The following is a 72,089-nucleotide window of genomic DNA, read 5'->3' on the forward strand; positions in this document are numbered from 1 at the left end:
TTATAATTCTGATGTATATAGGGAACAATTAGCTTTATATATTGCTACAACTGATCAATCTATTAATATGGCTGAAGATAAATATTTTGAAAGATTTATTAAAAATTCATTTTTTTCCAACATTTAAAAGTTATTCTAAAACTACAACTAGAAATTATTTAATAAAATTGTTTGGGAAAATGAAATTAGAATTAAAAAATAAAATACATAGTTGTCATGTTAGTGTGGCTCTAACCGCTGATATTTGGAGTGGTAAAGCTAAACAAGATTATATTTTTGTGACTAGTCATTATTTTGATAACGAATGTAAATTAAATAAATCTTTATTGGGATTTAGATTAATGGATGTGGATCATAGTGGTCAACAAATTTATAATAAAATTATTGAAGTTTTAGAAGATTATGATGTTGTTCATAAAGTGATAAGTTTAACTTTAGATAATGCAAGTTCTAATAGTAGAGCTATAGATTTTTTAAAAATAAATTTTCTTTTTTATGACAGTTTGAAGTTTTCTCACTAACTCTGTGCATGTCACATTATTAATTTAATTGTGTAAAGTAGTATGAAAAAAATTAGAAATAATATTGATAGAATTAGAGATTCTTTAGCTTAGATTACTAGTAGTAATAGAAGAAATGCTGAATTTTAAGATGCTTGTATAAAATCAAATATGTATTCTAGAACTTTTGCATTAGACATGCTTGTTAGATGGAATAATATTTATTTAATGCTTGATTCATGTTTATCTTATGCAAATTTAATTAGTTATTTTGTAGCAAATAATAGAGGTCCTCATTATTTGGTAGACAGTGATTGACATATAGCTCAAAAATTTCATTTTTTTCTTAAAATTTTTTATCAATCCACTTTAAAACTTTATGGTGTGTATTATCCTACTAGTCCATTGGTAATACATACAATTATAAAAATTTCAGATTAATTTAAAAAAAAAATAGAAACAATGAAATTTTAGTGGGACCAATAGAGGTAATGGAATTAAATCTTAAAAAATATTAGAAACTCATTCCTTTTCTTTATTGTTTAGTTTCCATATTTGATCCTAGAATTAAATTACGCGTTTAGAAAATGGTTTAGACACGTTAAGTGAAAATTTACGAGACAAAGCATAGGCCAATCAACTAGGAGAGATAAGAGATTGTCTTGTAGAGGTATATTTGCAATATGAAAACAAGTATGGGAACCAGCGAAGAGGCGAAATACTCGAGGAAGTAGCATCAGAAGAAACAAATGAAGACTTTGACTCCTGGAGTGCACTGAATAAGCCAAAGAGGACCCAAACTTGAAGCATAGCCTCCTCTTCAGAAGCCTCAACAACGAATGTACTGTCCTCCATGCAGCTACAGTGTAATGAGCTTCACCAATATTTGGGGACCCCCGACGTGCTACCAACAGATCCACAACAAAGAGCCAACTTTGATGTCTTAGAATATTGGAAAACTAGAAAATATATTTTTCCAGTATTATCAAGACTTGCCCTGGATGTTTTCTCTGTTCCTGTCTCAACCGTCTCATCCAAACAAACATTTAGTGTAAGTGGAAGAATTTTAAATGAAAGGAGGACTACACTTTCACCAAAAATGATTGAAGTCCTCACGTGTCTTCGAGATTGTGAACGGTCGCGCTATTAGGATCAATACGAGGTTATCGACGATACTTTAATAGAATCATTTCAATTTTGCAATATAGATGATACAGATGAAGGAGGTCCTAGTCAACCCCCAAATTAGTTGTTTTTTAAATTATAACTTTGTAAATTAATTGTCAATTATTGCACTCTTTTTTCCTTACCAAGTTTTTGTCCCAATTGGGTTTTTCTTGGTAAGGTTTTTAACGAGGCAATAATTGTTGTATTTTCTTATTTCTTATTTTATTTTTTGATAAATGAATAAATCTATTTTTTCTTATATTACAATTTAATTGTATTAAAATTAAATTAATATTTGAAATTTTAACAAAAAAATAATAATTTAATTGAATTATTGATATTTGAAAAGTTAGCTAAAAACAATTACACAAAAGAAAAAAAAATTCTAGGCCAGCCCGACCCAACCCGCAACAAAACTCGACGGGTTAGGCCCGACCCGCCTTTTTGCCTAACCCGCCACGGGTTGGGCCAGGCGGGCTATTTTAGCCCGTGGCGGTTATTTTTCCACCTTTATTTGCTATTCCAATTGGAATAGATGGCTATTCCAAGTCGGAATAGAATTTTAGTATGCACTATTTAAGTGAACTAAAAATTAAAATCATTTAAGTGATTTTGAGTTGCAAAATTAAAAACCCTAGCCTCCTCTCTCTCTCTCACAAATCCATGAGCCTTCTTGTGAGAGAAAGAATTTTTCTCCAGAGAAAAATTCTACAGAAAAAACTTGTTCTTATAGTTTTGAGATTTTACTAGTTTATAAAAATCTCATAACAGCGATAGTCCTGTCTTCGTGTGGATACTAATTGTGCACTTCTACATTGAAGTGATTTGCGAAACCATCATCAAATCGAAGAAGCCTCCAATGCTAGTATGATACAATTTACCTTTGATTTATTTTTATGCAAAAATAATGTAATCAGCGTAAGGATCATGGGTTAAAGGTTAGCGGATCTTTAATAAAAAAATTTTAAATTCCGCTGCGTAATGGATCCATTAATTTACAATGGTATCAAAGCCTCTTATGCCTAATTTCATTATTTTATTATCGATTGATTGTTTAATGTCGATGATGGTTGGTTAAGATTTTGATTTGCCAATTAAAATCTAGAAATTTTCTAACATATTTAGTTGAGATATTGTGTTGGATTTTGCATTTGTTTTTCTTTTGTTTCAGGTTAAAATAAATCAAATAAAACTTGATTTCAATGTCGAACAAAATTTCCCTTAACAGGCTATGGGCTGCCTTTAAAAAGGGCAGCAGTTGTGCACAAATGCACACTGCTTGGGGCAACGCCACGCGTGCGCAATGTGCTTGATGTTTGGGCGCCTTGTAGTGGATAGCAGCACTTCATGATATGTGCTGCTTGGTGCGAAGGATGTGGTCGCATGCCCTAGCATGCGACCTTGGTTGGTGCTACTGCTAGCAGCACGACGGTAGCCTTGCAAGGCTGCTATGCGCTACTGTTGTCCAGCTTGTTTTGCCTTGCTAGTGCTGGCCAAGTGCCAACCAGCACTTGGCATTGATAGGCACTTGGTTTTTCAGCCAAGTCCTTGATCTGATGTGCATGCGAATGCATGTCAAATCTGGAAAAAGGGGACAACCCACATAAAAGATGCAATGGGCTAAAATTTGGGTTTTTTCGCATGTTGCGTGATAAAGAAAAATCCATAAATTTTTTGATATATGTTGGGAATGCTCTAGAGGCCCAATTGAGTGAGGCCTGAATCCAATGGGTTAGATTGCAATTTTTTAAAGTTATTGGACCTAAAAAATATTTCTAAACTTTAAGGGGTAACGCATAATTTACCAAAAAAATTTCGAATTTAATTTTGATTGATTGATGCATTATTCTTGCATGTGAATATGCATGTTGTATGGTGCATAAGCCTTTGGACCTAGTTTAATTTTTGGATTATGTAATTTTAAAATAGGGCATGCTTGCCCTACCTTTCTCTATTACCTCTGATGTGTTTCTCTCTCATCTCACTCCCCTCAAATGTAACTCAAGGTTTCTTTTCAAATATGTAAAATTAGAAATGTAATTTTAATTTGAAATTTGTGTAATGTTTGAGAAGAAGAAGCAAAGAAAAGAGAAGGCGAATTACTTAAAGAATCTGAAGTTATAATTAAACCTAAGTTGACCTACCGATTCCTCTAGGCTTGGGGAATCGGTTTTAGTTAAGGCTATGCACCAACAGTTTATTTTATGCTTAGTATGCACGCTAAGGGTGTATGTTATAACTATAACATGCTAAACAAAATAAAACTAGTGAGACACACAAAATAAAAACCCTCAATAAAGTATATTAAGTCAAATCAATAAAAGTCTTCCATCACCATGGGTTTAATCAAACTACTATTCGTCGGAACCTTGTTCGCTAAAGGAAAGGGTACACTTCTACTAGTGGGAGGTTAAATTTCATTGGAGTTTTCCTTAATAGTGATCGGTTGACTTAAATGGTGTGTTTTGCTTGTTCGTCAAAGCGAAGGTTAATAAGTACATCATATGCATAGTGGAGAAGTACCCTTGTTGTTTATACATAGTGACATGTAGTGTCCACTCTATTGATACTGAGAATCACACTTGAGGACAATGGCTTTGGCCAATGAATTGTGTGATTAGTTTGTTGGCTTATTTCGCATTTGAGGTTAGTAGTTGGAGCTATCAATTGGTGTAAATTAAGTTTGTTGGCCTACTTAATTAACCCATTTTGGCTTGTTCACTAAAGCGGAGATTTGAAATGGGCTAGATGGGATTTCAGTCCACTAGGAAAGGCAACGGGCTTTCCTAGGTTAGTAGTGAGGCTATTAGCTTGAGGGAAATAGTGGAAGTAATTATTTAATAAAAGATCTTATTAAATAACAATAAACACGATAATAACTTTTATTTTTCTGCTATTGTAGATTCATTAAAAATGAGCAATAACAACTTATGATCTATAATCGAGAAAGAAAACAGGCTAGATGGATCTAATTTCTCGGACTGGTATCAAAATCTCCAAATTGTACTGAAGTCCGAAAAGAAATTGTATATCCTTGATAAGCCTTATCTGGCTGAGCTTGAGCCTGAACCTAATGCCACTCAGGAAACAAAGGATACGTACCAAAGGTTCCTTGATGATACTGATAGTGTACAATGCATTATACTAGCATCAATGACACTTGAGCTACAAAAGCAGCATGAGGATATGGATGCAAGTGCTATAATTTTGCAACTCAAAAAGATTTTTCAAGGAAATGCTCGTCATAAAAGGTATGAGGTGTCGATGACATTGTTTAGGAGCCGAGTGATCGAGGGAGCCCAAGTTGGTCCTCATCTGCTCAAGATGATTGGGTACATAGAGAAGCTTGAGACTTTGGGGTTTGGTGTGGATGTAGACTTACAAGTGGATTTAATTCTACAGTCACTACCTGACTCTTATTCACTGTTCATAGTGAACTTCAATATGAACATGATGGTGAAACCCCTGTCAGAGCTTTTAAACATGCGTAGGACTATAGAGCAGGACCTCAAAAAGTCCAAGCCTGATTTACTAGTTGCTGCTAATAAAGAAAAGGGTAAGGGCAAGGGCAAGGGCAAGGGAAAGGCTAAGGCCTATCCCAAGCCCAAAGGACAAGATGCTCTTAAGTCTATGGGTGGCATTGGAAAAGGTGGAAAGATAGTCTGTTTCTATTGTGGCAAGCCTGACTACTAGAGGATGCACTACAAGGCTTTCCTTGCAAGCAAGAAGAAGTCAAACGCTTCGACTTTAGGTATGTACATGATTGAGATTAACTTCTCCCTTTCAACATCTTGGGTCATTGACACAAGATGTGCTACTCACATTTGTGCTGATGTGCAGGGACTAAGGTAGAGTAGATTGCTCTCCAAGGGAGATGTGGACCTACGAGTTGGAAATGGAGCACATGTGGCTGCATTGGCTGTAGGATCTTATTGTTTGTCATTTCCTACGAGCTTACTGTTAGAACTTAATAATTGTTATTTTGTACCTTCCATTTCAAAAAAAAAAAAAAAAAAAAAAAAAGAACCTTATATCTGTTTTTGCTTTGGATGATATGGGATATCATTTTGAAATTTCTAATGGATTGTTCTCCTTTAGTTTGAAAGGTATTCTATATGGAAATGCAAGGTTATATAATAGATTATATGTTCTAGATTTAAACAATAAAGATATTCTCAGTGTGGAAACAAAGAAAGCTAAACATAGTGATTAAAGTTCAAACCTAAACATACCTCTAGCATTGTAGATTGGGTCATGTTAATCAGACCCGCTTTGCAAAACTTCGAAGGAATGGAGTTTTGGACCCTTTTGATTTTCAGTCATTTGAGGTGTGCAAGTCATGCCTTTTAGGCAAGATGACCAAGTCGCCTTTCACAAGACAAAGTGAAAGGGCTACTAAATTGTTATGCATCATCCATAGTGATGTATGTGGTCCACTAACAATTAAAGCCAAAGGTGGATATTCGTATTTCATCACATTTACTGATGACCTCAGTAGATATGGTTATGTCTACCTTATGAGACATAAATCTGAAGTCTTTGATAAATTCAAAGAATTCAGAAGTGAAGTACAAAATATGTTGGGCAAGAGTTTTAAAACTCTTTAGTCAGATCGAGGAGGTGAATACTTGAGCTCCAGGTTTTCTAAATATTTGAAAGAGTGTGGGATAGTTTCACAACTCGCCCCTTCGTCTACACCCCAACACAATGATGTGTCTGAAATGAGGAAACATCATTCCGGGGTTAGCCCTAGAGACTACGACTTAGTACTTAGCTATGTGCCATCAAAGTTTATGGACAAGACTCTGTATGAATTGTTGAGTGGGCAAAGCCCAACTTGTCTTATCTAAAGATGTGGAGTTGCGAAGCTTATGTCAGGAAAATGAATTTGAACAAACTGGGCCCGAAATCTAATAAATGTATTTTTGTTGGGTATCCTAAGGAGACGAAAGGATATTATTTCTACCAGCCAGAAGAGTGAAAAGTTTTTGTCGCTCGTATTGGTGTCTTCTTAGAGAAAGAATTTCTCCTAAGAGGCACTAGTGGGAGAAAAGTAGAACTTGATTAAGTTTTAGGACCACAAGATACATTAGATTAATGACGGAAAGATGTGCCACAAGAAGTGGTTGAACATCGTGAAGAGGTTACTTACAATCTGTGGATCAAAGTGAATCACCTCAAGTAGCACACGAGCTACATAGGTTTGGGAGAGTACGTCATGAGCTCGAGAGATATGATTTTCTCATGACTTAGCATGACAGCGTAGTAGTCTACCAAGACAATGAACCCAGAACCTACGAAGATGCTACGGACACCAGGGTTTTTGCACCGAAAATGTGTACTGGCCTACGTGTCCCTTTAACTCACACTAGCAATCCAGACGCGTGATTAAACAATAAATATTTTTCTAGTGAATGGCCGTCCATCAAATATGGATGGCCGTTCACTTACATGGACTCCCGTCCATATTATATGGATGGGGGTCCATTTACTACGAACGGGCGTCCCCATTTAAAGGACGCACATCCATAAGTAAAATGGAATTATTTTTTTTATAAAAATTAGGGAAGGTCGTTCATCCGTTATGGACGGCCGTCCCTTCATTTTGGACCGACGCCCACAAATAAGGGACGCCCGTCCTTAACCAAAATATGAAAATAAAAAAACTTTGGGGACAGCCTTCCATAAATTTTGGACAGCCGTCCCTTACGTTTGGACGAGCGTCCGTAAGGAATGGACGCCCATCCATTATTTTGGTTTTAAAACAAAAGAAAAACTTTGGACGACTGTCCATATATTGTGGACGGCCGTCCTTTAACTATGGACGGGCGTCCTAAATGAATGGACGCCCATCCATTCCTTCAACTTTTTGGCTCCTTTTGGTCTATTTTTTCGGACGACCGCACCTTCTGAAGGATCTTCTCCATATGCTGAACCTCCCTCTCTCCCTCTATTTATTGCTGATGAATTTCTTTCAAGCTTATCAGCTAGAGGCGTTGGAAAGTTTCTGTCAAAGCGAATGAGATCCAATTGGCTGGACTTATACAGGTAGTTAGCCTTCTTGTCATTTGGATTATTTACTATCTGTTTGTTTTCTCACGGATGGTGCTCTTCACTTCAATTTTGTCTTCCTTATATATACATCGATTCTTTTCATATTGAAGGAAACTGAGAGACCTTCTTGATTCACTCGTTTTAAATAGTATTTTCTTAACTTTTTTCATGTTTAGCTCTGAATAATACAAAAACTTGACTCTTATTGTTTAATATTTTCTTACATATGTACCACGCAAATTTAGCTGAAGGTCCATAATAATTGTATCCTCCCTTGGTAAAGAATTTAGCTCCAGCTTCAGTGAATCCTTAAACTTTGAGCCATGGAGACCTCCATCTCAAAGCCACATGCAGTTCTAATATCAAATCCCGGTTTGGGGCACCTCATCCCTGTTCTGGAACTTGGAAAACGCCTTGTCACCCTTCACAACTTTGAAGTAACAATCTTTGTTGTTGCATCACAAACATCAGCCGCAGAATCAGAGATGATCCAAGCTGCCATGAGTTCAAAACTTTGTCAAGTTATCAAAATTTCGCCGCCAAATATCTCGCACCTCGTAGGCCCTGATACCACGCTCGTCACCATACTTGCAATCATGATGCGTGAAAGCAAATCAGCTTTACGTGTAGCAATATCTACTTTGAAATCTCGCCCAACTGCGATGATTTTTGACCTCTTCAGAATTGAATCTTTTGAGATCGCTGATGAGCTTGAGATACCAAATTACTACTTTGTAGCTTCGCATGCATGGTTTCTCGCACTCACTGTATATACACCAATCCTGGATAAGTTCATGCAAGGACAGTATGTTGATCAAATAGAACTGGAAACGGTAAAATAGCTTCTTTGGTTCTAAATTGGATACAAATGAGAAGCAAATGCTTCTAAAGGAGGTTAAATTATCAAAAACAAAGAAGAAGCAAGCTGAACTGGAAATGGTAAAATAGCTTCTTTGGTTCATAGTTTTTCTTTTGTTTTTACAAGTTGAAGGAATGGACAGGCGTCCATTCATTTAGGACGCCCGTCCACAGTTAAAGGACAGCCGTCCACAATATATGGACGGCTGTCCAAAGTTTTTCTTTTGTTTTAAAACCAAAATAATAGACGGGCGTCCATTCCTTACGGATGCCCGTCCAAACGTAAGGGACGGTCATCCCTAAAGTATTTTTTTATTTTTTATTTTCATATTTTGGTTAAGGACATGCGTCCCTTATTTGTGGGCGCCCGTCCAAAATGAAAAGACGGCCGTCCATAATGGATGAACATCCATTCCTAATTTTTATAAAAAAAAAATTATTCTATTTTACTTATGGACGGGCGTCCTTTAAATGGAGACGCCCGTCCGTAGTAAATGGACCCCCGTCCATATAATATGGATTGGAGTCCATGTAAGTGAACGGCCATCCATATTTAATGGATGGCCGTTCACTAGAAAAATATTTATTGTTTAATCACGCATCTGGATTGTTAGTGTGAGTCAGGGGGACACGTAGGCCGATACACATTTTCGGTGCAAAAACCCTGGTGTTCGTAGCTTTATTGTTATTATTATTATCATCATTATTGCATTTACATTATTTCTAATGCCTTAATAGGTTTCCCGGAGATTTGATGAACAAATAGATCAAGCAGGGATTATTGGCAATCTAGAGGCTAAGTGTATATGATGTTTTATGTGTCCTTTTGATTGAGTTTATCATATGGTTAAAAGAGTTTTGTTTTTCTTAATCTAATATCAAAAACTCTTCTTAAAATTTCAAAAACTGAAAATTCAAAGCTTCACACATAAACTCTAATGGTAATTATTAGATTTTTATCAAGCTCCCCCAAAAGTTTTAAACTCAATCACTTACTAACCCTAATTGTGACTCATCAGAAATTTATGAACAATGTCTTGTATACCCTTATAACTTTTTTTCTTACCACCCTTTTCTCTCTCCTTCCCCTACCATTCTACTCTTCATCTGAAAAAAAGAAAAAAAAAACCATCACCACACATACCCCACCCTCACTGTAAACCATGTTTAAAGAAAAAAAAAGGTTTTATTTTAAGTGTGTAAAATCATTTAGGTCTGTTGCGGTTATTAATGGGTTTGTGTTATATGATTCACTGATTTGTGCCAACCTAAGACAAGCTTTGTGTTAATTTTGAGGAGATTTTTGGTGGTTGTGCAGAAGGTTGTACATTTTATTTTCATCCCACATAATACACATTTCTGATAAAATTTAAGGTGGGTCTAACTTCTCATCCAATAAGGTCTTGTTGAATGAGAGGATTATCCCCTCTTATAAACCAATAGGCTTCAACACACCTAGTCGGTGTGACACTCCAACACTCCACCCTCACGGTCGGTCAAGCCTGTTGATGGGGGTAGATGTTGGCTCTAACTCCTCACATGTTGGTCTTGACTTCACGGTCAAGCTCATATGTTGGATCATGCCTGTTGATAGAGGTAGATGTTGACTCTAACTCCTCACCTGCTAGTCAAGCACTTAGCTCAACTAGGCCTAGCTCTGATACCATGATAGAATTTGAGGTAGGCCTGACTCCTCGCCCAATAAGGTCTTATTGAATGAGAGGATTACCCCCTCTTATAAACCAATAGGCTTGAGCGTGCCTAGTTGATGTGGGACTCCAACACTTTCAAATTTATTTTGTACATTTTATTTATTATCCATTATTTTTAGCCAATATCATTAAAAGCATTTTTAATAATTTTGTTTTGGTAACCAGGCTGTTCGAGCCAGCTTGTGGGCACCTCAACTAATCATTGGAGTCGCCCAAAGGACCAGGTAAGTCATAATGTTATTATGGTAGGTGACTTCAAGGTTTGAACCCATGAACTCATGGAATTGAATAAACCTCCTTGACCACCTAACCAATCCTTGGAAGGTAGCAAACCTCTTTTGCAACAATGAAAATTTGTTTTGTATGATTTCATCTTATGTTTGGTTTTATTTTACAGAAAAACAATAACTAAGTTCTTTACACACTTTAAAAATATAGAAATAATTATCACTATTTTATAATTGTAAACATGAGCTTATATTAAAAATATAATCAAGTATAAATATTAAAAACAAAAATGAATATGAAGAAGACAAACATTATTATCAAATCAAATAACTACTATGCATATTTTATGTCTTGTTTAGTGATTTTCATAAAGGATAAAATTATAATTAAGAAAAAAATAGTTATTGTGATTTAATAAGATAAAAAGTGGGGCTAATAACATCACTTAATAAAACTTATGAAATTGTTCAAAAAGTATTTAAAACTTAAAATTGTTCTTTCTATTTTTATTTTGATTGAATAAGAAATTTATTTATAGATATATTCAATTTAATACTTGAATTTTACATAAGAAGAAAGATGCTAATAAAATTTGATTAATAATATTTCAATACTAGGAGAGTCCCAAAATGTAGAATAATAAATAATTTGAAATTGATTTAAATATAAATTTCAAAATCCATAAATAAATATTCTCAATAGTGACTTTAAATATAAAATTATCATTTAATTAAGGAATTAGGATCAATAATACGAGTGTATTGATTATGTATTTTCTTCCGGACCTCTTGGTTACAAAAAAATAAAAATAAAATAATAATAATAATAATAATATGACCCGCCCCCTATCTTATAAAAAGAAATAAAATTAAATGTTTTAATGAGCACGGGCCCTAGTATGTTTAAAATTTTGGGCTGCTAGGCCTAATTCTATAAAGCCTTTTAAGTTTGGGTGGTGATTTTTTGCCCCCATCACTTAGATTAGTAGCCCCTATTTTTTATTTTATTTTAATTTAAAAAGTTTAACCTTAAATATATTTACTATAAAAACACTATGCATTTTAACTATACTCTTACTTTATTTTATATTTTTCTTTTACTTATTTTCTTTATAACATTAAAAACTTTATAGTTCATTTTTATTTAAGAAAATAAAAAAATAATCACTTTTCACTTTTTCATCGTATTAAAATTTTTCGGTTAAATTGGAATATGATTTTCCATAACCTTGTCTTTATTTTTCCTTACAATGATCTATTCCAATTACATTTGATTTTCTTCAACTTGAAGTTACAAACTAATCCAATTTCTTTTAAGGGAAAAAAAAAAAAAAAAAGGCAAAACTTCTGATTTAACATGTCATCTCACTTACGGTGGAGTTTCTTGGATTGATTGTAGTTTTTTTGGGAATACATAATGTTGAAGTGAAGACTGAAATTAGGCTACTGTGGAGTTTAATGAAACACAGCGTTTGGCATTTGGCTTAAATGAATCCTGATCGTTGATCTCTTCCTAATTTGATGGCTGAGAATCTCCACTGAGTCAACATATAAAAGAAAAGGGATGCTCAGTCAATAGTGGAATATCGAACTGCTGTTTTTTCTTCTACTTAAACTTTACTCTTTCGCAATATTCTCTCTGTATTTGAGCTGTTCAGTTTGGTTGTAGAAACTCTTGTAACGTGGGTTGATTGGGTGATCTGGTAATCAATCAGAAGGGCTGATTTGCTCTTGTTCTTGGGGATTCCTAGTGAGTGTCTCTAGGAGTAGTTACTGTGAGGGTTTCTTGTAACAGAGAGAGGTTGATAGGCGATTGTAATTGTTCTTGGTTAGATCTTTTCTAATAAGTAGTGCAGCGAGCTCTCCCATTTCCAGAGCTCAACGTGGACGTAGCTTATCCAATTTGGATAAGTGAACCACAGTAAAAATCTGTGTTGTGTGTTGGCTCTTGAGTGTCTTGTGATCTGTGTGATTTGTGTTCTGTGTGGGTTTTATCTTTTAGTTCTTATAGTGGTATCAAAGCCAATAGGCATTAGGATTGATCGATTGAATCTTGGAACAATCTAGGGTTCTTGGAAATTTCCAGGGTTTGTCGAAATTTGAGGGTTTTTCAAATTAAGTCATTCCTTAGTAATCTAGAGTCCTAGGAGTATAGATTCAAGTTTTAGATCATCAATTTGAAAGGTTCTTGGAAGAATTAGAGTTCTTCGCTTGTCAATTTTTGGGGAATTCGATAACTGCCTCTATTTAGGGTTTCAATTTGGGGCTTCTTAAATCTAAACACAAACACCTACAATATGTCAACGACATGAATTGAAATCACTCAATACAGCGGGAAGATTGACTTCGACAGTTGGAAGAAAAAGATGATGGCTCTACTTTCCCATAACAAAGTGGGGATTGCTTTGGAGAAGGACGCATCCAAGTGGCCAGAGGAGAAATTGAGGAAGCAGGAAGAGATCAACGAGGAAGCATAAAACCTCATAGTGATGAACCTGTCAGACAATGTCCTGTGGAAGTTAGATGGGCTAGAAATTCCTTTAGCCATATGGGGTAAACTCGAAACCTTATACTCTTTACAATCTACACCCAATCTTGCGTTTTTAAAGGGTGCCCTATTTTCTTACAAAATGGATAGTGCTAAATCGATAAAGGACAATCTAGATGAATTTTTAAAGAAGACTCTAATCCTTAAAGGAACTGACCAAAATTTAGGGGACACTAGTCTAGCAATGATCCTACTGAATTCTTTGACTGAGGAATACCAAGTAGTTAAGAATGACTTACAATATTCAGGAACTGTGCCTAGTCTAGTCCTAATAGTTGCAGGACTCAAAGCTAGGGAACTAGAGCTAAAAGTCCAGAAAAGGTCAGGTAGCAATCTGTTTGTAAAAGGTAGGCCAAAATCTAGCCAAGCAGGAAAGAATAACCATTATCAGCATGGGTCTAAGAACAAGAAAAAGGGGAAGGGTAATAATAAAACAAGATCAGAAACAAGAAAGTGCTTCTTCTGCAATAAACCTGGACATATAAAAAAGAACTGTTTTGATTGGTTAAAGAAACAAAAACAGGGAAACACTGAGAGCAACTTGGCATCTAATAAGAACCAATTGGATGAGCCTGAGGTCTTGACAGTGTCAACATCTGACACTGCTAAGGAATGGGTCCTAGACTCAGGCTGCTCCTTCCATATGAGCCTAAACAAGAACTGGTTTCAGGACCTAGAATTACATGAAAATGAGATCGTCTATATGGGAAACAATCAGCCTTGTAGTGTTAAGGGTATAGGCAGTGTAACCCTTAGACTAACTGATAGAAAATCTATAAAACTAACCAAGGTGAGGTACATCCCTGATTTAAAAAGAAATCTCATCTCTTTAGGGACCCTAGATGAGGCTGAATGTTCTTATAAGGCTAATAATGGATGCTTGTATGTGTATAAAAATCAGAACCTAGTTCTTAAAGGGGAAACGAGGAATGGTCTTTATATATTGTGTGGTGCTTTTGACTCTGAATGCTTTAATGCTACTTTGCTTCCTAGTAAACTGTGTGCCACTAAAAAATGGCATCTTAGGTTGGGCCATATGAGTCAAAAGGGTATGAATATCCTTAGTAGTCAGGGGATGTTTGGTAGGGACACTATCTCTAACCTGGAATTCTGTAGAAACTGTGTGTTAGGAAAGCAACACAAATTGAGTTTCTCAAAGGGGAGTCACTTAGCCACAAACTGCCTAGAATACCTACACTCTGACCTTTGGGGACCTGAAGAATTAAATCTCATGGTGGAAACAGTTACTTCTTATCGATAGTTGATGATTACAGTAGAAAAGTTTGGACCTTTCCCTTGAAAATGAAAGACCAAGCTTTGACCAGGTTTAGGGACTGGAAATTACTAGTAGAAAACCAAATTGGTAAGAGTGTAAAGGCCTTAAGAACTAATAATGGGCTAGATTTTTGCAACACTAAGTTTGACAGTTTTTGTAAAGAGCATGGCATTTTAAGGCATAGAATTGTTGCTAGGACCCCTCAACAGAATGAGGTGGCAGAAAGGATAAATAAAACCTTATTATAAAAGTTTAGGTGCCTCTTATTTACCTCAGGGCTACCAAACTCATTTTGGGGGGAAGCACTAGCTACTACTGTCTACCTTGTAAACAGAAGCCCATCCACTGCTATCAATGGGAAATGCCCTAAAGAGATATGGAATGGGAGGAAACCAGATTTAAGCCATCTAAGAATATTTGGGTGTGCTGCTTATGCACAACTGTGGGGATTTGGGGGGGGGGGTGGTTTGGGGGGGATGGGGAGGGAATTTGACCCTAGGTCCACCAAATGCATATTCTTAGGTTGCCAAGAAGGCACAATACAAATTATGGGATAGGGAAACTCCTGGGGTAAAAATCATAGTAAGCCCAGATGTAGTGTTCAATGAGAGTAAATTCCCTTGTAAAGTTTCTATCATTGATCAAGAAACTGTTAGGAATACTGAATCTTACCCCAGCCCTGCAGGAAGTACACCAATTGAGGTGGAGCCTCTAACACAACAGTCTAACCTTATCCGACTAGAGACAGACCCTCAAACTGAAGTTGAAACAGAACAGTTAGAACATGGACAACTAGAAGAAGAAACTGCTGAAGAAATTCTTGAACATCGACCAATTGATCTACAATAGTACCAACTTGCAAGGGACAAAACCAGAAGAGAGGTAAGGCCACCTACCAGAATTCCTATGCTGACCTAATCTTTACTGCCTTGCTTGTAGGTATAGAAGTCCAAAGAACAGAACCTGAAACATACGAAGAGGCCATGATGTCTAAAAATAAAGACAAATGTAAAGCAACATTGAGAGAGGAGATGCACTCATTAGAGTTAAACGAAACCTGGTCTTTGGTGCCTAAACCCAAAGACCAGAAACTTATTCAATGTAAATGTTGTACAAATTAAAAGATGGTATATTAGTTTCTGATCCCTCTAGGTATAAAGCCAGTCTTCTTGCCAAAGGCTATACACAAATAGAGGGAATAAACTTCAGTGAAGTCTTTTCCCCAGTAGTGAAATACAAAACCAGCTGACTTATGCTCTCCATTGATGCTCATCAAAACTTAGAATTGGAACAGCTTGATGTCACCACTACTTTCTTACATGGCAGCTTAGATGAGCATATCTATATGTGTCAGCCTGCAGGTTTTGTTGATTATAGGATGCCAAATCATGTATGCCTATTACACAAGTCTCTACATGGCCTCAAACAGGCCCCTCGGAAATGGTACAAAAGATTTGATACTTTCATAGTGGGCTTAGGTTTCAAAAGAAGTAGATATGATAGTTGCTTCTATTTTGATTTAGATGAGGATTTGCCTTTATATCTACTGTTGTATGTTGATGATATGTTGCTAATAAGTAGATCTAAGTCAAAATACAAGACTTGAAGAAGAAACTAAGTTCAGAATTTGATATGAAAGACTTGGGTAATGCCAAGAAAATGTTAGGTATGGTTATATCTAGAGATAGGAGGAATAACTGCTTAAAACTTGAACAGAAATCATACCTGGAAAATTTGATAAATAGGTTTGGAATGACTGACTCTAAACTTGTCTTTATGCCCTTAGCAAACCATATTATACTAAGTAAAAATCAGTGTCCTAAAATTGAAGCTAAGATGATAAAGATGGATGATGTCCCATACGCAAGTGTAATAGGCTCTATAATGTATTCAATGATAAGCACTAAACCTGATCTGTCTTTTGCTATATCAATGCTTAGCAGATTTATGTTCAACCCTGGCAGTGAACATTAAACTACCCTGAAATGGGTTCGTAGATACCTTAACAGTTCATTAAGTGTTGGTTTAAAGTATTGCAAAAGAACTGCTATGCTTGATCTTGTTGGGTTAGTAGATTCTGATTTTGCAAGTGATAAGGACACCAAAAAATCCACTACAGCCTACTATTTTACACTTGGTAGAAACTGCATAAGTTGGAAATCTCAGTTGTAGCCCATTGTAGCACTGTCATCAACTGAGGTAAAGTACATAGCCATAGCAGAGGTGTTTAAAAAGGCTGTGTGGTTGCAGGGAATGTTGTCAGAAGCAAATCTATCTGATGGGAAGGTCACAATCTACTCTGACAGCCAGAGTGCAATTCATCTCAGTAAAAACCCTTTCTATCACTAAAGAACCAAACATGTAGATGTTTGATTTCATTTTATGAGAGACCTGGTTGCCCAAGGAGTAGTTGAATTGAAGAAAGTGGCCATTGAAGAAAATCCAACAAATATGGGGACAAAAGTCATTACACCAGAAAAGTTCAAGCACTGCTTGAAGCTGCTGTCAGTGGAGTAATCACAAGTGACTTGGAGCTATAAGGGATATGGTTTAGAGTGAGCTGCACTACCTGGGTTTCAAGTCTTCAAGGTGGAGATTGTTGAAGTGAAGATTGAAATTAGGCTACTATGGAGTTTAATGAAACGCAGCGTTTGGCATTTGGCTTAAATGAATCCTGATCGTTGATCTCTTCCTGATCTGATGGCTACGAATCTCCATTGAGTCAGCATATAAAAGAAAAGGGATGCTCAGTCAATAGTGGATATCGAGTTATTGTTTTTTCTTCTGCTTCAACTTTACTTTTTCATAATATTCTCTCTATATTTGAGCTATTCAGTTTAGTTGTAGAAACTCTTGTAACGTGGGTTGATTGGGTGATCTGGTAATCAATCAGGAAGGCTAATTTGCTCTTGTTCTTAGGGATTTCTGGTGAGTGTCTCTAGCAGTAGTTACTGTGAGGGTTTCTTGTAATAGAGAGAGGTTGATAGGCGATTGTAATTGTTCTTGGTTGGATCTTTTCTAATAAGTAGTGCAGTGGGCTCTCCCATTTCCGAAGCTCAACGTGGATGTAGCTTATCCAATTTGGATAAGTGAACCACAGTAAAAATCTGTGTTGTGTGTTGGTTCTTGAGTGTCTTTGTGATCTGTGTGATTTGTGTTCTGTGTGGGTTTTATCCTTTAGTTCTTACACATAACTTTGTATTTAATAGTTGTTGATTGATGGAAGAAGTATAGAAATATGAAAAATCTATATGTTAGTAATTAAGAAGACAAAATGTTGAGTTTAGGAGACTTAAAAGGAAATAAATTTTAAAATATAGATATCTAACATCTTATATTATAACTTTCATATTTCAATGAATTGATCATTGTATAAATTTAAAATAGGAGATTTCAAAGGAAATCAATCTCCTTAATTCATGTGATTAGGTCTCCATTACAGGATTATTTTTCCTTTTTTACACTTACACTTTTTGTATCATTTGATCATTCTACAAGCTTACAATATAATAAAAATACATAGAATTATTCTCTGCGTTTCTTTTTCTTTCTCTCAGGCATTCTTTGGTACACCATCTCTCTATTATGCTTTTCTTGCCTTCTCTTTCAATCTTTGACAACGACTTAGTTCAGAAAGTATTAAATATCTGCTATTAGGTTTTTTTTTTTTTTTTTTGATATATTTGTAAATGGGTGTTTAATATTTATAAGTTTATTTTTTATTTCTTATAATTACAAATTTTTTTATATTTTCTAGAGGAAATAGATGAGTTTCATCCTAGAAAAATAAAATAAACCCTTAAACAAAATTGGGTTGCTAGTATTTTGTAAATAAATTATGCGGAAATTAAGTAGAAAAAGTTTCTTCACTTTCGATGATGCTTCTCAATCATTTCCTGATTGCTTCTTATTAATAATTAATGATCCAGGATGAAAGACTTGAAATTGACTTGGGAGCCCGGGTGAACCAAACACAATATTGTAAAATGACCAAAAACAATATAATATTATAAATAATTTGGTAAAAAATTAATACAATCTAAAACGACGTAATAAATACATTGTACATCCAATATATTATTGCTTCGATTCCTAGAAGGCAATTCCCAAAACTTCTTCTGTATGAAGAAGCCAAGAAAACAACAATCAATCTTGTCGTCTCTTTTGTAAGTGGACATTTTATTACTAGCCTCGTATTTGTTTTATTTTGCTGAGAATAAATCAGTAAAAGGAAAAAAATTAAATGGCGTTGGCAATTGATTAAATTGATGAAAAATACATTATAGTTTGGTTTTTATTTTTATTTTTATTTCTTCTAGCTGGTTTATTTAGCAAACTTGTCCCTTTAAGGGTAATTTGGTCTATTAATTCAACTTTCGGTTATGTCTTTACTTCTTAGAATTTGATAGTGAGTACTGAGTCACCGTTATTTTCTTTACGCGCAAATAGAAAATGGTCATATTTACAACTTTCCTGTTGTTTCATCTCCTTCACCCAATGTCGGCTCTTTTTTTTCGCTTATAATTCAAATAATATCAGCCATATTAATGGCTCGGAAAAATTTCGAAGATTTTCTCAAGTTCACTGAGGATAAATAAATTCAAGAGTAAAATAACCAATCATTTTCACTCTTATCATAATTTTTTCTGCAATTCTTTGTATAATAATGGAGACAGGTTATCCTTTGCTTCCTCTGCAAAGAGATCGCCTCAAAGCTGTAGGGTGAGATTTTTTTTTTTTTAATTTTTTTTACGAGTTTATTCTGATTATTGGATTTGTGTTTGGAGAGGAGAAAGGAAATTTTTTTGTTATGTTATTCAATCTCAAAGACACTGTACAATATATGAAGTCTTTACAACTTTTTACAACTAAAAGAGAAATTACACAATCGCCCTTAAGCTCTTAGTATATATATTTAATATCCCCCCTCAAGTAAGTACATGATACAAATTAATCATGTCCAACTTGCCAAGTAAGTAGTCATGTTGTTTCCGACTAAGAGGTTTGGTCAGCAAGCCAGCAACCTGCTCAGTTGTGGAGAGATAATGAATTTGGATGAGACCTTCTAAGATCCTTTCTCTTGTAATGTAACAATCGATCTCAATATGTTTCGTGCACTCATGAAACATAGGATTAGCCGAGATATGAATAGCAGCATTGTTATCAAAATACATATTGGCAGGGGTTAATGAATCAACACCCAAATCTCTGAATAAACCAATAATCCATGTAAGCTCACAGGATAATATTGCCATTGATCGATATTCTGCTTCAGCAGAAGACTTGGACATAGTCTTCTACTTTTTAGATTTCCAAGGTATCAAGGAATTACCCAAAAAAACACAAAATCATGTTGCAGATCTTCTAGTCATTTAGCATGCAGCCCAATTACTATCACAAAAAGCCCTTAACTCTAATTTACTAGAAGAAGGAAAAAATAAACCAAAGCCAGGATTGAACTTGATAAATTGGATTACCTTCATGGCAGCAGCAAGATGTGATCGTTTGGGTTTGTGCATATGCTGACTAAGGAGTTGTACCACATAACTAATATCAGGCCTTGTCATCGTTAAACAGATCAAACAACCTATTAACTGCTGATATACACTAGGCTAATCAAGGAGTGGATCTACCTGCTGCTGATCACTGTTGTCATATGCAAAACTAGTCAACTTTGTATTTTGTTCCATAGGTATGTTGGCTTGGCAGAACTCATACTGGCTTCAAAGATCAATTCCATGGCATACTTGCGCTGATTAAGGCAGATTCCTTAATTAGATTGAGCTACCTCAAAGCCAAGAAAAAACTTTAGTGTGCCAAGATCTTTAATTTGGAACTTTGAAGCAATATAAGCCTTTGTGTGCTCAATGCCAGCCAATTCATCTCTTGTTAACAATATATCATCTACATATAAAAGCAAAACTGTTAGTAGATCATTGCTCTTTTAGATAAAAAGAGAATAGTCATATTTGGATTGTTGAAAACCCCCTTCAATCAAAGCAACACTAAATTTCAAGTTCCATTGCCGAGAAGCTTGTTTCAAGCCATAGAAAGACTTTTGTAACTTGCAAACCTTATGTTCCTCATCTTTAGAATTAAAACCAGGAGGCATTTTCATGTAAACATCCTCATAGAGATCTCCTTGCAAAAATGCATTATATACATCCATTTGATTTAAAGGCCAACCCTTAATTGAAGTTAAACCCAAAACATATCTTACTGTCACCATCTTTGCAAAAAGAGAAAGGGTCTCCTTAAAATCAATCCCCTCTTTTTGATTAAATGCCTTGGCTACTAACCTGGCCTTATACCTTTCTATTGTACCATCATACTTATATTTTATCTTATAAACCCATTTACACCCAATTGGCTTGTGATTCTTAGGCAAATCTACCACAGACCAAGTATTATTGTTTTTTAAAGCTTGAATCTCATGTTTCATAGCTTCTATCCACAATGGATCTTTAGAAGCTTCTAAAAATGAAGTAGGTTCAACTAGAGAAGAAAAAGAAGAAATAAAAGCCAAATATGTTCGAGAAATATTACCATAAGAAACATAATTGGATATAGGATATTTAATGGAACAAGAAGATGTGTTTGACTTGATAATAGGACATATATAGTCCTTGGACCAAATTGACGGCTTGGATACTCGAGTAGAATGTCTAGAGGGGAATAATGGGGCTACTGTTGTTAATGTGGGAACAGGAGCATTATGGTCAGATATAGAGACTAATGATTCAGAATCTGGTGGTGGAATATTTGGTGATACAGGTTGTGTGGTATGTGGAGAATCAGTATTGTCCAGTGGAGTATCAATGAGGAGGTGATCATGTGCCTTAGGTATAGGATAAAGTGGTGCATCAATATCCACAGCAAACGATTTTGGAATTCGACACTAATTATTAGATGTAGATAATGCAAATAGGAATGTAGACTTATAAAAAATGACATCCTATGACACAATTTTTTTTTTTCAGATTCAAGATCATATAATATGTATGTCTTTTGAGTAACATAATAGCCAAAAAATACACAAGCAATTGACTGAGATGAAAATTTATTATGATTATTGAGCTTAGTGGCATAATCAAGACATCCAAAATCTTAAGATGATCTATTGAAGGAGATGTTTTAAGTAAAATTTCATATGGTGTTTTGTTTTTGACAATGGGAGTTGGAATTCTGTTAATGAGATATGATGCAGTTTAACACATTCTCCCCAAAACTTTGAAAGAATAAAAGCTTGATGCATAAGTGCTCTAGCAATATTCAATATGTGTCTAAATTTTCTATCCACCAAACCATTTTGTTGTAGAGTGTACACACACAATGTTTCATAGATTATTCCTAGAGATGCAAAGAATTCTTTTGTGTCACTATTAAGAAATTCCAAGCCATTATCAGATCTAACCTTTTTAACATGAGTTTTGAATTGGTGTTCAATCATTTTGATGAATTTTTGTAACAAAGTGGATGCTTCAGATTTGTAAGACATCAAAAAAACCCAAGTGGTGTAAGAAAAATCATTAACAATAGTTAAAAAATATCGTGCACCATTGTGAGTCGGCTCTTTATATGGACCCCATGAATCTACATGAATGAGTTCAAAAACACACTTTGTAACTGAATGACTATGTGGGAAAGGCAATCTGGTTTGTTTTGCGAAAGGACAAATCATACATTCAGTTACATTATAATTAGCTAAATGTGGAATAAGTTTCATTCTTGAATTTGAAATATGGTCGAGTCTTTTGTGCCAAATATTGAACTCAGTATACGATGAAGAACAAGTCAACATTTTATTCATATGAAAAGAAATTTCATTACATGAATCTACATCATTACAATCAGAATAATAATAATAATAATAATAATAATAATAATAATAATAATAATAATAAAACCATCTGAAGTAGTGTGAAAATCACTTATTTGTTCAAGATTACAAGTTTCATCAGGAAAATATTCAAGTTGATAAAGACCATGCTTGACCTTACCAATCCTCTTCAACACTCCACTCAAGAGGTCCTGAAAAGTGCACAATTGATGATAAAATGTGACACTGCCATGGTTTTTAGTTGTGAATTTTGACACTGACAAAAGGTTATATTTGAAATCTGGGAGATAAAATACTTTATGTAAACGTGACTGAGAATTTAATTAAACTGAACCTATGTGAGTAATAGGAATATATTTGCCATTTAGAAGAGATACTAATGAGTCAAAATCAGAAGGAAAAGACACACATGATTCAAGAAGATTTTTGTTTGATGTCATATGATGACTTGCCCCACAATCAATAACCCAATTAGTATTATTAAATGAGCTTAAAAGACTAGTATAAGTACCTGCTAGATTTGCAGAAGGCCGTGTGTTTTCTTTGCCAAGCAACTTAAGGAGATTATTGTATTGCTCTGTAGTTAGAACAGAGGCTTGTGTCTGCATTTTCTGTTGAGAATTGCTAGTGGTGGATGCTGAGATGTTTACGGAAGCTGAATTTGCAGCATTGTTCCCTTTGGTTCCACTGTGTCCTTTTGGTTTGTAGAACTTATGTCCTTCAAGATATCCGTGAAGGTTCCAGCAATTGTCCTTCTTGTGACCTGGATTATTGCAATACTCACAGATTATCAAAGGTCTTTTGCCCTTGTAATTTCCGCCTTTATTTGCATTATTTGTAAAAACTAATGCAATAGTAACTTCATTGTTGGATTGTCTAGAGACAATTTGTCTTTGTGATTCATCTTGAGTGGCTATCGAATGGGCTTGATTTATTGTGGGCAACAGATTCATCATCAATATTGTACTCCTACACACATTGAGACCCATTAAGAACTGAAAAAGCTTTTATTGTTCTTGAAGGTCTCGATACTTCTTCGATCCCTCACAACTCTTAATCTTTCAAATACTGAATTCGATTTAGAATTGAATATTCAAAAAATGGAATATTAAATATTAATAAAAAAAAATTAAGATAGAAGTAATAAGGAATTTGAATTTATTATTTTTAATTAGTTAATTTTTAATTAGTTATTAAAATAATCCTATTAGAATATAATATAGAAATGGAAAAAAATTGCGTCCAATAGGATTTGAACCTATACCCAAGGTTTAGAAGACCTCTGTCCTATCCATTAGACAATGGACGCCTTTCATTCCGAATTTTTTTCGCATTTTTCTTTCCTATCTCTTGTTCGGAAAAAATAAAGAAAAAGAATATGGGAGAGAATTTAAGGAATTGCGTATTCAATTCATTGCAAACTGACCATGGACCAATATTCATCCCAAAGGACCTTTAGACGCGAATAATAGGCACAAACACAATGTGTACCTTGATTAACAGAAGCTATTTCTTTGTGTATAGCATATATCCTCATTTCATTGACTTTATCAAATCGTTCTTTGAGATCTGCCCAAACAATACTTGCGTTTGTCTCATAAACAACTCCACCAAAAATTTCTTTAGACACTGAATTAAAGATCCATGATAGTACGATAGCATTTACTCTCTCCCAAAAACTGTGTAAAGATGAATCAAGAGTGGATTTGGTACAAGATCCATTGATGAAGCCAATCTTGTTCTTGGCTGTAAGCACAACAATCATTGCTCTACTCCAATTTGAATAATTCTCAAATCCTGTTAATTGTTGGGAGACAAGCATCACATCAAAAGTATCGCTCCGATGAAGATAAAGTGGATTGTGAAAATTGATTTGATTCGCCGACATCGTAGTTTGCCCTTGTTGCTCCATTCATGCAAATCAATTTGATTCTGGTTTCCAAAACAAATTGAAAGAATTAGAGCTAAGAAGTGTTTTAGGGCTATGAAATAGAAGAGAAATTAGGACCTATTATTGCAATTATTTAAGAATCGCATTCTTGCTCTGATACCATGTTGGATTTGTGTTTGGAGAGAAGAAAGGAAAAATTTATGTTATGTTATTCAATCTCAGAGACACCGAACAATATATGAAGTCTTTACAGATTTTTTACAACTAAAAGAGAAAATACACAATTGCCCTTAACAATAAGACTACATTGACCGATTAAAATACCGACCGACACATCCTGACTGACGTGTCAGTCTATGTGGCATATACCACATGTTAGATTCACGCCACGTCAGACCCCAAAAACTTAAAAAAAAAAAAAAAAAATTAAATTCCCTCCAAATCAAAAATCTCTCCCAAAAATTTCACACCACCTCCTAAATCAAATTTCGCGCATTCCCCTAAATCAAATCTCTCTCCCAAAGTTGAAATTGCTCTCTCACCAATCTATCCTCTCCCACCACCACCACAGGCTATCGTCTTCCACCACCACTTGCAGTAGTCATTCGGTCTACCTCTTCCACCAACGCTCTATCCTTTACAGGACCCACACTTTTCGAGCCTCTACCACCACTGCTGTTTGTCCTCTAACACCGCCACCACTCGCAGTAGTCCATAATGGAAAAATTACAGCTTTGGCGGGTCGGGTTGCGGCATGCACCCTCTTCCAGTATGACTCACAGGAGTCCTTAACGGAACCGAGGAAGGGAGGAGGATCTGTGACCTAGCTAGTGGTAAATCATTTATTTTTTTTAGATTGAAAAGTGCATGGGAGACTCTGAGGTAGACGTTGACAATCTTGTTCTAAAAGAAGAGCAGATGCCCAAGTAATATTTTGTACTGTTATTAAATTTTAGTACGTCTTGATATGTTTCAGTACGTTTAGGCACATAAAGTTACATTATGCAATGCTTTTCTTTTCCCTTTCTATTTCAAAATTGGTGTTTTTTTAGCTCAGTTATACATAACCACGTTGATAAGAGCACTTTCTGTGGGTTGGTAAAAGGATCAAGGGGTGATGTAACCATCACAATATCGAGGTCTGTATGTGATGTTATGTTTTGTAGATAAAAATGTGAAGTTTTTCCCTTTACTGAAGTATGTTTTGCTTCTTGCAGTAAAGTTGGAGAAAGGTGCTGTCCTGAGGGTCATTTGTGTTGGTTTTGAGGAACCAACTGAGCCAGCTATTTGTTTGAGTGGTGGTAAGCTTTAATTTTAGTCTGATACTAATTAGGGAAAATGTGTTACACTTGTTGGGTCATATATAGTTTATCTGGTGAAACAATTGAAGTCTCAAAGCTTCAATACTTAAGTGCGCTAATTGAATCTTGAAATTGGAGAGGTTAGAACATATTCAGGACCCTTTGGTGGGAGTTGGAACCTTCACTGAGCATGGTTTAACTCTTGGAGATGTGTTTGTTTTGAACATAAGTTCATGAGTGAACATTTTTCTATGGCAGATGTAGAGACAAATGAGTGCTTGGATAATAGTGGGGGTTGCTGGCAAGATATAGGAGCCAACATCACAGCCTGCAAGGTATGGATGTAATCGTTTGGCTTGGTAGGTTATTGTTTTATTTCATAGTTGTTATAATTGATTTTTTTTGTTTATTTATTTAGCTGAGTTATTGAGTTGTTTATGCTTCTACAGGATACATTCCGTGGGAGGGTATGTGAATGCCCCCTGGTTAATGGTGTGCAGTTCAAATGAGATGGCTACAGCCACTGTGAAGGTGAGATTGTTGTACATTTAGTCTCTATATTTGTGTAAGTTTAATTAAGAGATGAATTTTAATCTGATGAATGCGTTATTTGAGAATCATCGTTTCTTTCACATATTGTGAACTTGAGAGTTCTGCTGACTAAACCAAGGAAATGATGTTAATGTTATAATATTTTGATTTATATTTACTGTGTATTTACTTTTAGCAGATATAGAATGTTAGTTGGTATCTATTTCTAATTTTCTTTTTTTTTTTTTTTTTNTCTGTTATGTTACTCAATCTCAAAGACACCGTACAATATATGAAGTCTTTACAGATTTTTTACAACTAAAAGAGAAAATACACAATTGCCCTTAACAATAAGACTACATTGACCGATTAAAATACCGACCGACACATCCTGACTGACGTGTCAGTCTATGTGGCATATACCACATGTTAGATTCACGCCACGTCAGACCCCAAAAACTTAAAAAAAAAAAAAAAAAATTAAATTCCCTCCAAATCAAAAATCTCTCCCAAAAATTTCACACCACCTCCTAAATCAAATTTCGCGCATTCCCCTAAATCAAATCTCTCTCCCAAAGTTGAAATTGCTCTCTCACCAATCTATCCTCTCCCACCACCACCACAGGCTATCGTCTTCCACCACCACTTGCAGTAGTCATTCGGTCTACCTCTTCCACCAACGCTCTATCCTTTACAGGACCCACACTTTTCGAGCCTCTACCACCACTGCTGTTTGTCCTCTAACACCGCCACCACTCGCAGTAGTCCATAATGGAAAAATTACAGCTTTGGCGGGTCGGGTTGCGGCATGCACCCTCTTCCAGTATGACTCACAGGAGTCCTTAACGGAACCGAGGAAGGGAGGAGGATCTGTGACCTAGCTAGTGGTAAATCATTTATTTTTTTTAGATTGAAAAGTGCATGGGAGACTCTGAGGTAGACGTTGACAATCTTGTTCTAAAAGAAGAGCAGATGCCCAAGTAATATTTTGTACTGTTATTAAATTTTAGTACGTCTTGATATGTTTCAGTACGTTTAGGCACATAAAGTTACATTATGCAATGCTTTTCTTTTCCCTTTCTATTTCAAAATTGGTGTTTTTTTAGCTCAGTTATACATAACCACGTTGATAAGAGCACTTTCTGTGGGTTGGTAAAAGGATCAAGGGGTGATGTAACCATCACAATATCGAGGTCTGTATGTGATGTTATGTTTTGTAGATAAAAATGTGAAGTTTTTCCCTTTACTGAAGTATGTGCTGCTTCTTGCAGTAAAGTTGGAGAAAGGTGCTGTCCTGAGGGCCATTTGTGCTGGTTTTGAGCAACCAACTGAGCCAACTGCCAACTGTTTGTTTGAGTGGTGGTAAGCTTTAATTTTAGTCTGATACTAATTAGGGAAAATGTGTTACACTTGTTGGGTCATATATAGTTTATCTGGTGCAACAATTGAAGTCTCAAAGCTTCAATACTTAAGTGCGCTAATTGAATCTTGAAATTGGAGAGGTTAGAACATATTCAGGACCCTTTGGTGGGAGTTGGAACCTTCACTGAGCATGGTTTAACTCTTGGAGATGTGTTTGTTTTGAACATAAGTTCATGAGTGAACATTTTTCTATGGCAGATGTAGAGACAAATGAGTGCTTGGATAATAGTGGGGGTTGCTGGCAAGATATAGGAGCCAACATCACAGCCTGCAAGGTATGGATGTAACCGTTTGGCTTGGTAGGTTATTGTTTTATTTCATATTTGTTATAATTGATTTTTTTTGTTTATTTATTTAGCTGAGTTATTGAGTTGTTTATGCTTCTACAGGATACATTCCGTGGGAGGGTATGTGAATGCCCCCTGGTTAATGGTGTGCAGTTCAAATGAGATGGCTACAGCCACTGTGAAGGTGAGATTGTTGTACATTTAGTCTCTATATTTGTGTAAGTTTAATTAAGAGATGAATTTTAATCTGATGAATGCGTTATTTGAGAATCATCGTTTCTTTCACATATTGTGAACTTGAGAGTTCTGCTGACTAAACCAAGGAAATGATGTTAATGTTATAATATTTTGATTTATATTTACTGTGTATTTACTTTTAGCAGATATAGAATGTTAGTTGGTATCTATTTCTAATTTTCTTTTTTTTTTTTTTTTTTTTCTTATAGGAAAATTATTTACTTTTATATGTGTAATATTATTGTGAATATTTGGTTGGCAAAAAACATAAGATACTTGCAAAGAATGTGAGTTGCTTACCAAGCATTTAGAGAAAAAATAATAGGAAAGAAAAGAAAATCACATTAAATTGTGTAATACTATTGTGAATATTTGAATCTGATGCACATTGACTTGAGGAAGGAACATTTACTGGTTAAAGGGGGAGAAAAAGATGGTATGGAATTGCTGAATTCTTAGGCCAGTGATTTTTAGGAAAAACAATGGGTTGGATTGATCATTAATATGTTCAGCAAATTGTTTTCTCAATATTTTCAAGTGGGAGAGCCTAATTTGGAATCACTACATCAACTTAAATTTTCTCTGCGCAGCTCATCATGCCATGACAGTAGCATTTTATAAAATAAACAAGGACCATGGGGAATTATAATTTGGACAAGTTTGATTAGAATTATGACCTATATAAATCACATTTTTTGCAAGCTGGGTTTCTAACAACTCCTTTCTCTTAAAAACCTATTGAACTTGAATATGGCATAGTCCTCAACTTCAAGCACGGCGTAAAGTTTAGATTCATAAAGAGAACATGAACATTGTTGTATGCTATTCGCTTCTCTTGATGGAGCTCTTTATATATCAATAAACTGTTGAAAATAATCAAGAACTTGGTTGAATCACCTAAATTTTAGAACTACTTCAAATTTTGCAATTCGTTTCAACTTAATATTAGACAACATAACAATTTTTCCCTGCAATTCGTTTCAACTTAATTTTAGACAACATAGCAATTTTTCCCTATCGTTTGAAACCTGAAGCAATGACTTTTGAAACATAAATGCATGTGTAGATTCTTTCAGTTTCAAGACCCATTTGCAGAAGAATTGATTCCAGGGAAAGTTTATTTAGTGAACATCTTATTCTCCATTGCTGGTTTGACATGGCATTGATTTGATCATTCAAGAACTATTTAGCTTAATTAATTCGCACGTAGTTTCTTCTCTCCTTTTCTCATATTTGCAGGTTTTTCAACGGCTGATAATTCTGATACCGGTTTGATTATTTGAAATGCTTGTTTACAAAATCAATGCTTTCACATTTTGAGTTGATGGATCATATAAATGACTTTAGATTAATACATCTGGAATCATTCCTGGAAATGTCTGGAATATTATGTTGAATGTTCTCAGGAATTGATTCTCTAGAAAATAGTGAACAAAGAGTATCCTAAATGTATCAACTTACTTGTGGATTTCATCGACAGCAAATTAAATTAAACGAAAGGGACAAAACTGATTATTATTATTATTATTGGAATATCAGTATTAAAATTATGAAAATCCTGAAGGAATTGAAATCAAACACAGAAACCTACAACTGTGAAGCCTCTTCCAATAATCTCATCTCCACAGAACCAGGCAAAACACTCAACTCCAAACAAGACAGCCAGGCCATCATTCTCTAGATTCAACTCCAACTGCCTGTTCTTGATCAAGTTCTCTCCAGAACGCCCATCTTTGGACTCATTGAAAAGAGAATAAAAGAAGTTTAGCTCCAAACCAGAATGCCATAAAAAATATTTCCCAATATTCCAGGTCCAAACTCAACTGACAGAGGCTGTAACATCAAAATATATATGTCAGCTAATGCAGTCAACTCAGTCTAGAAAAAGACTCAAACAAAGAATATTTCTACAAACAAATAAAGTTTCCAAAAGAATGACATCAAAATAACATACAGCAGCCCAAAAAAGAATTTCTACAAATTCTTCCAGATGCCAAAAGGGAGATAATAATATTAAGAATCAACCAATTTCAATAAAAACAGCAATGAGATCCAAAAGTAGCTTCTAATGAATTGAACAATTATGCATTTAACTTTAAAAAACCATTTTAATATACAGTAAGATTTATGAACTAAAACAAAAAAACTTACAACAATTCAGAGAGCAACTAATCAATCATTTTTCACCACAAACACTTTGCAATCACTCATACTATCAATAATATTTCTAAAGAAAATTTAACAAGCTCTAAAAATGACTCAAATTGAAAATGCTATAAATGAAACCATTAAAAAACTCTAATGAATGAAGCCACGACAGAAATCAGATCAAAGTAACCAAGGAAACAAAATTGAACCAATCTAATTACTCCAATTTTAACTTTGAACGCATCAGTCAAACAGTATCCAAATCAATGACTATTAACCAACAGATCAAAAACTCAATCAAAATAAAGTTGAGTTTAAAAACAGCAAAATCAGTTAAATTTCGGCTTCCAGAAACAGAAACAAAATAAAACAAATTAACAGATCTTAGAAGACTGAATTTCATTGAAGCAAGGGTGCATATTTCCTTTAGGAAATCATTAATTTCGTACTATAACATACATCAATGGAGCTGTTGCCCTTTAGTTGATAAACATGAGTATCCAACTTCCTGAAATCTATGTTCTTTTGATCCCTTTGCAAGATACAATAACTCAACCACATTAGTACACTGAGAACTTATGTTCAAACCAAACACATCTCCAGGAGTTAAACCATACTCAGTGAAGGTTCCAACTCCCCACCAAAGGGTCTTGAATATGTTCTAACCTCTCCAATTTCAAGATTCAATTAGCGCACTTAAGTATTGAAGCTTTGAGACTTCAATTGTTGCACCAGATAAACTATATATGACCCAACAAGTGTAACACATTTTCCCTAATTAGTATCAGACTAAAATTAAAGCTTACCACCACTCAAACAAACAGCTGGCTCAATTGGTTCCTCAAAACCAGCACAAATGGCCCTCAGGACAACACCTTTCTCCAACTTTACTGCAAGAAGCAGAACATATTTCAGTAAAGGGAAAAACTTCACATTTTTATGTACAAAACATAACACATACAGACCCCCATATTGTGATGGTTACATCACCCCTTAATCCTTTTACCAACCTACAGAAAGTGCTCTTATCAACGTGTTATGTATAACTGAGCTAAGAACACCAATTTTGAAACAGAAAGGGAAAAGAAAAGCATTGCATAATGTAACTTTATGTGCCTAAACATACTGAAACATATCAAGATGTACTAAAATTTAATAACAGTACAAAATATTACCTGGGCATCTACTCTTCTTTCAGAACAGGATTGTCAACGTCTCCCTCAAAGTCTCCCATGCACTTTTCAATCTAAACAAAATAAATGATTTACCACTAGCTAGGTCACAGATCCTCCTCCCTTTCTCGGTTCCGTTAAGGACTCCTGCAAGTCGTACTGGAAGAGGGTACATGCCGCAACTCAACCCGCCAAAGTCGTAATTTTTTCGTTATGGACTACTGCGAGTGGTGGTGGTGTTAGAGGACAGATGGCGGTGGTGGTAGAGGCTCGAAAAGTATGGGTCCTGTAAAGGATAGAGCGTTGGTGGAAGAGGCAAACCGAATGACTACTGCAAGTGGTGGTGGAAGACGATAGCCCGCGGTGCTGGTGGTAGGGTGGTGGTGGTGGGAGAGGATATATTGGTGGGAGAGCAATTTCAATTTTGGGAGAGAGATTTGATTTAGGGGAATGAGTGAAATTTGATTTAGGAGAAGGTGTGAAATTTTTGGCAGAGATTTTTGATTTGGAGGGAATTTAAATTTCTTTTTAAGTTTTTGGGGTCTGATGTGGCATGAATCTGACGTGTGGCATATGCCACATAAACTGACACATCAGTCAGGATGTGTCAGTCGGTATTTCAGTCAGTCAATGTAGTCTTACTGATAAGATGTAATACTGATTTTTTCTTGTACCGATTACAATTTATTTTTGAATTCTCCCCATCAAGCAATTTGCTACAACGATGCTCTTAATTTGAATTTCTTTGAGCCTTTTGTTACCATGTTCAAGTGTCTTCATTTGCTGTTTGTTCTTGTTTGTTTATTTGGTTCATTTGCTGTTTGTTCTTGTTTGTTTATTTGGTTCCATTTTTGAAGTAATATAGCAATGGTGTTGAAAAAAACTAAGTGTGGAAATTTATGAAACATATGATGTGCCATATCTAACCAAGAATCTCAAACACGAAACAACAAGATTTAAATGTAAGGATAGTTCGGTCAAATAATAATCTATGACCTTTTGTTTTTTATTATTATTATTATTTTTTGGTGGTGATGTTAGGTTCTAATATATTGAGATAAAAAACAAATGTTACAAAATAACGAAAACAAAGGCTTATAAAGAAAGAACAAGACACGTTTGCCTTTAGTGACAAATTCGTTAAATTAGAGCCAATATTCAACAAGTTGCTCATATGGAAATGTCCGAATTCGCAGATGTATTCCTTATAAATACAAAAGCGGCAGTGATGATACCATGAGCAATGAATTGGAAGAACTTCTTGTCAGATCACAAAATAGTAAAATAGTCCAAAAAATGAAGTTCCCTGAGGTACATGGAGTTTTATAAAAAGATGAAAAGGGTTTTTGCTTTGTTTTTGGTATGTAAAGATTTGTACGATGATTGCTTAATGCATTAACATTTTATTGTCTCATCAGGTTGATTGGGGAGCAGATGAAACTTTGGGAGAAGCAGCCAAACGGATATCATTTTGGATTGCTGGCGTATATGGCGACTTTGAGGATGAATTTGGGGGTCTGGACGTATCCAAGCAAAAGCAAAAACATATTCATTGAAGTGCACATGGTCTCTTTGAATGTAAATCGCCAATCTGAAATATGGTTGGAGATGTTGGAAATTGCAGTACAAGGAAAAAGGGCTTTCTTGACAAGGATTCCCCGTTAAGAAGGAGATACAATGATAGTTTTTGAACTGTCATTATAGCCCCTAGGGATGGGCAAGGGCTGGGGCGGAGCTGAGGACCACTATCTCTGACCTCGGCCCGAAAGCCCCGAGGGGATTCCCCGATCCCAGCCCGAAGCCCGTTCGGAAAATCCCCAAAAAAAGCTCATTCCCCAAATTCCCCGTTTGGGTTTTTTTTTTCCCTTAATTTATACTTTTATTATTATTTTCTCCCAATTATATATACCAACCAAAAAAGAAATTAAATATATAATATACATCTTAAACGTAAAGACCATGTTATAAAAAAAAAAAAAAAATTAATCTTAATGTTACCATAGTAAAAGTAAAAACCATCATACTAAAGTAACACAATTATAATTGTGATTATATAATGTATAATTGATTTCAAATAATAAAATATAGGTATATATGATTGATTTTAAATTATTAAAATTAATGCCGTATATATATAATATATATATATATATATATATATAATATATATATATATAATATATATTATTAATATAATATATATAGATATACACATACATACGGGCCGGGGATGGGGTGGGCCGAGGCAGGCCGAGGCAAAGCCAACCCCAACCCCAGCCCCAGCCCGTCCCTGAATTTCAGGGAGCAATTTTGGGCCCAAGGCCGACCCGAATCCTGAAAAATTTGGGGAAAATCCGCCCTGTTCGAGACAAGGCAAGGCAGATCCCCGTGGGGCCGAGCTATGTGCCCATCCCTACTAAGAAAGGGTCATGACGGCTTTTGAACTGTCAAGGACTTCTTGACAGATCCTTGACAGTTTGATAACTATCAAGGATTTAGCCAAATTTCAATTTTATTTTTTTAGAATTTTAACAAAGTTGTTAACAGTTTTCATACTATCAAGATTTCGTTGGTTAATTATTTTTTTAAATTAATGAAATTTTTTTATTATTACGTATTAAATTATAGAATAGTCAAATAAAATGCTTCATAATGTTATGACCATTCAATGATATATAATGAGAAATCAAACAATTGATCAAATAATACATATATTACTGTTGCTCCGAGTAAACAAAATTGAACAACAGTACATAAATTTTACAATATTGCATAAACAGTAATGAAACGTTTGATACATAGTTTTTGCCCTCATTGGTAAGGCTGTTTACGAGTTGAGCCGAGCCGAGCTGAGTTTTTGGCTTAATGAGCTCGGCTCATGAAAAGAAAAAGGAAAACGAGTTCGAGTCGAGCCGAGTCAAAAAATTATTGACTCGACTCGACTCGTTGAAGGGAGAAGCCGAGTTCGAGCCTGGCTCGCGAGCCAGATTAACGAGCCAAATTCAAGTCGGCTTGCGAACCAATAAAAAAATGCAGTTTTCAATATATCTTCAAACTTAGAAGGTAACCAAAAGATGGCATTGTTCAAGGACTCTGACTCAGTCATATTAACAAAAAAAAGAAAAACAAAGAAGAGAAAAGAGAAGAAGAGGGTTTTGTTTGGTTTTGAGAGCTACATTGTGTTGTGTGAAGAGGATTTAATAATGATGGAGCTTTGAGTTTGAGAGAGAGAGTGAGCGAGAGTGAGGGACCCAACAAAAGAGTAAAGAAAGAGAAAGAGGGATGAGACAATTTCCAAAAAAAAAATGATAAGAAAGAAAATACACAAATATAGAGAAAGAGAGAGAAAGAGAATGAGGGACCCAACAAAAAGAAGAGTAAAGAAAGAGAATGAGGCACCCAACAAAAAGAAGAGTAAAGAAAGAGAAAGAGGGATGAGACAGTTTAAAAAAAAAAAAATTTGTAAGAAACAAAATACATGGCATAAAGAAGGACTGAAAGAGCTGCTTGCCATCTGTTCATTTGGATAATGCTATGGGTACTAATGGATTTTACTAACCAGTGTACACTTAAAGCATAGTACAGGTACCATACGCATAGTACGGGTACTATGTGTGATTTTAACAAAGGTTAGTACACTGGTTAGTAAAATCCGTTAGTACGCAAAGTATTATTCCTGTTCATTTTTATTGGTGTTTAAAATATGCAATTTTTTTTTTAAATTAAAACCCAAGAGCAGAGAACCCAACCCCTAGGGTCTCAAAACCACCTCTGAGAGACCACATGAAACACTCTCACAAACACACACCAATTGAACGAAAACCGAGAACCATCAGTAGACCAACCAACAAAGAAGTCACACACCAGACCGCTAACACCAGCCACCTGCCAAGCACCCATCTGCTGCAAAAACTCCAAGAACTAAAAGCCCAATAGCCTCCAAGCCTTGCCTCCTTCCTTGAAGAGAACCACACCACTACATGACAGAACCAACAAAAAAAATAAAACATAATCCCAAAGCACTCACCAACAAAGCCGCATGTCCCACCTTCCAACCACCAACTAAAAAGAAAAAACCAAAAACAAATCACACAGCCCACCCAAAAACAATGCCATCACCAACACCAACCACCAACAAGGTTCCCTAGTGAGAAGACAAAAGAGGAACCTCACAGAGAAGCAAAATTGCAGCACACCAAACCCCAACGACATCTTGAATTGTTTACCAAATTTGAACAACACCTTGCTTGATTTGTTTGGTCTTGACTGCTCTCCCATTCCTCCCATCTTCTTCTTCTTGTTTTCAATCTGATTTGGTTTGGATTCGCTGGCAAATGTGTTTCAGTCACATTTTTAGGGATTTTAATATCGGGGTTCTTTTTGTTATTTTTGGAAACTTTCTGTTTTTAAATTTTTAGTTTAATCCCCCATACTTTAAAAAACCCCTAAAACCCCCCAATAATTCGAGCCTGGCTCGGCTCACGAGCCTATCGAGCCAAGCCTAGGCAGGCTCGAACTCGGCTCATTCTCTCTCACGAATCGAGCTGAGTCTACTCAATTCCAGACAAGGCGAGCCGGCTCGAGAGCGACTCGCCTCATTGAACAGTCCTACTCATTGGCCTCCGACATCACTGAAACAACAATATATAACTAAAGAAAGTTTGTTACGTACATCGCCCATTCAGCTCTGACTTAATCAACCTCCACATCTTCGCATATTTCTTTCCCCATGAACTATATAAGTAAACACAATAAGACTAATCAACAAATAAATATCAACTATATCTTATTCAAAACGAACAAAAAAAAAAAAAAAAAGACTTTAACATTGTTTTTCAATAATGCCAACCCATTCTCTGCTATATCTTTCATGTATCTCATTATATAAAACCCACATTCAACGCATCCCGGTTGAATGGGTCCCTACACAAAATTAATTCGAAAGTCGCCATTAAAATTTTGAAAGGTAAAAAAATATTATAACTGAAAATTAATTGCTATTGATAATAACAATTCTACGCAATTAAAGTCTTTATGTCAATAGCAACAAGAACTCAATGAAACCTATGAACAAAATTGTACAAGTACCCAACATAACAACCACAAAGAAGCAATAGAATAATCACTAAGCAAGAGTTTATCAGCCCAAAACAAAAAACGAAATAAGATTTCAACATGAAGACAGTATATTATATTCAGATTCACACTAGAGTATACAATCAACACCCAAAATTCATGTTTGGGCATATGATCTAATGGACTGAAATCAAACAATGAATACGGCACAATTTAACAACAGATGCACTCTCAATAATGTTTCAATCCTAATATGTCAGAATAATCAAATATAATCACAAACATCATGGATGATCAAAAGTGAACTGAAATTGATGAAGCCATATTTATGCAGATTTTTCACTAAGAAAGCAAAGCAAAAAGCAGATTCTTCACACGCAAATATATGCAGGCGCCAACAACTACACAACTATCCCTTCAAACACAACTACTACTTGAATGTTTAAACCCTCAATATCCCTTCAAACACAACACCTAATTACCATTCCACACTTGATTCTTCACATGCAAATAACACCTAAGCACCCTCCACTAACGTTGTTTTTAAATCTTAAAAACAGATTATTCAAACAAGATTAAAAGTAAGGAAATCAATGAATTGTTATTTTGATCCATTTTTCTATAATAATAGATTATTGTAAAAATTTATTTTGATCTATTATATAATAATTTAAAACTATGTATTCTATTATATAATAATTTAAAACTATGTATTCTTGCATAGACTACTTGGTGAATAGAAACCAAAACAATTAGGCCTAATAACTTAGAGAATCTAATACAAACATAAAACACTACAATACAAAAAGTTTGGAGAACTTTGAACATAAGAAAAGACATGAAAGATGATGCAGATGCCATAAAATTGAAGAAAAAGTAATCATCCAATACATTTGAAATTTGATCAATCAAATCAATGCAATGTATATAAAAGCAATGGTACAAGTAAAACTTATATTCAAATATATTACCTCTTTCCCATCATTTGAAATTACAAAATCTCGAGAAGGTGTTGCCAATATAGTTCTTAAAGTTTGGTTCTTCTTTTGAGCCTCTTCTAAATCTTTCAGTTCCTTGATTCTATCTTCTGTAAAATGATATGCCAATGAGCCAAACTCAGCAACAAGAAAGTGCCCAATACTGCTCATTATGAGATTAAAAAACCCTGCCCAAATTCGCACCAACAAGAACATTTGCATCAGGAGCTAAAAACATTGAGAATCGCAAATTATGAGATCGGTATTAGTATTGTAGTGATCATACCAAGAGCAAAAAGCCTTCCGCATTCTTATAATATGGCCATACTCAGATCCTAGAAGCAAAAATGGAACTACCTGTAACCAGAAGCATTACAAAGCTCATATAAGAAGCAAATTAGAGGCATGTTTTAGAGTCTTTAAACGCATGAACAGTGATATTTGTTCTTACGTTGAGGGTCATTGATGGCTCTCCTGAGAAAAGCTCTCTTGTCTTTGAAATTTCAAGGTTTGTGGCTGGAAGAATTAGTCTACCAAATCTCAAAATGTCATCTTCTTTCAGCTTAAACTCACGCTTCTTTTCATCATTATTCCTGTAAATTTCCCAATTCCAAAACTCAGAAGAAAAACAAAAGAGAATGTATGGGAAGATAACATGATAAGACAAATTGGATTTGTACCTTTGCAAAATTGAATTTGAGGAGAATGAAGCACCCAAGAATAGAAGACCAAGTTGCGAAATCGCCGAAAAGATGCTTATATCATGGAAGTGGAAAGATTTAGATATCTAATTAATCAAAACACAAAACAGAATGTAAATGAAAAGACAGTAGAGAGAATAAGAAATACACACCTAAAGCTGACTCCTTTTGTAAAACAAGAAGACAAGACACATAAACATCTAAGACCAAACCAAAGGCTTGACTTTGCAACATCTGTCCACATTATCAAATCAGCAAACTAATGCCCGATTCGATCAAGATTCCCGTGACCATCATCCATTTCTAAATCCACCACATCACCATCAAACCAATCATAAATAAACGAAGAATAAAAAGTAAAAATAAAGAATATTAAGAGAATAAATATTTAAGAGGCTATATGAAGAAACAAGAAAAGCCATAAAACATTGTAAACCAGCGATTGTTGAACTGGTGCATGAATAAAGTTTACCCACAATCTAAAGCTAAATTATTCTCAGTGACCAAGATGGTAAATTCAGGAGTTCAATGAATCTCAAAATAAAAAAAAAATAATAAAAAAGGCACAATACCAGCATTTAATATACCATTCTCCACAATAAATAGTCTTTGCACACTAGGCAATTGCTTCATACAAAAAATAAGTATTCACAAAAGCTAGAGTATTATCATAAACCATTTTAGCAAAGAAGCGAAATTTCATGCTTAAAATGCAGGCAATTATAATTATACATGAAACTAATTAGTAACAAATTAACAATAACAAATGAAGAAAATCATGTGTACATATAATTAAAGGCTGGGTAAGATGAAGAGGCATAAAAGAGAGAACCTTTACTTTAGCAATGAACATTCCAGAACTCGTTCGAACTTCACTTAGCTTGCTTTCTCCACTCAAATTGTCTGCAACATCTGATCTCTTCAGCTCAGATTTTTGCCTATCACAAAATTAACCCACCAAGCAAAACAACTACCATCACTAATCAAACAAATAATAAACATAATTAACAAAAAAAATCTCACAAGAGAGATCAAGTGATCGCATTTAAATCCATGAAAAACCTTCGTAAACAAAGCCCTGCGAATCATCAAATTGATAAACCATTAGAAACTAAGGCAATGTCATTATAATTTTAAATTAAACAAATTAGATTAGAAATAGAGAGAGACCTGGGTTTCATGAAATTTGTTTACTTTAGAGGGATTGATGATGGACTAGGAGGGGCTAGGAGGAGCCGGAAGATTTGTTAATTCGCGGAGGTGGCGAAGTGACGACTTCACTGATTGTTGCTCTACCAGGAACTGCAGAAACAATCGAGGGAAGAGATTTCGGCGACTCAAGGGAAGAGATTTTGGCGACTCAGGGGAAGAGATTTCGGCATTTAGTGGAAGAAACTTGGGCAATTTAGTGCAGGATTTAGGGTTTACAGGCTTTGATTAGTTTAGTATAGGAGATCTGGGTGGGAGAGCTTTGGGGAGGAAATTTAGCTGTTGGCGATCCCAAGTTTTCATTTAACAAAATGTTCGTGAAAATCGTTTTTTTTTTTTTTTTTTGGGTTAAAAAATATGACGTGGCATCCTTAAGTGTTAATTAAATAGTAAAAAGGATTTGGGTGAAAAGATTTAAATATTTGTAGGTTAGAGTATATAAAGAGAAGTTGATTTAAATTTGAAAGACATAACACATTCTCTCAAGTTCTTTCTCTCCCTCGCTTTTTCTTCCAATTTTCTGCATTTCTCAATTTCTTTGCTATTTGCATTTTTTTCATTCCTTGCCATTCATGATTAAGTTATAATGGCTGAGTCCTTAAGAACAGAAAAAAACTCATATACTCCCACAAATTGTAGCACGATTGGTCTACCAAAAATGGAAAGAAGAAGTTGTGGTGGAGTAACTTCTGATGATGACAACTTGCTACACTAGGAAGGAGACGCATCGACGGAAGATTTTTATTGGCGAAACAAAGGAGGGCAAGAGTTGAAATTGAAACTGAAGAGGAGGATGCCGACGCAAATTCAAAGCGTCAGACATGATCGCTTAAGCGATCTAAATCGCTAAGCGACCAAGAGTAAAAGCAAAGATCGCTTAGCGATCTAGATGATAGAAGATCACTATCAAGAGTAAAAGTAAAGGATCGCTTAAGCGATCTGGTATATATATAGAAATCGCTTAAGCGATCTGGTAAAGCGTTTTAGATCGCTTAAGCGATCGTGCATCTGGGCAGAAGTTGATTCTCCTCAACACGATCGCTTAAGCGATTATAATCGCTTAAAGCGACCAACGTCAAAAGCAAAGGATCTCTTACGATCATGTGTCTGGGCACTTATTATTATCTTGTTCATGATCGCTTAAGCGACCAATAATAAACATAGAATCTCTTAAGCGATCCTGCTGCTGGGCACTTATTTATTATCTTGTTCATGATCGCTTAACGATTGTACCATATAAAAGCGAAGAATCGCTTAAGCGATACACTTAATCCATAAGCGATTGTGTATCGATCCTGCATTTGGGCACTTATTTATTGTCTTGTTCATATCGCTTACGATCGTTTAAGTACCAATAGTAAGTGAAGAATTGCTTAAGATACACTTATCGCTTAAGCGATTGTGCATCTAGGCAGAAGTTTATTCTGCCTCGGACATGATCGCTTAGCGATGTTGAATCGCTTAAGCGACCAAAGTTAAAAGCAAAGGATTGCTTAAGTAATAGAATAATATCGCTTAGCGATCGGGCATCTGGGCACTTATTGATTCTGTCTTGTTCGTGATCGGTTAAGCGACCAAGTTGTAAAAGCTAGAATTGCTAAGCGATAACATATACAACCAGATCTTTAGCGACTAAGTCTAAATACACAGATCGCTTAACGAGAATGAAATCTCTTAAGCGATCCAGTGTATTTGGATTATTTTTATTGTATTTCACTGATTGGTTAAGCGTTAACACACTTGACATATAGGTGTACGATTCATTCAGTAGACCATGACCTTATTATATTTTAATTAAATTAGCTCTTTTATGACTATATTAAACATTTATGATAATAATATTTACATCTATATTAACATATCAGGTGTACGATTCTTCATGTGGACCAAGACCGACCGTTATTATATTTTAATTAAATTAGTTCTTTTACGGCTATATTAACATATATGGTGTAGAATGTTTACGTCTATATAAACATATCAGGTGATGATTCGTTCAGTGGACCATGATCGTTATTATATTTTAATTAATTAGTTCTTTTACGGCTATGTTAAATATATATGGTGTAAGTGTTTACATCTATGTTAACATATCAGGTATGATTTGTTCAATAGAGTATGACCGTTATTATATTTTATTAAATTAGTTCTTTTACAGCTATATAAACACATATGGTTAGAATGTTACGTCTATATTAAACATATCATGATACGATTCTTTCAGTGGACCATGACCGTTATTATATTTAATTAAATTAGTTCTTTTACGGTTATATTAAACATATATGGTGTAGATTGTTTACTTCTATATAAACATATCAAGTGTACGATTCATTCAGTGGTTATGACCGATTTATATTTAATTAAATTAGTTCTTTTACGGCTATATTAAACTATATGGTATAGAATGTTTTTGTCTAATTTAATATATCAGGTGTATGATTCATTCAGTGGTCATGACCTTTATTATATTTTGTTAAATTAGTTCTTTTACGACTAAATTAAACATATATGATGGAGAAGTTTACGTCTATATTAAACATACAGGTGTATGGTTTGTTCATGGATCATGACGTTATTTATTTTAATTAAATTATTTCTTTTATGGCTATTTAAACATATATGGTGTAGAATGTTTACGTCTATATTAAACATATCATGTGTACGGTTTGTTCAGTAGACTATAACCGTTATTATATTTTAATTAAATTAGTTCTTTTACGGCTATATTAAACATATGTGATATAGAATGTTTACGTCTATATTAAACATATCAGATGTATGATTCATTCAGTGGACCATGACCGTTATTATTTTTAATTAATTAGTTCTTTTAAACGTCAATTAAACATATGTCCATAAACATGAAAAATAAATAATGAAGTAAATTACCTTAATCGCTTAAGCGATCTTGTCTATTTAGCCTTGGTCTACAGAGTGCAGAGTAAATGGTTGTAGAGTTCAATTTTATATCAATATTATATTTTTTTATATTACTTTCTTGCCAAAAACTAACAAAAATAATTGAATAACAATAGATTTTTCAGTTTTATGTATGGTGCTGATTGACAAAGACCGAAGTGTTCTTTTCACATTCTATTGATATGAAAAAAATAATTAATAAAAAGGGACTAAATATTAAATAAACATTATGGAATATAATTTCTCACCGAAGTATATTGCTTAATACATCGCTTAAGCGATCCAGTATGTCGCTTAAGCGATCTAGTACAAATAAGCCTGATTGCTTAAGCGATCTGTTGTCATATATCTGATCGCTTAAGCGATCTGCTGCCATATACCAAACTTATACCAGATTGCTTAAGCGATCTTCTGTCATATACCAGATCGCTTAAGCGATCTGGTACCATATACCAGACTTATACCAGATCGCTTAAGTGATCTTCTGTCATATACCAGATCGCTTAAGCGATCCATCAGATCCAAAACACATTTTCAGCCATCTTCACCTACAATCGGTCCATCATACCCAAAACACATACTCATAACAAATTTTCAACAAATTTCACTCCTTTCAACTTGCATTATGTCAAACACAACTCAACAACCTAAACAACTAAATCAAAATCATAACCCAAACCCCATCTATTATTAAATCTTTGTAAATCTAAATATAAAATGTAAAGAGGAGATACACATACTTAAACGAAATGTCAGGAGGAGAAGGAGGGGGATCTTTTGCGGAGAAGATGTTAATGGTGGAGGAAGAAGAAAGTGTTAATGGCGGAGGAAGAAGAAGATATAGAGGAATGAGGAAGAAGAAGATGTAGAGGAAGGAGAAAGAAGAAGATGTAGACGAAGAAGAAGATGCAGACGAAGAAGAAGATGTAGACGAAGCTAAGAAGAAACAGCAACCAAGGTGGAGATGCGTTAATGGCGGGAGGAAGAAGAAGGTGTTTGGGTTTGTTTGCAAGAATTTTGGGTTTTTAGGAATATAGTATAATTTTTAAAAGATTACATAATACTTCATTAATCCTAGTTAAACACTAATCAAGTTTAATTACCCTTAATCAATAATATGGCTACTTAGTAAAATTTTAGAACTTGATAGTCTTTTAATTAAATTCAAACTTGAAAGGTTGTTTTAATAAACTGCCCCGAGCTTTGGGTGGGAGAGATTTGGGCGAAAAACACCTCGGTTTTTTGCAGCAGTTATCTTGCCCTATTTTTGACTTCGTAGAATTTTTGGGGAAAATGGGTTTTGAGTGTTGACAATGACGGAAAGGGGCTTATGTGTTTTGGTTTGGGCGGAAAATTTTGCCTTAGCAAATTTTTGGGTGGGAAGCCTTGGAACCAAATTTCATACTTTAAAAAAAAATAAAAATAAAAAAAAAAAAAAAATAAAAATAAAAAAAAAAAAAAAAACTTAATCCTTGATAGTTAAACACTATAAAGATTAAGACTATAACAGTCAAGTTAAGGAATTAAATTGCACCCCCTTAATTTTTACATGAGCCTTGATGGTTAATAACAGTCAAGGATTAGCTAAAACAGTCAAGTATTGTCTCAAATCCTTGATAGTTAAAAAACAATCAAGTTGTCAAGGAAAATATTTCTTCATCGTTTTTTAAAATAGTCAAAAAAATCTGTCAAAGTTTCTGTCAAGAAAAGATTTTTTCCTTGTACTATTGGAAGTGACAAATCAAACTTGCACAGTGCAAAAACGTGATGAACTACAAAGAGAAAACTAAGCTTCTTCTTTTATTAATCTAAATGTCTCAAAATACATTGAAGACTCTCATCTCTTTTACATGAAGAGATCACAACTCTAATTCTAATGAAAAACTACTTCCGTATTCTACTCAAACTAAGAAAGGGAAAAATACATTAACTCAAATTCTTATTCCTAATTAAACTCGACATAAAAGGAAAACAATTAAACTTAAACTCCTAAACTAAACTAAAACTCTAAAACTGGAAACTAAGTCCAAATCTGCACGTTTTGTGCCCTCTTTTGCGCATGCCTCCCTTCTTCTTTTTTGCGCTCGCTGCGGTGACCTTTTTTGTTGCCGCGGCAATTGCTCTTTTTGTTCCACGTTTTGCGCTTTTTCTAATGCTTGCCACGAGGTCCAGGTGGTCTACTTCTTTCTTCTTTTTCTTCAACCATTCTTCTTCCATCTCTTCAACTGTGGCCATCATTTCCTTCACAAAACTAAGTCATCTTTCAACACTCCTCCTTGAATCTTTTTGGTGCTCATTCCGTGCAAGCTCTTTGACATTTCCGCTTCTTGATTAGCATGATGCTCCTCCTTAATTGGTTCTATCATGGCACTATTACATCTTTGATTAATATCCTCAAGAGACCTTATTCCTCTTTCTCCCACATCATCCACTCTTATATTTTCTTGAGGGTCTTTTTCTATGACCTCTACGGTTGGTAACATCGATATTTTCTCCTCCTAACTTCTAAGGGCATCAACATCCATAGCACTCCAATCCATTGCAAAGCTTCTATTTTGCATGGGCACATTCATAAACTCTACATCATTAGTCTTTTACTTTGCACACACTGTTTGCAAATTCGAACACAAATCCTTTTTGCATCATTTGACCAATACTTAGCAAATTATGACTTAAATTAGGCACTAAAAGAACATTAGAAATTAATTTAGTACCTTTTAATGTTGAAACAGCAATGGTACACTTTCCTTTGATTAGCATTTTGTCTCCATTACCCAGTCTCACCATTCCTTTCATGTCCTCTAATTTAGTGAACATCTTCTTCTTTCCAGTCATGTGTTAAGTGCATTCGCTGTCAATAAACCATGAATTGTTTTGCTCCTTAGTGTCCATAATCAATGTAGTGAACAATAGTTTCTCTTCTTCCTCGTCTTCTTCTTTCGCAATGTTTACTTCTTGTTGTGGTTCACTACTTTGCTTTTCTTGTTGATTCTTCTTCTTTTGATCACACTCTGTCATAAGATGACCAGGTTTATTACAGAACCAACATGTGTTTGGCTTATTCTTGTACCAATAATCATCCTCTGAGTGATTGTTCTTTTTGCAATGGTTGCAAAAAGCTTGACTTCTATTTTCACATCTCTTACCTTTTTTTCGAAATTTGAGCCTTCGTTCGTAGAGACACCTCTAACCCATTCTCACCTCTCATCTTCCTTCTTTGTTCTTGTGCTTCAAGAGCACTTATCAAGACAATCATTGACATTGATTTAATATCCTTTGAATCTTCAAAGGATGAAATCTTGGATTCAAACTTTTCTGGCACACTTACCAGAACTTTTTCTACCAACCTCTCCTTTGAAGGATTTCGCCCAAAATTCTGATTTCATTCACAAGCTTCATTAGCCTGTCGGAATATTGCGATACACTCTCCGTCTCAGTCATCCTCATATTGTTAAGCTACAGTTTCAATGTGATGATCTTCTTCTTCCTTGTCTTCTCATAACCTTGGTACTCTGTCTACAACTTATCCCAACTCTCCTTGGCAATAGTGTAGGCAATGACCTTCATAAAAATTCCATCGGACACAGCCAATTACAAATATGACAAAGCCCTTGTTCTCTTCTTATCTGCTGCCTTTTATAACTCCAATTGAGTGATCATTGGATCCTCTAATTCTCCTTGAAAGTCTCCTCCTGTCTTGGTGACTTCCCACAAATCAGCAGCCTGTAGAAACATTTGCATCTTCAGTCTTCACTTTCTAAATATGGTAGAGATCTCTTGTAAATACAGGAATCGGTGGCATTNAGAACTTTTTCTACCAACCTCTCCTTTGAAGGATTTCGCCCAAAATTCTGATTTCATTCACAAGCTTCATTAGCCTGTCGGAATATTGCGATACACTCTCCGTCTCAGTCATCCTCATATTGTTAAGCTGCCGTTTCAATGTGACGATCTTCTTCTTCCTTGTCTTCTCATAACCTTGGTACTCTGTCTACAACTTATCCCAACTCTCCTTGGCAGTAGTGTAGGCAATGACCTTTATAAAAATTCCATCGGACACAGCCAATTGCAAATATGACAAAGCCCTTGCTCTCTTCTTATCTGCTGCCTTTTGTAACTCCAATTGAGTGATCGTTGGATCCTCTAATTCTCCTTGAAAGTCTCCTCCTATCTTGGTGACTTCCCACAAATCAGCAGCTTGTATAAACATTTGCATCTTCAGTCTTCACTTTCTAAATATGGTAGAGATCTCTTGCAAATATAGGAATTGGTGGCATTGAACTTGACGGAGCCATCTTCCTTTAGATTTTCTTTTCCCTCTCTCTCTAACTTAAGAACCTCACCACATATCCCTTAAGATAAATCTGCTCTGATACCAATTGTTGGAAATTGGTAGTGACAAATCAAACTTGCACAGCCTAAAAATGTGATGAACTGTAGAGAGAAAACTAAACTTCTTCTTTTATTAATCTAAATAACTCAAAATACATTGAAGAATCTCATCTCTTTTATAGGAAGAGACCACAACTTTAATCCTAATGAAAAACTACTTCCTTATTCTACTCAAACTAAGAAAGGGAAAAATACATAAACTCAAATTCTTATTCCTAATTAAACTCAACATAAAAAGAAAACAATTAAACTTTAAACTTAAACTCCTAAACTAAACTAAAACTCTAAAACTGGAAACTAAGTCCAACTCTTCACGTTTTGCACCCTCTCTTGTGTATGCCTCTCTTCATCTTTTTTTGCGTCCGTTGTGGTGACCTTCTTTGTTGCAGCGGCGATCGCTCTTTTTGCTCCACGTTTTGTGCTTTTTCCAGCGCTTGTCGTAGCGTCTAGGTGGTCTGCTTCTTTCTTCTTTGTCTTCAACCATTCTTCTTCCATCTCTTCAACTATGACCATCATTTCCTTCACCAAAACAGGGTCATCTTTCAACAGGAGAAAAAAAGCGAATGGGTATAATATTTTATAGTTACTATAATATTTTTGTGCATATTTAAAGTTTTGATCTAAAAATTGAATTAATGTTTCCTACTTTTACAGGTGAGTGTGAATGAAGCTAGAAACCGTTGTCTGAGTTAGTGGATGAATGAAGCCTTGAACATTTTCGTTCAATGATGTACCTCTCAGAGACACAGGAAGAAGAAGAAGAATTAATTGTACAGCCTTGCCTAATTACTTAAACTACACGGCAACTTTCATTAGGTAAACCTCTGTTGACTTCTTGCTAATTGTTTTGTTGCTATTTTAGCCTTTGATTCAAAGGCAGAATAATGATTCCGAAATCAGTGTTCCATCTCCTAAGATCGGAGATTCCTATAACATTGATATTGAACCAAATAATAGCAACATTGAACATGGAACACATAATGGAACATATCGCCGTGAAATCAGTGTTGCATCTCCTGATCAGATCGGAGATTCCAACAACATGGCCATAGCAAACCAGATAATAGCAACATTGAACATGGAACACATAGTGGAACATATCGCTGGAGTCGAAAGGTTAAAAATTAGAATAAGAAATTATAGGAAATGATTTAGCATATAGTCCAAGTAAATAATGATGATTTTTATTTAATTTCTTTACAGGTTTCTTTAGAGCGGATCTTTGTCATCACCAACTTTGTCATCAAGCTTCCCTCAGTTGTTCTTGGCCAACTCTCATCCGCACATAAAGCTCGATATGAACTATTTGCAATGCTACTATCAATTGTTGCTTTTTTTATATGCATTATTGAGCTCACTTATAAAGGTCGAAAAGGACAGTTTATCTAGAGTTGGAGGAGGAGGTTACCTTGGTTTTATAATGCATCGCAAAATTATAAGCCTTTTGGTAGCTTCAGGGATTTTGTTGGATCTGTTTGTGCTCTTTGTTAGTGTATTGTTACTGCAATCAATTATGCACAAACCGATAGTAAGCTTATTGATATTTCTTCTTGGCCTATCATATGTGCCTTTGGTTTAGTATTTTCTAAAATGCTAGAGAACTCTGCTGACGAGAGGAGGAATGAATAAGAAGAGAGATGCTTCAATGAATTTGTGTGGACTACGATAATTTACAAATATGGGTTTGTAAATATCTTGGATTATAAGGATTGTTCCAATTATGAATACATTTAGCTATGGCCTGTTTGTTACACTTTTTAAAAAATGTTATTATGAAAAAGTGTTTTAGATTGAGTTAAGTTGAATCAAATCGAATTGGATTTGAATCTGAAAATGTGTATACTAAATTAAAATATCTGAAAATTATATCAGAGTTTGATAAAATGTTGAATAGTTGTTTAGTACATTTTTTTAAAAATGTTTTTAAGACAGAATAGTTATTTGGTATATTTTCTGAAAATATTTAGATTATTTTTAACCTCCTACATTTGTTAATTTAGCTAAACATCCCATAATAAAAATTTAAAAATCAACTAAAGCACCCCAGCCACCCAAGAGGACAGCCGATCGCTAGCCAACACTATCAGACAACAGTAAAAAATTGTCAGAATGGAGCATGACTAGCCAGATCCAACTGGTCGTGCGCCGATATGGCTATTTTTTGCTAAATCCATCATAGATTTGGCCAGAAGCGGCCAGATCTACGGCCAGAATCTGTCCGTTGACAACCAGATTTTGGCCGTTGTTAACAGCCAAAATTTGGCTGTCAACAGCCAAATCTCTGGACATAGATCTTGCGTCTTCATTTAATTATTTAATGTGACCCAAACACTATAGTTTAAAAAAAAAAAAAAAATTAAATGATTTCAATTAGCATGGGCCCTAGTATGTTTAAGATTTTGGGCTGTTACGCCTAATACTACAAAGCCTTTTAAGTTTGGGTGGTGATCTTTTGCCCCCATCATTTTGATTAGTAGCTTCTTCTTTTTTTTTTATTTAATAAGTTTAACCTTAAACAAAATTATTATAAAACACTATAAGGTGCGTTTGTTTTGTTATTTTGGATAGGATTTTGAAAATAATATTAGGTAGTTGAATAAGGTGAGTATTACGAGGTAAAATTTAAAAATTAACAAAAAAACTCCCTAGGTTTGCCAATTTAACTAAACACCCCAATATATAATTTTTTTGTAAAATAACAGAAACACCCCCACCAACACACAGTGCTAGATTCCGGCCACCACCGCCAGAATCTGGTCGAAAAATGGTGTTACAAGGCAGACCGATCAAATCTAGCCGGTCGTGCGTCGACATGGCCTTTTTCCAGCCAGATCCACCACGAAACTGGCCGAAAAAGGTCAGATCTGTGGCCAGATCTAGCCGTCGACGACCGCAAAAGGCCAGATTTGGCCGTCAACGACGGCAAAAGATATAGCCATCGTTGTCGGTCAACGACGGCCATTTCTTTGGTTGTCACTAACGGCCAAATGCATTGTGGATCTGACCGAAAAATGCCAGATCAACGAATTACTGGCCAGTTCCGATCGTTTCTACGTTGTTGTGACAGATTCCGGCAACCACCGACGATAGTTGTCGGAATCTGGCAACTATGGATCGGTGGTGGTGTTTTTGTTAATTTTTAAACTTTTTTCTAGGGGTGTTTAATTAAATTAATAAATTTAAGGGGTTTAAAAGTAATTAAAAAAATAAAATAGTATTTCTCAAATAATTAAACAAACAGGTATTTTGGGAATAGGGTATGAAAAAATAAAACAAACACACCCATAAATTTTTACTTTATTTTATGTATATATTTTATTTATTTTCTTTTAACATTTAAAAACTTATAGTTTATCCTTTTATATTGCTCTAAGAAAATAAAAAATAATAACTTTTCAACTTTTCATCGTATTTAAAATTTTCAGTTAAACCGGAGCATGATTTTTCATATCATCATCTTTCTTTTTTCTTTACTATGATCTACGCCAATTATATTTGTTTTTCTTAAACTCGAAGTTATAAACTAATGCAATCTTTTTTTTTTTTTTAAAGGCAAAATTTCTGATTTAACATATTATCTCCCTTATGGTGGAGTTTCTTGGAGTGATTGGAGGTTTTTTTTTTTTTTTTTTTNGCTTGTGTAAATATTTCTGTACAGTACATTGGTTTTTATACAGAAGGAAACAAGCAACCCTTTTGGTTGTAGTTGTACCTTCTAGTAAGCTACTTTAGAGGTAAAGGCTGCATCAGATTCATGTTCCTTGCCACCATCTCATTTGGCCTAGAGACTACCGTTTCTAATTTATTTGAAAACTGTTTTGCAGCAACAAGATTACTATTATTCTGGCTTGCTGAAGGTGGCAAATTCAATTCAACTTGCTTTGAGACCTTATTTTGTATTTTGTATTCAATTCAATTGATTAGTGATTTTATATTTGTTTATTTTGGTTGGTATTTGTAGTTTTGTATTATATGTTATTATTTGTTTATGTGTTATTTGTTTATTTTGGTTCCTATTTGTTTATACTTTAAATTGAATTAAATTTAGAGTAGTTGATTTAAGGGGTGTAAATGTAAAAAATTAAAACTACAGGAATTTTGGGGGTGTAACTGTTATAATTGAAAACTGTTATGGGTGAAAGAAAAACTAAAATCTGGAGAGAGAAAAAACGGGTCCACCCATACCCGTATAGGGTAGGGCACGGGTCCAATATTTTGGACCTGTATATCTCGACCCGTATAAGGACCCGTACCCGTTTGGCCCGTACCCGTTTGACTCAGCCCGTACCCGGCCTACCCACCCATTTTGCCAGGTCTACCACCCACCCACAGTGCTAGATTCCAACCACCACCACCGGAATTTGGCTGGAAAATGATGTTAAGACGCAGACCGGTCAGATCTGGCCGGTCCTACGTCGACATCCGAAAAAGATCAGATCTATGGCTAGATCTGGCAATCGACGACCGAAAAATGCCAGATTTGGCCGTCAACAACGGCCAATGTGGATCTAACCAGAAAGGCCAGATCGACGAATTATCGGCCAGTTTCAGTCATTTCTACACCGTTGTGACAAATTCCGGCAACCACCGACCATGGTTGTTGGAACATGGCAACTATGGGTGGGTGGGGGTGTTTTTGTTAATTTTTAAACTTTTTTCTAGAGGTGTTTAATTAAATTAATAAACTTAAGGGGTTTAAAAGTAATTAAAAAAATAAAATAGTATTTCCTAAATAATTAAACAAACAGGTATTTTGGGAATAGAGTATGAAAAAATAAAAAGAACGTACCCATAAATTTTTACTTTATTTTATGTATATATTTTATTTATTTTCTTTTAACATTTAAAAACTTATAATTTATCTTTTATATTGCTTTAAGAAAATAAAAAATAATAACTTTTCAACTTTTCATCGTATTTAAAATTTTCAGTTAAACTGGAACATGATTTTTCATATCCTCATCTTTCTTTTTTCTTTACAATGATCTACTCCAATTATATTTGTTTTTCTTTGAACTCGAAGTTATAAACTAATGCAATCTTTTTTTTTTTTTTTTTTAAAGGCAAAATTTCTGATTTAACATATTATCTCCCTTATGGTGGAGTTTCTTGGAGTGATTGGAGGTTTTTTTTTTGGGGGGGGGTTACATAACTTTGTATTTAATAGTTGGTGATTGATGGAAAAAGTACAGAAAATATAAAAAAATCTATATAGTAGTAATTAAGAAGACAAAATCTTGAGTTTAGGAGACTTAAAAGGAAATAGAATTTAAAATATAGATATTTACCATCTTATATTATAACTTTCATATTTCAATGAATCTTTACAAACCTAGACAAAATAAAATAGGAGAGGATTTAAATCTCAAAAAATTGAGAAAAGGTAAAGAAAAAACCTATTTAAGTTTAAAAGGGTAATTTTGGTATTACGTAGTGTTTAAGCAATGTTTTAAAATATGAATACGGTGCATTTAATGGTGTCTATTGATTAATTATATGGGGCTCAAAATCACTTCTCTTTTAAATTTTCAGCTCCTTCTTTTCACTATTACTTCGGAGGCCTAGTGGGCCTAAAGCCCAGATCCACCCGTTAATCAAGTCAAGCCCTGCAAGCAATTTGGGAACTTTATGAAACTCTAGAACAAGTTGATTTACAGAGTGTATTCCTTACCCATATTAAGCAAATATTCAAAGGCCATTTGGCATCTTTATAACTACCCAAGTCTCACTATCTTAATCATGAAATTACTCAATAAAAATATGTCATATATTTCTAAATTTTCTTTTTAAGATTTTTTTTTTTTAACCGAAACATCTAGACTAGTTTACACGTACTTTTTCTTATAGATAACTATTTTTTAGAACTTGAACACAAGACTTTTGGGTGATAGTTCATCCAAATAACTGAAGTATTATCATCCAACCACGAACCAAGTAATTATCTTTTTAAGAAAGTTGTTACACACGACATAGAACCCAAAATAGTAGATAGAATTTGCTTGACTTATTTGCATGAATGACACAGAAAATCGGATAGAATCCACTGGATAGAAGCACTTGGATTGGCTTCGCCAACTGGAAGGACTTGTCTTTGTTGCTCATGTCATGCAAAAATAAGTCAAGCATCAATCATGACTTAATATTTTTCAACACTCACGAAACACGAATTATATAAAACAGAGAGACCTGCGCAGTCGTCGCAAGAGTACACAGGTTTCGGCATCAAATTAGCTAGAACATTTGAAAATTTAACATGGGCAGTGATTAGTTTATTAATTTATTGAAATATTTTCGTTTGAGTAGATGAAAAGTAAAGAATGATACTTGTTCATTTCCAAACATGCATTAGGTTAAAATTTTATTTATTTTAGAATATATTATATCCAAAGTTTTCTGGAATGAATCTCCATCAGAAGTTCTAGATTGTATACGTTATTTCAACTTTTAAAGCCAATAGTTTTGCAGCATCAATCATTAACATTAACAATTAGCTGAATGTTATTTTCATCATAAAAGTCATAATTTAAGAAATAAAAAAAGAAGTAGACATCATAATAATTCATATTAGTTGAAGATTTGGAATTACATGGATAAGAAGTACAAGAAGATTATGAAAATGATATAATTATCGGATTAATTAAGATTAATATCGGATGAGGCAGAGTTACGTAGTTAATAAACTAATCTTATATGGATTAAGACATGGATTAAACAAGAATTAATCTTAATAACTTTCTGCTTTTAGTTCAATAATAAGCTGCATATTTACATCACACTCAATTTAAAAATTGAATATAAAAAAGTACAAGAAAATTTGCACTGTGCAACTGGCTTGAAGAATCCATCTTCTTCCTACTTAATTTGTCGTGACTTTCGAGAATTATTCTAAATACTCTCCCTCTGATTGGTATACTTTTCAAACTCTCTCATATTTTAATATTCTAACCAATCCAGTCAAATATATATTTGTTTTAATATTGAATACTCAATTCAAAATCCAATCATATTCTATTTAACTCAAATATTTAATAACTACTTTTCTCAGAAAAGTTTATAAATTAACAGAAACACTTTCATCCACCCAACTAATAGTTGACAGTCGGCTACCATCATCGAACGGCTATAGGAAGTCGCTAAAATAGCACACGACCAGTTGGATCTGGCCGATCGTGCGCCAATCGGGTCATTGACAAATGGAACCAAATTTATTTTCAATAAGATTGAGATGAAACTCAAATATATGTAATTATCTTTGATTTTAGGATTGGGAATTCGAAAAGACTACGTTTACAACTCAATCTCACAACCTTCTTTCACAATCCTAACATGACAATAGAATTGATACTACCACATTAACTGACGACTTTGACTAAACATGAATAATCATTTTTTAAGGACAAACGACTGTTGAATGGAACAATCATTCCTTATGAATGAACAATTATTCCTTCATAAAGAATAATCATTCCTTATAAAAGAACGATCATTTGTCTCTAAGAAACGACAGTTCATATTTAGTTAAAGTCATTTAGTGTCATATTTTCAGCTTCTAATCTATTAGATTCTAAGTTAGAAAGATTTTGTAATCTATATAATTCAAATCTAAAACTCCAACTAATCTAGGATTCCTTTCTTTCTTTAGAATCCTTTCTTTCTTAGATGATTAATTAACTAAACTTGCACTTATTTGTTAATGGTATTTGTTCATCATTAATTAGAAGAGTGAAATTAATGAAGGTGTTAATTACGATGTTTCCCATGTGCCCAACTTTGATTAATAGAATTTTTATAATTAATTCTCTGTTCTAATTTGACATCTTGTCTACCTATACACACACACGCGCGCGCGCACACGCACACAAAATCAATGATTTCCACCTCCAACCATTTCCAATTTGTTTGATTGCTTCTTTAATGTATGCCTCTTAACCTCCCCAACCCACCCAGATTAATTAAGAAAAAAAAAGGGGGAAATTTGGTAACACATTATCAATTTGGCAACAGAAATTGAAGAAAAGACAAAAGATGAAAACACATGGATGAGAGAGTTGCTTTCTAAGAAAATGAATTAAAGTTATTGATGAATCAACTAATCCATTATAATTTTATTTTTCTTTGTGATAAGTCATTCTGAAATTGTATATTTTGGAAGACAGAGTAAAGAGACAAGAGAAAAAACAGAATAAATTCTCAAGGAGTGGGCGCTACATGCAAAATTTCTACTCCATGTGATTTGAGGCCGACCATTTCAAAACAAAGAAGGAATCAGTCCTCCTTTGAGGGCGACACATTTCGGCTTTATTATTCTTTAAAAAAAAAAAAAAATTTGGTGCTTCTTGGAAAATGTTGGTGGGGGAGGTTATTTTGGAGTATCTTTATTGCTTCTATAACCTATCAGAATATATCATTTTTAAAATAGGACAGCCTGCTTTTAAAAAAGTAAATAAACAAATGAAAAATTAGTTTGATTATTGTTTAATTATATCAAGTCAAGATGAGCAGTCATTTTTTTTTTTTTTTTAATTCCGGCAAACAAACATTAGAAATGAGAAATTCACCAAAGGTGACAAGTGTTTTAGACTTTAATACCAAAATAAATAATTAATTAATTAATTAATTATTAGAATGTTATCGTTAAATAAATTCTTTTTGTCAAAAGTCACAGTCTGCTTTTTATTTTTCTAAATTAAGACGGTTTCACTGAGAATTAACATTGGACAAGTATCTAGTACTTCTTAAATTACATTTAGTATAACTGGGTTTAGTTAGTAATCTTATTATTTTACGATTATATAAAGTCGATTTAAGCTGTCATTCTCTCTTGTAAATGTTCATATTCTTTTTTAAAATCTTGACTAGCATTCATAATATAAGGAATCTTATAAAAAACAAAAATTATCATAAAGCTAAAAATTTGATAATTTTTGTTTTTTTGGGTAAACTGGTAATTTCATTAAGAAAATAAATAATACAATGAAAGAGGGAGCCTCACAAAAGGATCATCTTGGACAAGACCAAGAGAGAAACACAAGGGGCAGAGGCCACATCAAAAACAAGCCCCGAAGGACACAGGAGCAGAACTGCAGAAGGCCACTATAAACAAAAGAAGGCCACTATACAAAATCTATACAGCATGCATCACAGGTCAAGCAACTAAAAATATATTTTAAGGAATGAGTTCTTATTTTATAAAAATTAAGACGTTTGCTACTTAGAATTTTCTCTATATATAGAATAAGCATTTCCATATTTCTAAGTTATTGCTACGTAATAATGTAGGATTGAGATCTAATTTTGAGATATTGTGCATTCGACAACTTTATTTACCTTTAAAATAAATTAAGGTAGCTTAATGACCGATAATTTGGGTCAAGTTTTCTTTTTATATTTATTATATCCCTTACAAAAAGCTTATCAAATGCATGAGAACACAAAAAGGAAAGTTACTAATCAACCACTTCTCTATAATTTGCATTAAAGTCTAATGATAGTACTGTAGTAATTAAATAATAAAAAGATTGACAAACGAGTCCAATAATATGAACACATATAATTTCGATATAATTAAATTAAAAAAAAGTTTAACTTAAGATAGCAGTCATTTATTAATCTTAATTAATATGACTAATTATCATAGTTGTATATAGAATATTTATTATTTCGAAGACTTTATTTATTATTTAGTAACAGTTCATATCAGATCAGTGCATAAAATAATAATAAAAATAAAATTGCTAATTTTTAAGTTGTAATCAGGCAGGCGCCGCAATTGAGCGATAACCTATATTAAAAGGTACCTAATCCCATTATAATTACTGACGTAATAGTATATGTAAAACATTATATTTATATAACATTTCACGTTGAACTTAATAATAAATTCTCACTCATAAATATTATAATTTTTTAATATTATTCAACTTTTTTTAAACCCTCTAAATTTGTTAATTTAATTAAATACTCCTAAATATTTTTTAAAAAAATACAAAAACACCCCAACAATCCACATTTAACAGATTCCGGCTACCACTGTCGGAAAATGACTGGAATCTGGTAGGATGGCGCACTACCGGCTGAATCTGGCCGGTAGTGCCCCGATCTAACCTTTTCCGAAGGCCAGATCTAAGGCCAAAGATCTGACCGTTAATTAAATACCCCTAAATATTTTTTTAAAAATTATAAAAACACTCCAACAATCCACATTTACCAGATTTCGGCTACCACTGCCGGAAAATGATCGGAATCTGGTAGGATAGCGCACTACCGACTGAATCTGGCCGGTAGTGCCCCGATCTAGCCTTTTCCGAAGGCCAGATCTTTGGTCATAACCAGTCGGTAACGACGGCCAACAAACGGTCGTTGTTGACCATCAACGACGACCGTTTGTTGGCTGTCGTTGAATAGCAAATACGGCCAGATCTGGCCGTCAATGGCCAGATCTAGCCTTTGCCGGCCAGATCCACCGTGGATCTGCTCGAAAAATGTCATATCGGCGCACGACCGACAAGATCCAGCCGGTCATGCGTCGATACGGCGACTCCGGCTACCCTCCGACGGTAGTGGCCGGCGGTCCGTATTTGAGGGTGGGATTGGGGGTATTTTTGTTAACTTTTAATGTTTTATTATAGGGGGTATTTTGTAAAAAAGCAAACATAAGGGGTATTTTATTAATTTATAAATTCTACATCGTAATACCCGCCCAATTCAACTTTTTTTTAACTTTTTTCAACAAACTTTTCCCAAAAACACAAAATTGTGAACCAAACGGAGCCTAGAAATTTCTTTATCATATATGTTTTATGTCATGAATTTTACATTCAATGTTACAATCGTATGTTTGATGTTTCCAATTTGACACTTAATGTTTTATGAGTATTGTCTTTTTTTATTTTTTTTTATTTTTTATTATGATGTAGGGCATCCGAGCCAGTTTACGTGCACCTCAATTAATTCTTCAGGACTTTGAAACTATCGACCGAATAAGTAAGAGCTCCAATGGTTATCCTTATTAATAATTGAAAATTGACTCAAACTCATAGCTTTTTAAGTAATACATTTAAGAATTTATATCAAACCACTCGATCACGCAAAGATAGTTATGAGTATTGTATTTAGTTTCTCTGTGTTAAAAAAATCTATGTATATAACAAACAAACCTATAACAAGATTGACTTTATTACATATCGACTTCAATTGTATTAAAAAACCAAAAAAAAAAAAAAAAAAAAAAAGTCTAATACTAATAGCCCTTATATATATAATTGGATTTCTTAAACATCTCTTGCATACATATATTGATTATTGTGTCAGGGAATATGTATCGTCCATGTGATGGGTGTAAAATTCTGACCATTGAGAATATATTTAAGTGATACACCGTATATATTGCTATCTGCAATTAACTTGTGGAAATATCGCAATTCGATTTTGGTTCTTACGAAATATGCTTATTGTATTATGTAATGTTGTAATTATGGTCAAATATGAACAACCACTTTCGTGCAATAGGGCATGCCCAATTGGAATGAAATGGCTCACTGTTTATGACTCACTTCCACCACACCAGCAGTAAAGACTAAAGAGAAAGAATTTAACACTTACTTTATTACATGTATACGTGTGGAAAATATGATTAATGGGAAATTTACGTTTCTAAAATACCATCAAATTTTGCTATTTGAAAACAAGCAAAACTGAAGTCTTAATGCATGAACTTAAAAATCAAACTATTTGAAATGGTAATTTAAGATAAAACTTTGTTGATTTTTCCTTATAATATTGTCTGATTTTGGAGCTCAATTTCGATCAAATTTCCTTCATCTTAAGTTTTCTATATTGTCAGTAAAGTGATATTATTTCCACATCTTACATTTTACAATTATTTAACTGAAGTCAACAGATTCCTTCTTGAAAAAATTATAAATTATGCAGAAAAAAGGGCGTTTTGATCGTGCTAAATTTAGATCTAATTGAGTTTTTTTTTTTTAATCGGTTGTATCATACGAACGAAAATAAATTATAAATAAAGAGACACAGAGGAAAATCATTAGAGGAAAAATAGTCTGATTGTTGATCTTGATTAATTGAAGAATCATTGTGATCATTAATTGTACCTAATTAATTTGTTTTAAAAATTTTAAATTACAATAGTTTGATTCTTAATAATATTTATATGTGATTCCCAATTTTTGGTGTAATTGATGAAACCGAAATACTATTTAGGGTAGAACTTACCAAGTTTTAACTATCATTGGGTGGCTAAGTGAAGCGATAGGGACTCTTGAAAGTATTACTCAAGAGGTCTTGAGTTCGATTCCTCTCGATTGTTAATAGGGATGACTACTGAAGGGTTTACCCATGGTTAACTTTAGAAACTGACCCAAACACCCTCGGTAAAAATAAAAATAAAAATAAAAAAATAAAAAATTTACCAAGCTTTATTAGATCATTTAATGACTTTTACTCACCTAAATAATGACTTAATGACACTTTCTCATCCATGGATTTTTAAAATACCAATTTATTATCTAAATTTATATTTTGACGGCCAACAGAGAGCAAACTCGGTCCAGGCTGTTGGGTTAATTAGACTTGAAATATTTAGGGTAGAACCATGCTTTAATAGAATTAATTAGACCAAAAATTTGTTTAGGGCAGAACCATGCTTTAGTAGAATTAATGAGAACCTAAATTTTCAGGACTTTTTAGGGAGTGATGAATGCACATTTTAAACATGTATTTGATATCATATTTTCAAATTGCTTTCAAATTAAAAGATATAGAAATTAGGTTTTTTTTTTTAATTAATTTTTAGGATTGTATTTGAAACCTGTTTTCAAAAATATTTTTAACTCATTTCAATTGAATAAGTTTTGATAAATTTTTTGAATTTTAAATCAGTTAGACCATACCCATTTTTTTTTTTTTCGGGATAAACAGTATGACGGAATGGTAAATTCAGAAGCTCTTAAATACAATTACTATTAACCCTAAAACGTTTCAAATTAATTAATGTGTTGATTTATAATATTTTTAGTGCTAATTAATTAATGATTTTTGTTTTTGATTGGAGGTCTATTATACCAATCACCAAATGATGTAAATGTCGAACATGCATGCTGTTGTTTGATCTGCTCTCTGGGTTGACAGTAAATGAGTTTTCATTAAAATAATCATAATAATTAAAAAATAGTAAATAAGGTTTTATTTAACACCATATGAATACATTGGTATACATAATGATGTACTAATATGTGTATTAATTTGATGATTTGACAAATACATGGGTATACATTGCTGTTATAATATGTACGTTTTACGATTTTTGTTTATTTGAATATACGGTAATATTTGTGGTGTCCATTTACTCGAGATTTTTTCAAGTTTTATTTTCCCCAGGTATTCAGTGATGACTTCTCAATTTTTGTTTTTTTAATCTACGATAATTTATAATTCGTCTGTAGTGTTCAAGGACTCCGTTTGGCTTATTTTTTTTACCCATATTTTCAATCCTATTCCCTAAATATTATTTGACACATTATTTGAAAAATATTAGTCTATTTTTTTAATTATTTTAGACCCCTTAAATTTATTAATTTTATTAAATACTCCCAGAAAAAAAATTTAAAAATTAACAAAAATACCCTCACCCACCAATACTTGCCAGATTCCGGCAACCACCATCGGTGGTAGCAGGAATCTATCACAACGGTCTACACCACCACTGGAAATGGCTGGTAATTCACTGATCTGGCCATTTCCAGCCAGATTTTCGGTCAGATCTGGCCGTCAGAGACGGCCAAAGAAATGGTCGTTGTTGACAGTCAACGATGGCTAAAGATGGACTTTTCCAGTCGTCGACGGCCACATCTGGCCGTAGATCTGGCCGAAAAAGGCCATATCAATCCCATATCCGCCAGATCCGACCAGTATGTGTTGCTACACAATTTTCCGGCCAGATTTCTGTAGTGGTGGCCAGAATCTGGCACTGCAGGTGGTAGGAGTGTTTTTGTCATTTTACAATATTTTTATATATTGGGATGTTTATTAAATTAGTAAACCTAAGAGGTTTTTTATAAATTTTTAAATTTTGCCTCATAATACTACTTTATTCAACTACTCAATATTATTTCCAAAATTCTATCCAAAATAATAAAACAAACGAACCCAAGACTTTTTCGAATATTATTCTTCTTGAATCTGATGAAAGACTCGTTGGTTTTTCTTTCTTTAAGTATTCTATAAGTTATAATGGGTTTGTTGTAGTCAAAATCTTTTCAGCCATCATTTTCTTTGAATACTAAGATTTATCGATTTTTCTTCATTTACGTATATGATTATTCGTAATATATCTATTCTATTCAAGATTTCTTCAACTTTTATATATTTCCTTTTGATATACAAAAATGACTTTTCGTGTTTTCTTTCTTTAAATGTACGATAATCCATAATACGTTTATTATATTCAAGACTTTTTCAGTTATTACTTTCTTTAGATATATGATGATGACTTCTCGACTTTTCTTTTTTAAATGTATAATAATTTGTAATATGTTTATTTTACTCAAAACTACTTTTTTAGCTTTTATTTTTTCCCTCAAAACCTTTCGACTATTATTATTAATTTTTTTGTTTCTAAAAGTAAACGATCATCCATTATACATATATTCTACTTCAGATTTTTTTGATCATTATTTCTTCGCATCCAATACTCAAAAAAGACTTTAATTATCGACTTTTATGTCTTCCCATCCCCTACTTAAAAAAAAACGAGATTTTAATTAGCGGCTTTTATTTCTCCCCAACCGAAGCAGATGCTTCCATGCTCACACACGTGAGGATGTTGTTTAGTCAACTTCAATTAATACTCTCATTGATAATAATACCCCCATCCGCGTGGACTATTTTTTAGGAAACGACACAGAAGCTAAGCTTATAATATTAATTAACATCACCCAACAACTCTAAGCAATTTACCCCTCAATTAACATTACATTAATATCAATTGTCAGATTTGTAGTCACATCAATCCCTACGCAGCATCCACGGTGTTTGTTGATTTCCCTTTAATTTAATTAAATATAATTAATCTACTCGCTGCTTCTTCGTCTCTTGGTCTTTCTTGGACCCCCACCATTCAGTTAATGCCCTGTTACTTTCTTTCTAAATATTTCTATATATAGCTTCTTCCTTGTGCCAACCTTAAAACTTCTCTCAGGCTCAATTCATCTTATCTAGAACCAATTAAAACTTTGATCTATCCCTTTTTTTCGGTTTGGATAAAAAAAACATCTTATCTAGAACCAATTAAAACTTTGATCTATCCCTTTTTTTCGGTTTGGATAAAAAAAAACCATCAGTCTTCCTCTTACAAATTGTCCTTCTTTCATCTCTCTTTGGGGTTTTCTGAAAATCTTGAAAAGTCTTTGTTTAAAGATGGCAGTTTGTTTGGTCTCTCGGACAGGACGACAGCACCAGAGATATGACAACCTGGGCCGTCGCCAAGTTGTAGGGTGAGTATCTTGATTTATAATTTTCTCTGTTTTATTATTCTTCTTCTTCGTGTTGTTTCTGATAGGAAAGTTTTGGATTTGCAGATGCATTCCTTACAGATTCAAATATGGCGAAGATGGAGTCATCAGTGGTGAATTGGAAGTTCTTGTTATTACTTCTCAAAAAGGTCGAGCTCAAGGCCTGATGTTCCCGAAGGTATACAAAAACTTGATGATTCAATTTAATTTCCACAAATTCAACTTGAAAATTCATGATTCTAATTATATCTTCGTGTCATGCATTAATTTATCAGGGTGGATGGGAACTTGATGAATCTCTAGAGCAAGCGGCTTTAAGAGAGTCAATTGAAGAAGCCGGAGTTCTCGGCAATGTTGAGGTGAGAATTATTTGAATGGTTATTGTATATTTTTCAAGTTATTCCATAATTGTATCCATGGAGTTTTTTTACTCTAATTTTAGTATTTTCATTTTACAGCGTGAATTGGGCAAATGGAATTTTCTAAGCAAAAGCCAAGGCACACTTTATGAAGGCTACATGTTTCCCTTGCTTGTCAAGGAACAGCTTGAACTTTGGCCGGAAAAAGATGTTAGGCAAAGAATTTGGGTAGGTTTCTAATAATGTGACTCATCATCTTTATAAATCGCTTATTAATTATTAAATCAAAATCGAGATTTTGGGATTCAGTCGAGTATTCAATTCAAAAGATTAATGTTTTAGGTGATAAAATTGTGCAGATGAGTGCCGCTGAAGCAAGAGAAGAGTGTCGCCATTGGTGGATGAAGGAAGCCTTGGACATATTAGTTGCAAGACTCACATCGACAATGGAACAGAATGAGGAAGAAGAAAATGTAATGTCTTGTTCGTTGAGCTAGAAGAGAGATTAGATCAATTTGTACATAGCAATGAATTTTGCTCATAGCCAATTATTTAGTCTCACCTTCTGGACTTCGTAAAAAAGGAGAAGATAAAAAACAAGAAAAAAAAAAAAAAAAAAATCAACTGGTTTAGGGCAGATCAAGAATTCGGATGGATCCCAATTGCAGACACATTTTGCTAGAAGGAGTTATATAGCAATTGTGTTCTGTCGTAAATTAATTCATGGATGAAGAGAAGATTCAGTTGGGGAAGAGAAAAATATATATAGAAGAATTGTATAAATTAATCAATATATCTATCGGTGCAATCCTTTTTTTATAGAATTAAATCCATGAATTTCATCATTTTCTTTTGGTCTGCAAAGATTATTGAATGCGAAACGTTTATTCAATCCAATAAAATTATCCGGTCGTATCAATCAATAAATCTTATTAATATTTAAATTATTACATAAGTCACAAATATTAGTAATATAATAAGATCTTGCTTTTGTGATTTCTTTCTTCACCATCAATTTTCTTGAAAAATAAAATTCTAATATTTGCGGCCACTGTTTGTTGTACTCAATAATTCAAATAATCTCAACCACTCAAAATTTATTAATTTAATTTTTAAAGTTTTTTTTTTCTCCTCTGAAGTTTGGACATATTAGGTTTTTTAATTTTATCTTCTAACTAATAAAATGTCTTTATAATTTTTATTTTTTTAACGTATTTGAGATATCCAGACCCACATTAGAGTGAGCCTAATCCTTAGGGGCACAGAGCACCCTACAAGTCCAATAAACCAAGATAATTGCACAAATGTAGTAAGTACTTCTCATACGGCTCGAACACAAAATCTCCTAGATATGACTAACCCTAATGACTAAAGGATTTGTCATCCGGTCATAAGAGGAGATGTAATGTCCTTATAATTATAAACACTCAACATCAAAAATCAATAAAAACTTAAATATATAAAATAATACAAGTTGATATTATACAATACAATAATCATATAAAAAGCTATTACAATAACTTATACAAAGATTTAGCATATCCATGATCCACTAAAATAAGAGTTATTTTAATGTATGCTCTAAAATTATTAATGGATAAAATTTTCATATATTTTATTTACAAATAAAACATATTTTTTTAATGTTATTATGCCTAAAAAATCATGGCTGATGTAAACTCAAGACAGCAAGGGCCAATCAGAGTTCAGAAAGCCTTTTTGCCGTCCAGACACTACCACGTCGCACAAGGATAGAAAAGGTAAGACTGTTGTCAGTGTGGTAAGTGAAAGTTTGGCTTGTGAGTGACTAGCAATTGTCCACCTGCCCAAGCCCTACGCTATTTAAGGATATCTCCTATGCAGTCAGCCAATGGGAAGCAGGTTAGGAATTGTACCACACCTGCCTGACTGCAGAATCATGATTATTACATCGAATCCTTCGACTATAAATAGAGGGCTCCTCTCTCATTTACGGGATCCATTCATTTTTAATCTTCCAAGAGCAAACTTTCTCTCTGTATTTAAATTCTCTCTCTAGATTGTAACTTAGCTCGCTACCCGCGACCTGATTGTAATCATCCATCAATACAAATATAGTGGATGTAGGATTCGCTTTTTAGCATTCGAACCACTTTAAAAATTGTTTCTTATGAATTCTCTCATTGCACATTTCCATATCACGTGTAATTTCTAAGTTTGCTTAGTACTTTACACGTGCGAGTCGTTGGTGTCAAAATCAAGTATCAATAGTTTGACGCTAGAAGGGGGGTCTGATTTAGTATCTGCTCTTCATCAGGAATCTCTGACTGATCGGTCCTATCCATCAGCAAATGGCTCGCGGTTTTGAAACCGAGCTAACCAACCTCGATAATGAGGAGATCCCCCAGGTACAGGATGACATTTCTCCCGAAGTGCCTCCAGTCCAGCATAGTACCATGGCAGATATTCCTTCGAGCTCACAACTTGACCCAACTGTGATGGATTACCTGAAGAGGTTCAACAATACTCTCCAAACAGTTAGCCAAATGTTAGATTGTTTGGATTGGGTCGTACCACCAGAGTCCGACGAGGCGATGCCACCGCCAAAGACACATGCAGGTCGCGTGAAAGCATGGAAAAGGGTGAAAGCTCGTAATACGCATACTGCAGCGCGTAAAAGTAAGGGAAAATAAGTGACGGACAGTGGGCTGAAGGGCTCCGAGGAACTAGCAAACACCGGTCATGCAACGGGTAGAATACACGTGGCATTGCGACTTAGCGACATGTCACAGCATGAGTCGTCCCACGCCATGTCGCATGGGCACCCCCACAAAAGTGCAAGGCAGGGAGATTCCCAATATCATTGAAATGATGATCTTGATCTTCATCATGCAGGAAACCCCCATCGTCCGCAGGTCAGTTTTGACTACCGTGGAAGTCGGGAAAACTCCCTAAGCCATTCGATGCCTTCACACGGCCCCAGCCAGTGTGTGTCAAGGTTCGTCAGAGATTTCAATCGAGTTGAGGAAGAGTCTGATTTGCAGTCTTTCCTCAATTGCAACCGTGAGGGTCGAACCCACATTGCAAAAAGTGATCATCAGGTAGCTCCACTACCTCAGATTGAGGAATTACAGCAAGCATTGGATCAGCTTAGCTCAGCAGAATAAGCGTGGAAAGTCGCTGAGGGGTCTCCCTTTTCTCCAGTAGTGTTAGCTACTCCTCTCTCGTCGAGATTTAGAATGCCCGATATGCGAGCGTTCATGGAAATTCTAATCCGTAGGATCACCTTTATGAATTCAACGACCTCATGGAACTCCACCATGTCTCCGACTTCGCCAAATGTCATTGCTTGGTAGTAACTCTAACTGCTCATGCAAAGCGTTGGTTCAGATTGCTTCCCACGGGATCTATCAGCTCGTGGCAACAAATGAGCTAATCATTCTTGAGGCACTTCTAGGAGAATAGGAAGTTCTCGATGCCGTTGAGCTATCTAAGTAACATACGGCATGAGAGGAATGAATCCCTCCAGTCTTACATAGACAAATTCCATAGGGAACTCCACAAGTGGTTCACACTCCCTAAGAGTTTGTTCGGACTCTCACTATTGTAAGGGTTCACTCGCATACTGACTTGTGGAAATAATTACAATCTGAGGACGATGTTTCCCTCACCCGTTTCTACGACCTTACTGAGAAGTATCTTCGAATCAAAAATTTTGTAACCGCTCTTAATCGCCACGACCCTGGTCCCTCGACTAGTGCTCCCTTTTGGGGGGAGAACAGTAGAAGGGCTGATCGCAGATGGGCTAATGACAATCAGTGGAAAGGAAAGAAGCAGCGATTTGAGCCCAAAAAATCTTATGCCCAAGTTCCCCGTCGCGATCGCGATAAAAGCCAATACACTCTTTTGAATGCCTTAGTATCGGCCATTTTGGATAAGTCAGAGGAGGTTAGCCTACTCGGAGAGCCAGAGCCTATGAAGAATCCCTCCTCAGCCAGGAACAACAAAAAGTATTGTCGTTATCATCGAGATAATGGGTATCACACTGATGAGTGTCAGACTCTCAAGCAAGCAATTAAAGACCTCATCAAGCGGGGGCACTTTAAGGAGTATGTTGATGGTCTGACTCCCATTTAGAAAAAGGATCAAAAGGAACAAGGGAAGAAGCGTCGTGGTCGTAAGAGTCTCTATTATGTGGGGATCATTTTTAGAGGACCACACCTCGTAGGGAATTCTCGAGGTGCCCAGGAAAGGTACGCTCAGGAAGCTTGTCATGACCCTGTGAGTGTGAAAACACGACGTCACGACCCGCTAAGGTCATAGGGAAGAAAAGATTACCTTCTCAGAGAAAGACGTAGTGCGATTGCATCATCCCCGTGAGGATGCACTCATCATCACGCTTGAAATTAGGGGTGAGCGGTTCCGGGTACCCTCCATTTTTCGGGGGAACCAGAACCGGAACCGGAACCGAAACCGGAACAGAAACCGAAACCGGAACCACACAGTGCAGGTTCCCAAAAAAAGGAACCGGAACCGGAACCACATAGTGCAGGTTCTTCAATTCAAGGAATCGAAACCTAAAATGCAGGTTCCGCTTCCTTTCCGGGGTACCCTGTAAAAAATTAATTACTCCCCTATTAGTTTAAAAAATGACAAAAATACCTTAAAAGTTTACAAATACACCCCTAACAAATATACTATTTGGATTTAGGGTTTAATTATAATGTAATATTATAATTAATTAAATTGTTAATCATTTAATTAAATATTGTAATATTATCTATAATAGAATGTTATAATTAATTAAGTAATCATACCATAAATTTATAATATAATGTTATAATTAATAAAATTCTAATTATTTAATTAAGTATTGTGTAAATTAGTAAATTAATTACTAATGTTTATAATAAAATGTCATAATCAATTAAGTAATCATTTACTTATGTAATGTTATATTAATTATATGATCATACTATAATAGTATAATGTAATGTTATAATGAATTAAGTAATCATACTATAAATCTATAATTTAATATTATAATTAATTAAATTTTAAATCATTTAATTAATATACTAATGGTTATAATGGAATGTTATAATTGATTAAGTATTCATATTATAAATATATAAGGAATGATATAATTAATTAAATTTTAATCGTTTATTAAATAATGTAATAATATAGTAAATTACTAATGTTTAAATGTAATGTTATAAATTCATAACTAATTATGTAATAATTTAACTATGTAATGCTATAATTAAGTAAGTGATAATATTAATGTAATTATAAGATAATTAATTGAGTAATTATTTAACTATAATGTATGCTTAATTAAGTTTTAAATGAAATGTTTATGAGGTAATGTTATAATTAATTAAATTTCTAATCATTTAATTAAGTATTGTGCTAATATTAATGTAGTAAATTAGTAATTACTAATGTTTAAAACATAATATCATAACTCATAATCAATTAAGTAATCATTTAATTATGTAATGTTATAATTAATTATGTGATCATATTATATGTAATGTAAGTGAATTAAATAATCAGATTATAGATCTTTAATGTTATATTATAATTAATTAAAATTTTAATCATTAATTAAGTAATGTAAAAATATAAGTAGTAATATGTCTAATGTTATAAGTGATGTTATCAATTATAACTAATTAAGTAATCATTTAACTATATAATCTATAATTAATTAAGTGATCATAATATAATGTAAGTAATAAGTTATAATTAATGTTTATAATATAATATCATAATCATTAATAAAATCAATTATGTAATGTTATAATTATTATGTAATCAACTAATCAACTATAATGAAATAGTGAAATGTTACAATGAATTAAGTAATCATACTATAAGTCCTTAATATAATTATAATTAATTTGTTTATAATAGAATATTATAATTATTAAGTAATCATTTAATTATAAGTAATGTTACAATTAATTACGTAATCGTACTATAAATTTATAATGTAATGTTATTAATTAAATTTTAATCATTTAATTAAGATTATGCTAATGTTTATGTAGTAAATTAGTAATTAGTAATATTTATAATATATGTCAAATCAATTAAGTAATCATTTAATTATGTAATGTATAATTAATTATATATCATATTATAATGTAATGTTAAGTGAATTAACTATTAGTAATCATACATAAATTTTTAAGTAATGATTATATTAATAAATTTTTAATCATTTAATTAAGTTTGTATTAATGTTTATAATAAAATGTTATAATTGACTAAGTAATTATACTATAAATCTATAATGTAATGCTATAATTAATTAAATTTCTAATTATTTAATTAAGTAATATACTAAATGTTATAACTTATAAGTCAATTAATTAAGTAGTAATCAATTAATGTAATGCTATAATTAATTATACTATAAATCAATTAAGTAATATTATAAAATTATAATTAATTAAGTAATCATTTAACTATAATGTAATTTTATAATTGATTAAATATGATATTTAACTAGTAATTAAATTTATTAATGTTTATCAATTTATCATATATAATTAATTATTTACTAATTTATTATAGATATACTTAGAACTTGATAATTGAAGTAAATAACTAAATATATTATTACTCAATCAAATATACTATTTTATTCAAAAATAATTCTTTTAATAACATTAAAATTTAAAACACTTTTAATTGGATCATAATTCCAATTATTCACTTAATTAATCAAAACTTTAATATTAATGTATTATAATATATTAAAGCTTTTAATATGATGTAATTTATATATAATAAGTATAATTGTATTCGTATATTTATTTAATTAGGTTATTTTAAAAATTTAACTTTTTCTATTTTAAATTTTTTCATATGTAAAATAATAGAAACCCCCCATTATTCACATTTCACAAATATTTCATTGTAGTCTAGGTTCCAAAACAGGTTTCAAACAGGTTCCAAAACAAGTTCTAAAACAGGTTCCAAAAAGGTTCCAAAACAGGTTTCAAACAGGTTCCAAACCGGGTACCCCTTACAGGTTCCAAATAGGGTACCCTTTTTACAGGTTCCGGTTCCGATTCCGGTTCCTCCACACACAAGAACCGGAACCGAAATCGGAACCGCACAGTATCGGTTCCAAAAAATTGGAACCGGAACCTACTCGCACAGTACCGGTTCCGGTTCCGGTTCTACCCGCTACCCGTGCTCACCCCTACCTGAAATAGGTCGGTGCGAAATCCACAGAATGTTGGTGGACAATGGAAGCGTTGTGAATATCCTGTTTTAGCGAGCTTTTGAAAAAATACAATTGGACGAGACAGACCTGAAGCCTGCCTCTATCCCTTTTTACGATTTTACTGTGGATCATCTGATTCTTAGGGGAATGATCGCACTCCCTGTCACTTTGGGTGAGACCAACAAAGTGACTAAGATGACGGAGTTCTTGGTAGTAAACTGTCTGTCCGCCTTTAATGGCATTCTGGGATGACCTCTACTACGCAGTTTTAAGGCTGTCACCTCCATCTATCATTTGAAAATGAAGTTCCCCACTCCGATGGGGATTAGGGAAGTAAAAGGATCTCAATGTGAATCTCACAACTGTTACATAAGAGCAGTGCAGATGACATGCAAGGGAAAAAGAAGGCCAATAGGCATCCCTGATCAGGCTATGGCAATCAGCAGGATCGAGCCACAACCTAGCCCAGTAGAGGACAATATGGATCCTCGCAGTCAAGAGTGCCCTCATAGTGGGCCAGTTGAGGATCTCTCTGAGATATCAGTCGATTAAAATGAGCAGACTCAAGTGTTGAGAATCGGAAGTAATCTCAACCCCTAGCTCGCCAAAAGCTTGACGAGCTTCCTCAGAGAGAATTTCGATATTTTTGCATGGACTCATGCTTATATGTTCGGGATCAGCTTGAATATAATATGTCATGCACTAACCTTGACAGTGCAGTCAAGCTGGTTTGCCAAAAGAGAAGAGTCATGGACCCGGAGTGTTATGCTACCTTGAAAAGTAAGATAGATAAACTCTTTTCAAATGGGTTTATTCGAGAGGCACGTTACCCAAGTTGGGTTGCCAATCCAGTCTTGGTAAAGAAGCCCAACAGAAAGTGGCGAACTTGTGTCGATTTCACCGACCTCAACAAAGCCTATCTGAAAGATAGTTTTCCCTTGCTGAGGATCGACCAACTCTTTCAAACCACCTCCGGGCAAGAGCTACTGAGCTTTATGGACGCCTACTCGGGATACAATCAGATCTTGATGCATGCACCTAACGAAGAGCATACCTCATTCATTACAGATCGAGGATTGCACTATTACAAGGTCATGCCCTTCGGTCTAAAAAATGCTGGGGCAACCTACCCGCAGCTAGTTAACTGTATGTTTTTCGAGCAGATCGGAAAGTCGATGGAAGTTTATGTTAATGACATGCTGGTCAAGTCGCATGTCGCTTCAGATCACATAGTGCATCTCATTGAGAAGTTCAACATACTCCGAAAGTACATGATGAAGCTCAATCCTCTTAAGTTCTCATTCGGAGTATCCTTAGGAGAGTTTCTAGGGTATATGATTAACCAAAGTGGAATCAAAATCAACCCTGAGAAGATCTAAGCTTTCCTTGATACGAAAAGTCTGACTAACCGAAAACAAGTTCAGAGCCTAAATGGGAGGATAACGGCTCTCAGTCGCTTCATATCGAGGGCAACAGATCATTGCTTGCCATTCTTTAATATAGTTAGAGCCAACAAGAAGTTTGAGTGGACTCTAGAGTATGAGCAGGCTTTTCAGAGTATAAAAGAACTTCTCGGAAAGCCGCCTCTTATATCCAAGCCTCTTCCCAAGGAAATTCTATTCCTCTACCTGTTCGCCTCTCAGTATGCGGTCAGCGTAGCTCTCATTCTGGAAGAGGGCCGAGTTTAGTGGTCAGTGTATTACGCGAGAAAGCGACTACTGGACGCCAAGATGCGGTATCCAAAGATGGAGCGATTAGCTTATGCCCTACTGATCGCCTCCAGGAAGCTACAACAATATTTCCATGCCCACACAATCTATGTTCTACCTAACTACCTGCTCAGACAAGTTCTTTAGAAGCCGGAAGCTTCGGGTAAGTTACTCAAATAGGCAATGGAATTGAGTCAGTTCGATCTACATTACAGACCGAAGACAACAATCAAAGGGCAGGCTGTTGCCAATTTTATTTCAGAATTCTCGTACCAGCCAAACCGAGAATTCGAGTAGTTAGCCATCGAAGTCATCCAGGAAATCGTTTAGAACTTATCAACTTGGAGCCTCTATGTCGATGGTTCCTCGAACAGAAAAAGAGCCGGGGCATGTCTTCCACTCCTTAGTCCCGAAGGGACTCGTATTCATGGAATTCTTCAATTTGGGCTCCAAGCTACGAACAATGAGGTCAAATATGAAGCGCTGCTTGCTAGTCTGCGACTAGTAAGGGAAATGGGATCGGATGCGATTAGCATTCATAGTGACTCCCAACTGGTTGTTAATCAGATTTTGGGAGAATATCAAGCTAAGGAAGAAAACATGATCAGCTATCTGAAGAAAGCTAAAGCCACACTTAAGCCTTTCAAGCACTTCACGACCAAGCAAATCCCGAGAGATAGTAACTCTGTCACGGACGCCTTGGCAAGGATAGCCTCATCGCTAGACTTCGATGTGCTGGAAAGTATTCCAATTCGATACATAGAGATTCCTAGTATCAGCTCGCTTGAGTAGACCGTAACTACAACATAATCTACCTC

At 34.3% G+C, this 72,089-nt stretch overlaps 3 protein-coding genes, 2 long non-coding RNA genes and 1 other non-coding gene across 11 annotated transcripts; 4 read left to right on the top strand and 2 right to left on the bottom strand.

Annotated features, from left to right (window-relative positions):
* Positions 1–8,044: 8,044 nt before the first annotated feature.
* LOC116130022 (anthocyanidin 3-O-glucosyltransferase 5-like) lies at positions 8,045–12,995 on the top strand. Its single transcript, XM_031415773.1, has 3 exons — positions 8,045–8,554; positions 10,457–10,515; positions 12,851–12,995. The coding sequence occupies exons 1-3, from the start codon at positions 8,045–8,047 to the stop codon at positions 12,993–12,995; spliced, it is 714 nt and encodes a 237-aa protein (XP_031271633.1).
* Positions 12,996–23,419: 10,424 nt separating this feature from the next.
* TRNAR-UCU lies at positions 23,420–23,491 on the bottom strand. The gene has a single exon. It is a non-coding gene; the product is annotated as a tRNA-Arg (tRNA).
* Positions 23,492–25,166: 1,675 nt separating this feature from the next.
* LOC116130127 lies at positions 25,167–27,970 on the top strand. 2 transcript variants are annotated; one of them, XR_004128002.1, is made up of 4 exons: positions 25,167–25,212; positions 27,177–27,267; positions 27,526–27,602; positions 27,717–27,970. It is a non-coding gene; the product is annotated as an uncharacterized LOC116130127 (long non-coding RNA). The 2 variants fall into 2 exon arrangements; XR_004128001.1 differs by lacking the exon at positions 25,167–25,212 and adding an exon at positions 27,016–27,098.
* On the top strand, positions 25,463–26,077 carry LOC116130128. Its single transcript, XR_004128003.1, has 2 exons — positions 25,463–25,709; positions 25,824–26,077. It is a non-coding gene; the product is annotated as an uncharacterized LOC116130128 (long non-coding RNA).
* Positions 27,971–29,416: 1,446 nt separating the features above from the next.
* LOC116130116 (reticulon-like protein B17) lies at positions 29,417–38,206 on the bottom strand. Of its 5 annotated transcripts, XM_031415875.1 has the most exons (7): positions 38,078–38,206; positions 37,905–37,979; positions 37,676–37,817; positions 37,511–37,581; positions 37,219–37,412; positions 35,844–35,905; positions 33,876–35,147 (listed from the first exon to the last, which is right to left on the bottom strand). In XM_031415875.1, the coding sequence occupies exons 1-5, from the start codon at positions 38,167–38,169 to the stop codon at positions 37,403–37,405; spliced, it is 390 nt and encodes a 129-aa protein (XP_031271735.1). In that variant the 5' UTR covers positions 38,170–38,206; the 3' UTR covers positions 33,876–35,147; positions 35,844–35,905; positions 37,219–37,402. The 5 variants fall into 5 exon arrangements, 4 of the variants coding, with proteins under 4 accessions (XP_031271737.1, XP_031271735.1, XP_031271733.1 ...); XM_031415877.1 differs by lacking the exons at positions 33,876–35,147; positions 35,844–35,905 and adding an exon at positions 29,417–29,684; XR_004127999.1 differs by lacking the exon at positions 38,078–38,206 and having other exon boundaries at positions 33,876–35,498; positions 37,905–38,058.
* Positions 38,207–61,796: 23,590 nt separating this feature from the next.
* LOC116130023 (nudix hydrolase 18, mitochondrial-like) lies at positions 61,797–63,155 on the top strand (the record flags this gene model as incomplete). Its single annotated transcript, XM_031415774.1, has 5 exons — positions 61,797–61,960; positions 62,045–62,156; positions 62,254–62,337; positions 62,437–62,565; positions 62,697–63,155. Coding segments are annotated over 5 exons (627 nt in total), but the record flags the coding sequence as incomplete, so codon positions are not given.
* Positions 63,156–72,089: the final 8,934 nt, after the last annotated feature.

The sequence above is a fragment of the Pistacia vera genome, unplaced genomic scaffold, assembly GCF_008641045.1.
Source record: "Pistacia vera cultivar Batoury unplaced genomic scaffold, PisVer_v2 Contig217, whole genome shotgun sequence".
Classification (NCBI taxonomy): Eukaryota; Viridiplantae; Streptophyta; class Magnoliopsida; order Sapindales; family Anacardiaceae; genus Pistacia; species Pistacia vera.

Coding starts and splice junctions, on each gene's coding strand:
- LOC116130022 (XM_031415773.1), top strand. CDS start 8,045: ATGGAGACCTCCATCTCAAAGCCACATGCAGTTCTAATATCAAATCCC. Junction 8,555..10,456: donor ATCAAATAGAACTGGAAACG/GTAAAATAGCTT, acceptor TTTGGTAACCAG/GCTGTTCGAGCCAGCTTGTG. Junction 10,516..12,850: donor GGAGTCGCCCAAAGGACCAG/GTAAGTCATAAT, acceptor CACTCAATACAG/CGGGAAGATTGACTTCGACA.
- LOC116130116 (XM_031415877.1), bottom strand. CDS start 38,169: ATGTGGACAGATGTTGCAAAGTCAAGCCTTTGGTTTGGTCTTAGATGT. Junction 37,980..38,077: donor ACAAAAGGAGTCAGCTTTAG/GTGTGTATTTCT, acceptor CCATGATATAAG/CATCTTTTCGGCGATTTCGC. Junction 37,818..37,904: donor TCAAATTCAATTTTGCAAAG/GTACAAATCCAA, acceptor GGAAATTTACAG/GAATAATGATGAAAAGAAGC.